The following is a 63,846-nucleotide window of genomic DNA, read 5'->3' as shown; positions in this document are numbered from 1 at the left end:
ATAGTTAATCTAAATTACCCCTAACCAATATCTTGTAAATATGGGATTATGGCACCCCTAGTGCTACAATATAATTTTATTTGGCCGTTTCAAAAAAAAAAATATATATATATATTATAAGAAACATGTTTATATCAAGTTCTTGTCATACAATCATATCTATAAAATATTTTATATATATATATATATATTATTTTCTCCTCTCAAATTTTTTTTTTTTTTTTTTTGTGTGTAAGTACATAAGATTAATTATCTCTTTGAAGGTTCTACCTCTTCGCTAAAAGACATAAAATGGTTTATAAATATAATTAACTTGTATACAGAAAAATACATATCACACAAACCCATTCAGATTCCAATCACTTCCTTCTTTATCGTATGGACATAGAGAAATAATGAAACTCATATTCTGTAAACTATATATATTGGCAGTAATAAACTTATTTTGTGGATTTGCAAACTATACTTAAAGAACTCTGTTGTATCTCGAAGGGGATTCGTCATTACACTTACATATATTGCATCAAGCCAATTTTTATAAATTAAAGATTACGGACAAATTAAAACTAAAGCTTAGTGTTTCATAATTCATACACATCTTGGATTTTTTTTTTCTTGTCATTTACTCTTTATTGTAAAATTATCATCATTTAATTAAGTCTCTTAACCCAATAATTCTAAAGTCTATTTTAAAATACAGGAAATCAATTTGGTATTTCCAATTAATCAATATAAATCACATTTTACAAATATAAAATAATTTTTAATTATAAACTTTAAGACATTATATACACCATGTTCATGAAAATAAATAAATAAACAACTATCACCACTTGTATATTTTCCAACCGTCTTGGGTTCAAATTTATAATAACAATAATGGCTGCAATTTTAAAGATGACATGATTAGGATATATACTGTTGAAATTGAGAGGTTTGATGGTGGAAACTTCATTGTTGACAAGAGAAGATGCTATCCATTCTTATAAATTGAGTTATTAGTTTTAAGATAAAATTATCTAATAAAAAATATTAAATAATGTAATATTAGTTTATATAAATTTAGTTAGTTTCTAGATAAAATTAATATAATAATAATTAATATAAAATAAAGTAATATAACCATAAGTTATTATTTAATCAAAGAATAGGATTCGGTCTCCAACTTAAATATAAAAATATCATTTCATTTCGATTATTAAAAAAAATTACATTAGTATAATTTTAACCCCTCTCACTCTCTACTCTCTATATGCGTAAGTTATTAATTATTCAAATGAATTTTAGTATAAAATAAAATAAAAAAGACGCCGATCATGACTGCCACACCCCACGTACACTGATAGGGGCGGATAAGTATGACCTTTAATCATGATTAGTTGATTATATATATTTACGTCATCGTTGAATAAACTCCATTCAATATCCCCCCAACAACCTTAAAATAAATTAAAATTAATACAAATCCCTTTATTTTAAAATCAAATATAAAGCATCATTTGCTTTGCTGAATGTTTCGGTGCAAAACTGGACCCATTTAATTTATATATATATATATATAATAACCCTCGGAACATATGGTATATCAATATCTCTTCTTGTTTCTTGGGGAAAACTTATGGCCTTAATTAGCAAGCTAGGTTGCATATCCATTTCCTTCTCCATCAATGCAAATGTCTCTTCTTGTTAGCACAACTTATTTGAACATGAACGTTATATAATATAAAATGGCTTTTTTATTTATTATAAGAATGTTGTATATAGTAATATACAAAAAAAAAATATCTATATAAATATAATATATATATATATAAATAAATTTATTTAACATATATATACATAATTTTAATGTTAATTTTAAGTATGATTTAACAATATATATTATGTATCATTATAATTTATATTTATACTTTTTAACTTATATCAATATATATATATATATTATATTTATAGTGTGTGAATTTTTAATAACTTGTAAAATGGGTCACATGACAATTTTTTTTAGTGTACTTATAAACAAACATGTGATAAACATCACGTATTGTTTCTTATAATTACCGATTATTTAGTACAAATATTTTTTAATGTATATTTCAGAATATTATCGAGCGACAATCTTTTATATCTTGATACCCACCCGAAAAGTGATTGTATATATTTTTGCTAAAGTAATGATTAAAGAAACGCAAGAAATTGAAAATGGGTACGAAAGAAAGGATAATGGTTCCCATATGCAAGGTACGTAGGAGTGATTGGGGAGCCGGTGATAGTGGGGTAGGGTTCCAATTAATGTGGTTTAGGTTTAAGAAAAAAGTACATGTCTAAGCCAATCAAAACAACTAGGTTTCGAATTTAGAAAATTTTACATATCAAATCAACTAAACAAAATTAACCTTTAATTGTTAGTTTTAAAATATTACATAATTCATAATCATAGAAAAGAAAAATAAAAACAATTGATATTAAGTCTTGATATTGTTTTTCTTGATAAAAAAGAAAAACAAAAAAAAAATTATCTTCTTCTCGCTTCACTTACTTTTTCCCTCCTTAATTGTCTATTTCCACCATTTCTCCTCTTCCTTCACTTCTCTTTCAAACTCAAACTCAAAGCCTTCCAACAAATCATATCATAGGTTATTAAATCTTCCTCTTCTTTAATTTGTTTCCTATGACCATTTGTTGCCTCGAGTGATCTCCATTTCGTATACTCATTCCCGTGTCGTCCATGTTTCATTTATAGATCATATTAGTTAAGTCGAAAACAAATTTGAATTACAAAACTCTTATATTTAACATAATTACATATTTAAACTCGAATTCAAGATTATTAATTAAATTAAATTAAAATAATTCACACCAGGTGGTCCACATGTTCAGTTGTTGTTCCATCACTTGTTGACGATAACTTTGCGGCCACCAGAGGATAAAGCTAACAAAATTAAGTTTTGCATAAATATATTTCTATTGTTTTGGATGTACGTAGTGTAGTACCAACCAAACAAATCAATTTTTTTTCCCTACAATTTGACAACTAATAATCGATCAACAACACAAGATATATAAAAGTTGAAAATGTATGGACACTTTCTCAATTTTATTCTTGTTTCCGGATTCTCTCATCTAGATTGTTCACAATTTAAACTTCAGCAAAGTGGTATGCAAATAATTTCATCAAACTAGACAAGTGCATAATGGTGAGGAAAATTATATTCTATTAACAACATATTATTAGACTACAAGTGAAACAAGCATTGAAATCTCGTTCAAGGATTAATCAATAGCACATTCCTCTAACTGCACTTCAACATGCCACCTTGGCTTGGCTTTTATTCTTGGCTAACTTATTCAATAGATCAACCAAACTCTTTCTCCTCTTTGTACACTGCGACTCTGAGCTATCATCTGAGGATGGCGATGACGGTGGAGAAGTTTGCAAAGAAGTTTCTAACAAACTTCGCTTCGAAGTTGTTACTTTCACAGATTCTGACAATGTATCAAAATCTTCAGCATCAATGAGATGAGGAAAATTCAGCTTAGCTTTCTGACCACGCATTTTGAAAGCAGCTTTGTCATATGCCAAAGCCGCTTTTTCTTCGGTATCATAAGTTCCAAGCCAAACCCTAGCTCCATTCTTCTTTGAATCCCTAATCTCCGCCGCGAACTTTCCCCATGGCCTACGCCTCACTCCTCTATAATGCTTCCATGTTGGTGGCGCGTGATGCTGACGCGCCACCACAGCCGAAGCTTCTTCATTGCGATCCGAATCAACTTCACACTTAGGGCTTGAAGGTGGATCATGGGATGAAAATCCGTGGGTTTCAGGTTTTGAAACATGGATGAGATCGGTGGAATCATGTCCAAGTAGGTATTGTTGAACTGATTCCAAGAACGCAAGATCGGAATTATCCATGGTAGCGGAAGCCATGTTTTTAAATTTCAGCTAACTTTGCGAGCTGTGTTTGGTGGAAGCACCAAGGTGTGTGTGTGTGCCTTGAAATATATGCGGCACTGCAGTATATTATTTATAGCACCGAATTCGTTTATATTATTGTATTTTTCTGAAAATTACTGTGGCACAACGTGCAAGTCTTTTTTTAAAATATTCTTGTAATGGTTGTTTCTTTGAAAGTTCCATGGATTTTGTGTTGAAGTTTGAACTTTGAAGTGGCAACATTAATATATTTGTCGTCACCTGTTTGTTTTAAATACTATAATTCATATTATTATTATTATTATTATAAACTTTTAACGATAAGTTTATGGCATTAAGTATTCAATTATGTTGATTGTATTATGGGTTACACCTCATCTAACTAACCAAAGCACACAACTTGTATTTATAAGTTATAATATTCCCGGTACATATATTTAAAGTTTTAAGTTTGGCTTTATCTTAATTAAAGACCTTATATCATTTTATACCAAACTGTTTTTCTTGATAATATATATAACCCTCGACAGAACCATTCGTCGTTTTATGTTGTCTTAGTTACAGCTCTTCAGCCTGCTAATTTATTTCGCTTTTTAATTAAAAAGTATATATATCACTCAAATATTATGCCTGATATATCTCATGATTATAGTCATATAATTAATTCGATGTAAATTTTTGCATAAAATAAACCTAATGCATGAGTTTAGATTGTTTAGTGCATCATGTGATTCATGTCTATGCTTGTATTTCTCTATTTCTAATGTACTTTAATTACCCATTCTATTGCTAATTTTTCTTTTCTTCACTTCTGGCCAAAGCAAAAAGAATGGATATATTTATTTGATTTTAACTTATGATGATAATTCTAGCACGTACATTTTCGTTAAATATTATTTAAAAATCGCTTTTTTTCCCTTGATTATATTCCTAACATATGGATCGAATATTGCATTTTAAAAAATAGTACTTTTATATATTTTCTTTTGTTAAGATTCTTTTAGGTTGCCAATCTTTATTTAAAGTCAATACTTATTTTGATTCTTCACTATTATGAGTGGCCATACCTATTGATCAATATTAGAGTTTTCTGTGTATGTGGTAGTCATCATTGGCTAGCTAGAGGCCTACGAATTTTATAAAGGCAATGAAATGAGAATGTTAGGAGAAGCAACGACAATGATAAAATGGTAGGGAAACATAGTTTTCCTTTTTCTATATATGAATCAGTTTATATCATTAGATAAATTTGGCAGAATTTAATAGCATGTGTTACCCTTAACATTTATTCCTTTATCCTTCGAGAAAACTCATTCCCTCAAAGCCTATCCTTCATCGCTAGAGTCTCTCACCATATAGCCTCATTTTTATTTTTTTTTAATGTATATAATCCACTCAATATATTAAAGATTACAACTAATACCTACACTATAATAAATGTTACATATAGTGACATACAAAAAGTGTCACTCTAAGTATATTATATGTAGGTATATATCTATTTGGTATATAACTACACACAATTTTAATGTTGATTTTGAATGAGATTTAACAACATATTTTGTGTGTTACTATAGTTTATACCTACACTTTTTAACAATATACAAACATATATTATATTTATTATGTAGGTAAAAGTAATTTTTAATGACACTTATTGTGTCACTATAAGATGTGTGTCATTATACGATAATTTCCTTGTAGTGCTAATTTACATTTATAAAATATAATTTACACCGATCAAACATTAATTTATGCAACATAACTCTATGTATATTATATATTAGCAAAATTAATAAGTAATTATATACCATACAATAAACTTGCGTATATAGTTATATTATTCTGTAAAATACTATTTTTATATTGAAAGAGAAATTAATATCATTATTATTATTTACTACAGTAAAAAAATATTATGAGAAATACATAATCAAGAATATCATTAAATGTATCAGTAAAAGTGTTGGTTGATATCTATTTTTTTTTTAATACGACATAACTTTGTAAAATTGATAAGTAACTTTATACCATTCAATACATAGTATTAAAGTTAAAAAGGCTCTAACGTGTATTCCACTTAGCAAGATTCTCTCTCATATATATAATGAAAATTTTATATGCAGGATTAGGTTGTTAAATATTGTATGTATATAAAAGAAGTTAAAATATTATGTACCAAAAAAGAAAGTTAAAATATTAAAAAGGCATGGAGAATGGGGGTTGAGTGATGAAACATTAACACGTCACGCACATCAGGGAATATACACTAAAATATGTGTATATATGTTAAATTAAAAAAATGTGTATATGTGTTAAAAAAGAAAACGTAATCATATTGATAAATGAATTATAAAAAAAATGAAGGGAATAACAACTTCGAGACCAAAAAGATTTCAGCCCACCCACATGGCAATCACTTTCGTAGAACAACCTAAATTTTGTCTGATTTGTTGAAAACACTTAACAAAATTCTATCATTTTTATTTTTAAATACATGATGATGTATATATACGACAAAGATGATCATCAACCTCAACGACCAAAGAATTTCAAAATGAAACTATATAGATGAAAAGTGAAATTACAATAGGAGAAAAAAGACAATCAAAATTTATTCATATAAGTTAGGTGTGAGTCATAATGTATTTTCAAGAACATTATCTCATTTTTTTGGCAAGGAAGAATGTTATCTCATTAATCAACTAAAAACTTGGCATATATGATTTTAATTTTGAAATTTCTACAATATTAATAATTGTCACAATTAGATTAGGCCCTCTATTATTTTCTAGAAAAAAAAGTAATGATTTTGGTTTTTTTATTATTTTTTAATTGGTAACAAAATAATACAATTATAAAAAAAATAAATTTTTTTCAGGGTTGATATTTGATAATAATGGTTCTTCTTTTTACAGCATGTTTTATAACAATGTTAGTGTTTAGGATCTTATGCAAATTATTCTGAGGGTAAAAAAACAACATGATATGACAAGTAAACAAAATAAATTACGTTTGGTCAAATATTTTGCTAAACATGTTATTATTTTTGTTATAACATGAGAAACTCAAAATGATTATTTATTTTTAAAAGAAAGAAAATCTCTAAATTATCTAATGTCCACAACCTGATTCGAATAAAATATAGACCATTAACCAAATCCACTTGTACAAGTCCATTAGCTAATGTTTACTATTTTCCTTTTTAATTATAAAATTATTATATTATTTTTAACTAATATTTTCATATGTAATATACGGGTTAAATATTTATATATAACTAAAATTTGAAATAAATTATGTATATAATATATAAATTAATTAAAATTTAAATAAGAAGATATTTTTAAATATATAAATTGCATTTTAGATTTATGATAAACAATTTATATTGTAGTATAAAATTATTTTTATTTATTAATAATTTATTTTAAAAATAAAATTTAATTAAAAAATATTTATGATAAATAAAAATTGAATTAAATATGAAGTTAAAACAATTCTTAAAAACTTTTTTGTCAAAAAAAAAATTCTTAAAAACGCTCTTACACCATCCATATTTTATATATAAAAACTTATTTATTTTTTGTAATTAAATATTTGTATAAGAAATAGATAAAATGAAAGCATGTTCGAGCCATGGACCACTATGAGTGAAAAAAAAAAACTCCAAATATTTAACATAGTTACATTAGAACAATTCCTTGCCAATTGATTCATGCGCTCTCCGGAAATAAGAAACATATTGAAAATAAAGCGATAATTTTATGATTAAAATTAAAAACATTAAAAAAATCTCAAAAGTTGAAAAAAAAAAAAAAACTAGTCCAATGAAATAACCTCGAGGTTTGTATAAAATACCAAACCATTCTGCCCAAATAAAACAATCCCGAACGAAATAAATTCAGTCCAATGATCAACATTGGACCAAACTACACCCGCAATGTGTTGAACAAAGTCCAATACTATTATTGTACGCTGTGAAATGGCCCAAATGAACAAAATGTTATGGATGATGATATATACACCTCTTTTTTTTTTCTTTTTTTTTTTTTATAAGTATACCTTCTTGGTTTAAAAAAAATAAATTCTTAAAATGTTCTTAATTTTTATTATTTTAATTTTTTAATTTTACATTCCTAATATTTAATTTAACACTTTTTTTTACATATCTCTTTCTCTTATTTCCACATATACCCGCTTAATTTTTCTTCACCCCCACCTATTTTGATAGGTAATTTTAATTATTTTAGTTTTACATAATTTTTTTCCCTTCTTCTTTCAGTTTTCTCACTAATTTCACTACTTGTATAGTACTCTAGAATAGTGAAAATGTCTTTTTTATGACACTAAACTTAATGTTAAGGTTTTTGGAGAGGGAAAAGGAAAGAAAGTGTTGAAAGAAAAAATGTGTATTTAATTTGATAGAAACTGTTGAGGAAACTACACATACCTACAATGTTGTTGCCTATCAGTTATATGATTTAAGTGCATAGGAAAAAGTGAAAGAGGTGAGAAAATAAGAGAATAATATAAAAAACGAGAGAACTAAAACTACCGACCGAAATAGGTGATGAATTAGAGGAAGATAAGATGATGCATGTGAAAACTGGAAAAGAGAAGAAAGGAGGTGTGTGAAAAGAAAAAATAGTAAATTGAAAGTTACAGATGTAAAATTAAAAATTTAAAAAAACAAAAAAAAATTATGAATATTTTAGGATTTAAAAAAAATAAAATAAAGGAGGTGTACTTATAAAAAAAGGAGGTACATATATCATTAGCCAAATGATATATGTCTAGCTAGCTCCAATGCGTTCATTATATATATATAAGGGGGTTATAATAACACTGATGTAACTTTTACTAAGTATTACACTGCTTAATAACTTTATATTAAATGTGAATTTTATAAATCCAACTGTTAGATTCAAAGTTCATATCTCTTAGATCATATATACAAAATTTTATATTAATCCAAGATGATTTGATACTTCATTTTTATAAAACAAAATTGACGTAATATATTCATTTCAAAATACACTAAAATATGAACACTTTGATTATCTTCAAGTTGTTGTCCATTTTTAACAAAATTTGATATACACATATAAAATGATATGAACTTTCAATCTAACGGTTGGATTTACAAAATCCACAATTAATATAAAGCTATTGAGCGGTGTAATACTTAGTAAAAGTTATACCGGTGTGATTATAACCTTCCTTTATATATATAAAAATAGCCTCGTATAACTTAAGAGGGGGAGGTGAATTAAGTTTTCCAAATTTTTCTCTTATAAAACTTTTTCGAATTACTTTCTTACAAATTCAATTTCTTAGATAAATTTATATGTAAAGAATAAATGATGATGCAAACTACTCAATCACAATTAATAACAAGTAATTAAAAAGTGTAGGGAAATAAGAATTGCAAGCTCAATTTATACTAGTTCGGCCAATCCTGCCTACATCCAGTCCTCAAGTCTCCCACTTGAGATTTCCACTATTCTTGTAACTCTTACAGACTTGAATCCTCCAACACTTTGGAACTCCCTTTCCTTGTGTTGAGATTCAAAAATCAACAAGGAGAAAAACCCTTTCTCCTTTACAGATCCAATGATAAATTTGGAATTACAGAATAACTCTCTTTTAAGAGTTTTTTGATCTTAATGAACTCTTTAGAATAATGCAAATGGATTTGGCCAAGATGTTTTTGTATATGACTTTTTCACAATAGAGTTCGTCAACTTCTTCTGAAAAATTATAGGTATTTATAGACAATTATTTCTTAGGTTGTGTCTTTTCATGAAGAGTTGTAACTCATTATAATTTTTTAGAAAATATACTCTGGTAATCGATTACAAGACTTGGTAATCGATTACAACGGTTTTAAGTTCAAAAAATTTGAAACGTTATATCTTTTAAATTCAAATTTTTGAAATTTTCTCTTCTGGTAATCGATTACAAGGTCTGGTAATCGATTACCAGAACACATTTTGTATTTAGAATTTGAACTTTGAAGTTTCCTTATTCTGGTAATGGATTACAAGGTCTAGTAATGGATTACCATAACATATTTTTGCATTGTTTCAAAAACTTTTATGTAGAAAACTTCATATCAATAATTTTATTCACAAATCTCTTTTAAGAAATGATTTGAACTATTTTTTAAAGCTTTTGTTAAGTCTTTCAAAAACATTTTTACTTACTTTCAAAAGATTTAAAACTTGCTTAAATTTAAAGAGATTAATTTGAGATTTTTGAAAACTTATTCTTAGAGCCAAGCTTACTTGCAATTCTAAAAGATTCTTTTACATTCTTAGCTAAGTTGACAAGACTTATCTATGTAACACTTGAGATCTTGTTCTTGCATCAACTTGCTTTAGCTCAACCTTGATTCTTCTTCAATGCTTTATAATCACTTTGGCATCATCAAAAGTGCATATTTTCTTCCACACACACACACACACATATACATATATATATTTACTCTATGAGTAAGTCTATCTAAATTTATCTTATTCAATAACTTATGTTTTATATCAAATTTTAACAATTTAACCGTTAATTTAAAAGTTCTTAATATATTGACAAGTTTACAAATTTTAAAAAAAAATTGAAAACTATTTAATAATTCAAATCAATGTATAAAATATTTTCATGATTATTCGCCAATTTGAATTAATAAAAAAAGTATCAAATAATTTTTAAATTTTTTAAAAATTTGCTAATTTAATATATACGTTAAGAATTTTAAATTGAATAATTAGATCTTTGAAATTTGATATTGAATAAAAAAACTGAATCTTATATATATATATATATATATATATATATATATATATATATATATATATTGTGAGACCCTCTTATTTCCCTTCCCGTTTTCACCCTCCCACTTTTCTCTCATTTTCCATTCTCACTCACTCTCTTCCTCTCAACTCTAAGACACTCACCCACTCTCTTCATTTTGCTGATTCAAGGTGGTAGTGCGGAGTAGCTGTGGTTTTCTAGCTGAGTTTTCGGAACCTTCTTTTCTCCTCCTTCGGATTGTTCAAGTTCTTCTTCAACCCTCTTCTCCATTTCTCATTCCCGGGAGCTCGGATTTCTTCGTGCCGAGGTAAGGGAAGCTAGTCTTTCGTTTTGTTTGGCTGAAAACGAGTTCTAAGAACTCTTTGGTGGTATGATGGTTGCTACATTTGAGCTGAGAATCTGCTGGGATAGAGGATTTGGGGCTTTTCGGGTTTTCGGGGTCTTTGGGAAAAATTTTGGGAAAAATCTTGATTTGTGTTGCATGTTGAAAATGAGGCGTTTTTATGGATATTTGTTGAGAATGGGAACTTTTGGCTGGATTGCATGTGAATTTGCTGTTAAGTTTTGCAGGATTTGGACAAATTTCGAACTTGGGGAGAGTTGTTGTTGAGTTCGCGCTGGGCGTTGTTCTTCGCGTCGGGCGCGTGACCACCAGGGGACTCTGTTTAGGCAAGCCCGCCGGGTGCATAGCTGTGTGTGCCGGGCGAGCTTGCAAATGGGAGTCTCTGGTTGGCCCACGCCGGGCGTGACTTGAGTTGCGTCGGGCGCGATATCAAGGGTGACATGTTTTGGGTACTCTGGTGCCGCGCTAGGCGCGCGTTTGGGCTCGCTGGGCGCGGAGGCTCCTTGGGAGTCTCTGCCAAGAGAGCGCTGGGCGCAATGCAAATTGCGCCGGGCGCGAGACCTTGGTAGGTCTCTGCCTTCCCCACGCTAGGCGCGGGTTAGGCCACGCTGAGCGCATGAGACTCCTTAGAGTCTCTTCCTGGCAGGCACTGGGCACAATTGGAATTGCGCCAGGCGCATGAGAGTCTTGGACTCTCGGGTTGAGTCTCGCTGGGCGCGAGTATTCTTGCGCCGGGCGCGCTAGCCCCTGGTGCTCTCGGGTTGAGCCGCGCTGGGCGTGACCTCGAGTGCGCCGGGCGCGCAAGGAGATATGGTTATACATGTTGTTAGCTGTTGAATTTTGCTGAGGTTGATAATCAATGTTGTTATATGCTGAACTAGGCCGAACTTGATGAATATGTTGTGCTGACTAGGTGATAAGGCTGAGAAAATAATGTTTAGCTGTATTAGAGGTATATGGTTGTGCTGAGTTGGGCTGTGATCGATGAATTAAAAAGTTGAGTTTATAGTCTTGTGGTACTATAGAAATGTTGGGCTGAGTTGTGAGTAATAAGTGTGTTGAATTGTTGTGTTGTGCTGAGCTGTATGATGTTATAGCCGCTAAGTCGGTGCTGTTATTAGCCACATATGTGGCGCTGTTATAGCCGCTAAGTCGGTGTTGTTGTTGTCGCTAAGCGGTGCCGTTATAGCCACTATTATGGTGCTGTTATTGCTGCTAAGCAATGCTGATATTGCCGCAATGCGGTGCTGAGAATGTTGTATGCTGTGAGTGGTATGAGTAGTGCTGGTGTGCTGATAGCCGTAGTTATTTTCTGTAACGCCTAATCGTATTAATATTAACCTCAGTATTATACACATGTATAATATACATTATATCATACTATAAGTACTTATCATTACATGTTTTACAAAACGCGCGTAGTCGCTTTTCTTACATATATAGGACAGATTATTTCGTGCCTATCTACATATCATAGTGTTTCTTTTTCATATTTCCATAATAATTACATAGGTGGTTGGAACAAATTCACGATAGGGTTCACGTGATTTGCTGGGAGTAAGTAAAAAGTCACAATGATGTGTTCATCTATCACCGTGAGAATTTCTTGGTATGGAGAAAAAGTGAACGACGACACTGCCACCCCATTGAAAGTTACAGAGTTGGCGAGAGCATCGACGCTCCAGGTGGTTCCAGAGAAAACAGCAGAAATGACTGCAGGGAAAGGGGCGGGTATCGCAGGAACATCCATCTATATTTATTTAATTATTTTATTACATAAGAAACATAAGGAGTGAGAACATTTTCAAAAAAATATTTATAATCATGAAGCATGCGTAACAATAATTAATATTAAACAATATATATAAAATTTGAACTACAATTGTAGTGACTAGTCAGGATAAATGAGCATTATAATATCAACCAGCGCAAGAATTTTTAATCATAATTTCTTACTCATTTAAATCCCCAAGGTCAAACCTCCAGCTACAAATAATTCAAATTTTATCTTCTATGGCCATAGAGTAATATTTATCTTTAAAATGTGTCAAAGACATTTTAACAAAGTTATATTATAACTAATCATAAAAACAATCACGTTAAATAAATTTGAGAATTTATCATTATTTAAGCTTTAATTAAATAGTATATACTTAAATAAAATATATTACGAACACCAATTAAATGACAATGATAATTATTATAAAATAATTAAACAATATAAGATATAAACATATTAATAATTATTATAGATAAAAATAAGCATAAAATAAGCAAATAAATGAGGTTAGGGACACCTCACTAGATAAAAATAACATAAATAAACATAAGAGTATATAAAATTAAAGAGATAAAGTTCTCCTCCCCTTATCTTAAAGTAAGTAAATTTGCTACGCTTTCCCTATTTCCTCTCGTTCTCTCTTCCCTCTTTTGATTAAATTTTGGTTGCTACGTGACTCTCATTTTACTGTAATGAAAGCCTATTTATAGGAGGGGAAGGAAGGCTCACTGAATTTACGGATTTGAGTACATTCTTATCTCCGTAATGATTTGTAATTGTGATTCAGTAAATTTCAATTCAGTAAATTTGAGTTCCGCACATGTGCTTAATTTCAGTTAACTTACGGATTCACATCTATATCCACTGCACACTGCACACTGCACACTGCTTACGTATTCAGCACATAAATGCTTTGCCACAACACCTGTACATTCACATCTATATTCACTGCACATCTCTTGTACATTCACATTCCCTTTTTCTCTCATTTCATGCTTTGCCACGTATATCTGTACATGTACTACGTGAATATATAGAAGCCGTTTGCCATGAATCTGCGAGTGTATATATACTACAAAATTATCTTATCATAGAAATTCGTTGATAAGATTGAAAAAAATTTATTCAATTACTATAAAACTCATCCGTATTAACTATCTACATATGTATGTATAAAATTTAATATAATGACTTACATTAAATATTTAAGATTTTAATACTAATAATTAAAATATTCTTTTAAAAGAATTATTAAATATCTCTAAAAGTATAAAAATCATTAAATAATTAATTATTAAATATTTCCCTTTTAATTTGCTAAAAGTATATAAATCATAATGTATCAAATTAAAACATCTATATTTATCAACTATTTAAAATATAATAACTATAATTTTAGACTACTATTTTAAGAATAATATAATAATAACAAGGTTGAGAATATTGTAGTAAAAATTTCAGAATATTACATTTTCTATCATCATATTATGTATATATGTATGTTGATTTTATTTGCACTAGCTTACCCTTTGTTGTTTCCATGATGTTTGGACTGCAATGATCATACTATGTATGGGAGCAGAGCAGGGATAGGTGGGTGACTAGTGGTGAGTCTTCAACGGACCGGTGGAGCTGATCTCTTTTGTGATTGTTTTGTTGTTGAGCTACTTGGGGTAGTAGCACTTGATTGTATTTCCGTACACTTTAACTCTGTTCAGATTGGATCATGTATATGTATATTCTAGACTCTATATGTATACACGTGTTCTTTTCTGTACGGTGTTTCTAGTGTGTTGTGCCGTGCGTAGTGACCAGCCGGGTCGTTATATATATATATATATATATATCCTCTTTTAACCGCTCATTATTTAGAAATTCGATCTATTGTTATTATAATCATTGTTTGTTTATATTAATAGTAAAATAAATTATAACAATAATAGTAAAATCATGTAGTGATATTATATATATTAATTTTATTTAACTTCTTTCAGAATAAAAATTAATTATCTAACTTTTCCTCCAACATAATTTGTAACGACCCGTCTAGCCGTCACACAGCAAAACACCACAGCACCATACAGACAAGAACATGCATATATATAAGCAGCTAAAATATATACACAAGATCTAGTCGGGCTTAACAAGTCAATATACAAAATATATCAACCAAATAGCTATACAAGGTAGCTAAAATAGCTATACAACGTAGCTAAAATAGCAAAACATAAAAAATACATCCACTGCATCTATCAGCTACAAACCTGCCTCAAGACACCAACCTATCCCTACTCTGCTCCCATACACAGTATGATCATTGTAGTCCAAACCACATGGAAACAACAAAGGGTAAGCTAGTGAAAAGAATCAGCATATATAGATATATAAGTACAACAATTAGAAACAACTACAGCTTAACAACACATCATCTAGTTCAGCAATTATCAGCATACAACTCATCACATATACAACTCACATCATTCAGCAAAAATAGCAGTAAGCACACACTACGTCGTCACGCATATCAGCTCAGAGATCTCCTACAATAGCTCAGCCTTACGACCTACAACAGCTCAGCCTTACGGCCTACAATAGTTTATATCAGCATGCAGCACAGCACAACAAAACAGCAATAACAGCATACAACTTATAGCACAACTCAACTTTTTCAACTATACAGCTTAACATCGTAATTAAGCATTACAACAAATTTTTTAACCAGTTCAACAATATTCATCACTAACAGCTCAGCTTAGCAAACATCAACTTATATCATCATATAACAACATATAACAGCATATAGGAAAACACCCATCCACGCCCGGCGTACTCATGGTTACGTCCGGCGTGGCCCAACCAGAGAGCAACAAGGCTCAAACGCGCCTGGCGCAATTCCAATTGCGCTTGGCGTGCTAGGAGGCAGAGACTCCAAAGAGCCTCACACGCCCGGCGTGCCAAACCCGCGCTCAGCACAAGGAAGACAGAAACCTTCCCAAGGCTCATGCCCGACGCAATACCAATTGCGCCCGGCGCCACCTCTGGCAGAGACTCCCAAAGAGTCTCCACGCTCGACGAGACGTAGTCACGCCTGGCGTAACACCAGAAACCCAAAAGCTATGTTACCTACTAATATCGCGCCCAACGCGGTTCAATCATGCCCGGCGTGGGCCATCTAGAAGCTCCTATCCTCAAGCTCGCCCGACGCACACAACCTTGCACCTGGCGGGCTTGTCCAATAGAGTCCTCTGATGGTCACGCACCCGGCGCCAAGAACTGCGCCCGGCGTGATACCAAGCAGCAACTCATCATGTTCGCAAATTTTCTTCAAAACCTGCATAATCAAGTCATCCAAACACATGCAATCGGCCTAAAACTCCACATTTTCACCCAACAATACAAAAACCAGCTCATTTTCAGCATGCAACCACAAATCATCAAAATCCCCAAATTTCATCAAAAACCCTGAAACCCCGAAAACCCACTTTCATCAACCACAGCCATCAATCATCAAATCATCCAACCATTCATGAGTTGCTAAACTCATTTTCGTACAGTCAGCCTGAATCCTAGTTTCCCTTACCTCGGTGTGAAGAATTCCGAGCTCCAGGAAGAGAAAAGGCTCAACGAAGAAGAAGAGGAGAAGGAGGAAAGGGTTCCGGCTTCCAGCTAGCTTCCAAACACACTCAAGAGAGAGCAAGGATCAGAAGAGAGAATGACAGCCAAAAGAGTAAGAGTGAAAATGTGAAAGAGTGAGAGTTGAGAGTGAAAAATGAAGTGAGGGAGAGAAAGGGAAACGAAAAGAGGGAATGGGGTTTCACATAATTCGAAATATCTACTTTTATCCTTAATATTCATTTAGTAATTTAGAAAAAAAAATTAAAAGTGTCTCATATTGGCACGCCAATATCGCATATAATATGGAGACTTGACTTTCCATTATAAGATCATTAGCAAATAATTAATTTTACATATAAAGATGGCAAAATATCCACACTTACGAATATTTAAGGATTAAAATTGTGATCGGTAAAAAGCATGCAGTTTTAATGGATACATGGAAGTAGTGACACGAATATTCTTTTATTATTTGTTTGTTAATTAGATAGGTATTAATATTTTTAAGTATTCACTAATTAATGTTAAATTACCTTATTTAAGAGGGAGAGAGGATAAATTCACTTGTTCTAGTAAGATTTGATAGATTTATTATATTTAATAACTTAGGTTGATTTTTAACGATTCAATTATTGATTTAAAAATTCTTAAAACATAAATCAAAATTTTGATTTTTTTAAAATTTAAAAATTATTTAATACTTCATTATATTAATTCAAATTGATGGATAATTATAAAAAATATTTTATACATTAATTTTAATTTATATAATAAAGTATCATATGATATTTAATTTTTTTTAAAAAATTGTAAATTTAATTTGTACATTCAAAACTTTTAATTTAACAATTGGATTGTTGAAATTAGATATAGAATGTGAGTTAAAATAGAGCTAATAGTCTACCAAAATTTAGGAGATCTTTCCTTATCCTAATTTTACATAATTTTTCTTTCTTTCTTTGACAAACAAGATATACAGGATTGAATTATTTTTGTTTGAAAATATGATATTTAAGTATTTAAATTTAGTTTCTAAATAATTGTTGTATTTTGATTAATATTGTTGAGTAAATTGCGTAAAATATTTAAATAAATCTAGTTATATGGTCTTTAAACTACTTAAAAAAGCAATCATGATTAATTAAAAGTTGTGCTTAAAATATTTTTAAGTTAATATTCAAGAATATTCTCAAATATTTATGGATGTTGAGAAAATTAGGTGCTCTCCACATATACAAGAATGAGTACATGACTTATATTTATGTTAGCTAGACGAGTTACTACTCATACCAGTGCTTTGTTCACATTCCTAATAATAACAATTAAAATCAAAAACTATAATTTAGTATTTTTTGAGAAATGAAAAACAGAATTACAACAACCAAAATCAAAATCTACTTGTTATGAACTAACTTTTTTTTAAAAAACATATTATCAAAGGTTATATCTAAACTATAACAAAATGAAATTTATTTTTTTATATGGAGAAAAAATACAGCTTCAAACTCTATTTCTTTCATGAGCCAATTTATTAAGCAAAGCAGCTAGTCCCTTCCTTTTCCTTGATCCTTGAGAAGGAGATGATGATGAAGGAGGAGGAGGATGAATGATGATCTGGGTAGTTGGTTGAATGAGATGAGGAAAATTGAGTCTGGCTTTGGAGCCTCTAATCTTGAAAGCTGCATTGTCATAAGCCAAAGCAGCTTCCTCTTCAGTGTCATAACTTCCAAGCCAAATCCTACCATCTTTGCTTGGCTCCTTTATCTCTGCAGCAAACTTTCCATGTGCCCTACGCCTCACTCCTTTGTACCTCTTCCATGTCCGAACCTCATCTTCTTCTTTACCACCCTCCACACCAAGGAACAAATTCTCGTTTGAGACCAAATCATCGTTGCCTTCATCATCAACCATGTACTGTTCAATAGGGTCCCAAAGTGTACTTCTTGTTGTTGTAGCAGCAGTATAATAATTATCCATCTTCTTTAAGTGTTTAAAATTTTTGTAGACAAGTTTGTTGTTGTTAATACAAGGTTGTAAGGAACTGAGGACCATGCATGCATATGGGACTATATATTTATATACAATATGGTACCTTTTTTGGCACAAGCATACTCAGTCATTTACCGACCATCCTATATATTAATATTTTGAGAAAATGTTAACACTCCTTTTTTTTATTATTTTTATTTTAATAGTTAATTTTTTTAAGAATTATAAATTTTATCACTAAATTAAGAAAAAGACTCATAAAATAATGAGACTGAGTGAAAAATTCTAAATGAAAAAAAAAAATTACTCTGATATTGTTAGACAAGTGTCACTGCTCACTAGCATTCCTCTTACAAATTTTATGCATATATTCACAATGAATGAGTTATGATGGAACAGAATAAAAATTTTGGAGAAACATGTTTTGTTAGTCTCGTACAATTAGTACATGAAAAACGAGTTCCAACACGATGAGACAGATTCACTGCATTTAACCAATTCAAGTCGATTTGAATGCATATTTTATTTACGTGAGTGGGTATTTTCTCTCAAACTGAAACCTCTTAAATAAGAAAGGAATCTAACTCTTTATCTCTTGAATCCACGGATACACATTGCTATCCCAATCAATCAGTTTTCACGTTTTCTTAAATGTTTATACTTTATATATTTAAAATAACAGAATATGGTATGTATATCCTTTATTCACTCTAAAGTGTATCAAAATATTGGCCAATGAAATTTGGCACTTGAGTCCCTTAAATATTTTTTATGAAAGTTTGATTCATAGTCATGTTATAAAAATTAAAATGATAATTTCTACACTTCTAACAGAAATTAGTTTGTAGTAATTATTAATTAAAAACAACTTAGGTGCCTACTAAAAAAATATTTACTTGCTGCTCAAATTTAAATATACTGTTACTTATGACAAGACTTGTATACAGTTTTATAAATGTTACTTGTATTGTTCTTAGATTAGAATCGAAGTTTTCCGTACTATGGTAATCTGCAAAAATATGGGTTTCAATTAAACGTTTTGATTGAAGAATAACAGAAGCAGGACAAGAACTTGTCAATCAAATTTTTTGACCAAAATAAATGCTTCACTTGACATGTTGAAAATAAATAAATGGCACGTGACAAATACAGTTGGCCATATCCATTCGCTGACCTAATTTTACGAACCAAGAATGAGCTATCATAATTTCATAAAAAGTCAAATGTTTTATTCTTTTTCCATAAATTTATGTTTAATCTTCAAATTTAAAAGTTGATATTTTTAATCCTTATAATTTTTAAAAAAATTATTTAAATTTGTTAAAAATTTATTTAATAGTATTTTTGTGAGAGAAAATATTACGTTAAATTTGGTTAATGATGTATAACTATTTTAAAAATATATTTAAAATTTTAATAAATTATTGACGGTCTTGTCGCATAAAATAGTTTTGGAAACTTCTGACGGTGGAGTGAAAACGCGTGAGAAAAAAGAAACACATGAGAGGCGATTTTGACCAAAATAGTATTATTTAAAAAATTGTTCAACAAAAAAAAAAGAAATAATATTTACTTGAATTTAGACACGCTGAAAAGCAGTTTAAAAAAGCATTAGTCTAGGTGGTTTAGCTCTTTGCAAGGATTTTCTTTAAGTTTAAAAAAATTGTTTTCATCCCTTAAAAATATTTTTATTAGACCAAATTAGTTCTCTCATCAGTTTATTTCATTATCAGTATTTATTTTTGCATATATAGTATGACCCATAATTTGTCATGCGTGATGTCAATAAATTAATCAAATTAATGTGATAATTTAACGAATTTAAAATGAAAATTTTCAAATTTAAAGGCCTAACTTAAAACAAAATTAAAATTATATATTAACTTTGAATAGTAAGTTTTATATCATGAAAAAAAAAAGTTTTTTTTTTCACTGAAACTTTGAATATTAAGTATTAATTATCACGTGTTAGTACTTTTATGGATGACACAATATTACACGTGGAGCTTTGAATGTTTTACTTACATGTAATGAAGTTATTTTCAAGAAAGCTACAATACGTAGCAATAAATACAATGTTCCTAATGTAGGATATACAACATCAAATGCTATTTCATAAACTTTCAGTCGATTTAGGATTACTTGGACGAAATTAGAGAAGATTAAGTAACAAATTAAGTTAGTTTGAGTAAATAAGTTAATAATATATTTATGTAAATTTTAAGGATTTGTTCCATAATCATATATGATAATTATCCTATCATATTATAATCAATTTGCTTATTTTGTCAACATAATATAATAATTTTGTTCAATCTTTTATTCTTAATGTGTTACTCCAATGTATTTTTTTTTTATTATGAGAAGAGAGTTGAGTTTGAAAGTAATAAAATGTGATAAGTTATTCTCTTTTATCTCTTATCTCTCTATATACATTATGTCATATATTACATTATGCATATTAAATAATGTATTTATATTAACATATATTATTAATAAAAAGAGGTATATTTTTTTAGTGTACATTTGATCATTTATACCTTATAATTTTTAAAATATTTTTTATTTAGACTTTAGTATAGTCTTTAATTAATTGTCTATAATCACTTGTGCTTATTTTTAACATCTCTCTAATATTTAACATCAAATACATAAAAGACATAAAGTATCTTTTGTATACTAGTTTATATATATTTATATATATATATATATATATATATATTCATCGAATCAGATCAATTCAATAATTTGAATCAAGCTAATTAAATTGGTTCAGATTTTTTTTGTTTGGATCTAATCTAAATCAAACCAGTTAAATTTAACGTTGATTGGTTTAGGTATTGGATTAACACATTTAAAATTTGAATCAATCCAAACCAAATCAATTAATTTATATATATATATATAAATTATTTTTTTATTCAATTAATAATTAATATGTATGTATCATTTTGATTATTTTGAAAGCGCTTTTATTTTACAACATGTAGATTTTTCATTAGTTTTTTCAAATACTTAAAGAAACCAAAAATAACTATAGTTCAATATATTGAATGTAATTTTCATACATTATAGTACATTTGAAATTCTTAAGTAAATTAAGAAAAGAAACCTAAGAGAAATTATATTATAAGTTTACATAAAAGAGAGAATAATCCTGAACTAATATGAGTCATTTTATATATGTACATTTTTAACTCAAAAAATGGATATGTGAAAAAAAAAATAATTACTTTTAATAATGAACAGTTAATTTTTTCTTTGCTAAAGAAAAATATATATTTTTTGTTGAATATAAATAAGAATATAAATATTTTTAAAATAGTGGACATCAAATAAACGTATTTCCATTATATATTATTACATATACATTTTAAATTAAATTGAGGAGAGACATTATTCGTGTCAAAGTCAAATTTGAAGAGCATTGTCTACATAATTGAACCCACATTACAAAAAGCGATTAAAAAAATATAGTATGTTTTATAATATGTATTTGAAATTACGTAATTTTCTCGCTACGTTGGAGGCACCTCAAAGGGTGGGATAGCTGGCCCCAAGATTTAACGCGGCTGCATACACAAGACAGGATTCGAACCCCTGACCTTGCTTAAGCGTGGATCAACCCCTACCGCTGAACCACACGCTTGGGGTTATCTTAGATTCATGTTTAAAAAACAGTTAATTGTAATGTGATTTTTTTACCACGTACGTAGTCACACAATCTGTAGTTTTACTCCGATGAAGGCCAACGTCTCAACGTTTTTATTTATGCTACAATATATATCTAACTTTTTGTAATATTATAAGATTTGCTTTTTTTAAAAAAAAATTTGAACATTAATGTTTTTAGAGAAAAGCCCCAAAAAAATATTAAAAAAGAATAAGGGGGGTGTATTAGTTTAGGATTTCGTAGGATTTTAAAAGACTTTTTTTGAGTAAAAAAGTTCATTAGTATTCAATCAGGATTTTATGTCACTTAAAAACAATCCAGTGGTATTCAATCTGGATTTTCAAGATTTTCAAGATTTTTTAAAGAGTCCATTAAAATCCATTGGTATTCATTTGAGATTTTTTACAACTTAAAAACAATCCATTGGTATTAAAAAATATAAGGATTTTAAAGGATTGTTGTGTGAGAGGGATTTTGAAGGACTTTCTAGTGTTATCTATAAATACCAGATTCATAAAACAATCTTATCCAAACCCAACGAATTTTGAAGGATTGTTTGAAGTGATTTTTTCAAGTGTTTCAATAATTTTCAAGTGAGTTTTTTATCTTTTTTTTTTCTATGCTCCTGTCTTTTCCATTTTTTCTCTACTAATAATATTATACTATTATTCATTACTCATATATAATATTGTAGTACTGTTCTCATCTCATTCTCCTATTTTGTGAAACTCTGATATGTAAATGATAGTGTCATTGACTTGCTCTATTTTTCTGTTCGTTCTCTTTAATTGACTTGCTTTATTTTATTCTATGTAGTTGAATTTGTTCCTTTATATAACAAAAAATTTGGGGGAAGAACCCTCTCAGCATAAAAACTGCGAACTCTCTCATTCCCTTGAATTTGTTACTCTTATCCCTCTTTTTATGACTCAACAATTATTTTATTTTTTTTACTATGAATTTTTCTTTTTATTTTTATATTGTGAAATTAAGATTTTTTTTATTTTTAAAAAAGAAAATTAACATAAGACATTGCAGTATCTAATTTTTTAGGGTTTAGAATTTATGCCTTCATTAGCTTATTTTTTAAAAAATAAAATATTGTTAAAATATTTGTTAGAATAATTATATTTATAAATATCGTTAAAAATTATCATATAATATATAACTAAAATAAATATATATATATATATATATATATATATATATATATTCTCTATATCTAAATACTTCTGTTTATATAAAAAGATTATATATCTAAATATTTTCTCAGTATCGAATATACTAATTTTTTTTATATAAAAAATTATCTTTTGTTTCTATATTTTCGTTTTTACATTTTTTTATAATGATTGAGATATTTGATCCATTTGGATAGCCAATATATATTCAATCTTGTATAGTTGATGTGCTTCTAAAAATAATAATATAATTTTATTGATTTTATCTCTTATCGATAATTATTTATATAACTGGTTTTCAACATATATTATTTTAGTAATTCAAATGGGAGATTCACATGGAAATAATAAAGAAAAAGGAAAAGAGAAAGAAAACTATGAAGCTTGGACCAAGGAGGATTCCGATGAATTGTTACAATTGATAGTGGATGCTATAAAAAGATGATAGAATATTATGGAGAATTATTATTATTATTTATCTAGACATTATTGTTTTTTTTAATTATTTTTATCTTTGACTTTTTTTAAATTTGAATGTATGAATTTTTTTTTAAATCTTATAAAATGTCAAAACTCCACAAAATCTCATAGAATCCATTAAAATCCTGATTTAAAAATCTTGTAGAATCCATTAAAATCATGATTTTAAATCTTGTAGAATCCTGCAAAATCTTAAAAATCATGAAAATCCTGTAAAGTCTTTTAAAATTCGCAGGATTTTTTTTCACTAAAAAAGTCCTTTAAAATCCTAATCCAATACACCCCCTAAATTTGAAAAACTACTTTCAAACCTAACATCTTAGTTCTTTTTTTTTAAAAAAAAAACATAACTTCTGTTTTAGGTTTTTATTTTCATTTTTTATTACTAATATTCTTCATTACACTCTCACATCCTCTCCTACTTATATTCTATAAAGATTAGTTTTCGAAAATTATTTTATAAAATAGTAGTTTATTAAAAACTAAAAATCAAAAACCAAATCAAACTCAGTAACACACCCATAAAGATGCAGTAGTATTCGAGGCATAATACAAAGAAAAACAACATAGCATTTAGCAACCAAAAAGAAAATGGCCACACCACCATCTAAGCTCGTTCTTGCCAACTATATTACCAACAATTGTTAAACAAATACCATCAATATCCAAAATACAACTCTAAAGAAATAACATGTTTTCCCTCTTCTCCCTTGTGTTTATCTCGTATAGTGGTGTGATAGACAAGTTCAAGATGAGATACACACTTTGTGTCCAAAAGTTGTATTGTCAGTTGATTCATGCCAAGAATGAAAGTCTGGCAAGCTACTAAAACACCCATCCAATGAGCGTATTTATCTATCACAAATTCACAATGTTCAAAACCTTATACTCCGCCTCCTGCAAATTTTCCAAGCTACGAGTCTTGTAATAGAGTACGAGGGAAAATTGATTATCTAAGTAAAATGCACAATCTCAATCAGATTCTAGCTTGAAATGTATGCTTCAGAAAAACATTCATACCCAGCTTTCTTTACAATACCATACATGTCAAAAGGGGGAGGGGTGATAAAAGGAAAGCCACTTCTAGTAAAATATTATATATGGAGATTTTAGATAAATATTTGCAGAAAGCAGTATTAAAGAAAATCCAGTTTCATTCATGCATTGAAGATGACAGGCCAGCCAGTCAAGAACCGAAGATATTTTGAGTATTGCAGTCAGGTGATTTCATGACCAGTTTGATGAAAGAAAATCAATTTTATTTTAGACAATAAAATACTTGACTCTGATATATACAAAGTTGTCTAAAAATACCTCTTCAGTTGTCCATGATATTCAGGATGATCCAACACCCCACCAAGTTCAGAGTAAATATCCTCGGATCCATCATTTGAGCCAATGTCGGCCTGTTTACAATGTGTAACGTCTGTCATGAAGCAAGACATGTTGACCAATATATCCCAACAATAAAGAATATCAGCCAATTATCTATGTTGTTGATAAGGCTTATATTATCCTATAAAAATCCTGACATATGATAGCTTTCAAGTTGAAGGCTGCATACAGTACCTATACATGACTAAAAATTTAATTGAATGTTATTTCTAGTACAGGAATAGCGGGAACTGCTTGTCCAACACAATTTCCCTCAAAAGTTAAAGTCAATATAGAGATAAAAGGGCTGGTTGGATATGATATATATGCAGATAGTTATCATATTAGAGTACTATATTTTTCTAGCATGCATGATTTTGTTTCCCTACTTCGTAATAGTACAAGTCTTTCCTCATAAATATCTTCCAGTAGCAAAACTGCCCCATCCCATATAATTATAAACTAACTGCATATAGTAGAGGGGCTCAAGGAACTGACCAACCCAGTCAAACTAAATTGAATCAGCAGATTGATATACTTTTTTCTCAAAAACGGGGCAATCAGTTTTGGTCCCAAAATTATTCTTTACAGAGCCAATGTGAGAAATTTCCAATTTGTTTTATTAAATCCAATATACAAAACTAATGTTTTTCTTCTTTTCGTTTAAATCGTAGAATGAAGAAATTTGAGTTTTCTCCTTGGATAAAATAAAAATAAAATTGTATACTTATTTTGTAAAATTTAACAGAAACCGATTAGTTCCATTCAAAAATAAGAATCGGTTAGTGAATCACTCATTAAGAAGGTTTATATCAGGAAGAGGAAGATGGTAACAGAATATTAGAGTCATAACGATTTACTAATAGCCGTAACTGTTTACTAGGCAAATAAATGTAATAAAAAAGGTAGGCACAAATGGGGAAGATAAAGAGTTTGTAACTGTTCTATAGACAGTAATTTCTAACAAGGATAAGGGTGGAATACATAGGAAAGAGGGCGAATTAGTGGATACCTAAGATGTGTAATATTTATTTCAGTTTATGAATTCATCTGCTATTGAGTTGAAAAGTGGGAATTGATTTGAATAAATTTTCTGTTATTTTCTTACTATTTATGATCCAGTTCTATCAGAATCCCACCCATGAATGTCGCAAATAGATAGTGACAATCAACAACAACGAAAACAAGGATATATCATGATTGAACATATGCAGCTTCTAGGCAATCACCAGAATAAAATAGGACGGAAAATAATAGAAGGATGTGGGTATCACACCTTCAATAGTTTGACCCTCGGTTTGCTAATTGAGTTAGATTAAATCAAGGACACTATCCAGAAGGCTGTGGGTATCTTAGTAGGGTTCTGTTATTCCCATGAATAAGAAAAGAAATGTACTAGGCATCACTTGCTGAGAGCTAAAAGGAAAGACAATATGGATTTGGCTTCAACTCCTACAGAGCACAGTGACCACATTAATTAGCTCAAATACAACTCCAAACAAAATGTTCTTGAAATTAAAAAGGAAAAGAGAAAGGAATGAAGAAAGAACATGAAACTTTGTACATGAAGATAATCAACGGCACTTATATTTTAAGTTGTTAATTTGCATAAGATTTAAGTTGGTAAACAGGGCTGGCATATGAATTCCAGCTTGTATGATACATCCATCGGATAATCCAACACCAATCCCAAAACAGACAAATACACAAGGAAAATTGAAAACTTCCACATAATCAGTACAAACACTTTACACAAAATCATACTGTTTCACGCAATGACACAGAGGCAAAGGGTAGATACATCCATTCTTGAAGAGAGTCACAAGTAGTATGCAAGTCACAAGATAAAAAAAACATGCAAGGAATTTTTTATTTGACATCTTCTCATCTGTATTTTTTTTTTTTGGGGAAGGGAGGGGGGGGGGGGGGGATTGTACTAAGAAAAGAAAGGAAGAAAATAATTCAACTGACCTTGACAAACTTCTTTAGTTTTTCTACCTTCTCTTCCACCTCTTCCCTGTGCTTCTTGACAATTTCACTCGTGGCATCAGCCCATTTTATCTTCTCTTGAATCGAAACAAGCAGAATTTCTGACTTAGACAACCTAAGTTTCTCATTCATGAATTAGATTTCAATGATGTTTTGGACATAAACTTTGTCCTAAAAATTAGCAGAATATAGATAAATACCATTCCGAAAAGCTCTGAACCATAAACAAGACATAGAAATGGAAAACAAAAACCTAACAATCAAAAGTTAATTTGAGACAAGTTGATAATTGGAAGTTCAAACCAACTTCAATCGACCTTGGATGCTGAGCAAATAATGAGGAATAAGGAAAATAAATTACAATTTTTCACTGATATATACAGCTATCCAGTCTCACCGGTTATTTTTATTTTGATAACCATATTATTGATGTGAAGTATCCACCAACTTTTTTGATGAATAATCTTTATGAGGAACTTGACTGACCACCTTTAATGAAGTATTTCCTTCCAACCATGTTTTTTCCATCCACAAGACTCAAACTCAAAATTTTGCTTAAAAGGATCAAATTTAGTACTACTAAAACAATAACTTGTTTGTTCACTAGTCATGTTTACCATCTGACGAAGCAACCAAATACTTCTTTTTCCTATACAGGCAGTTGATTTACTAATAATCAAACATGTGACTCCAAGTTATTCAAGCTCCTACTTCAAAATGGATGCATTACCAGTTAGAGAGTGTCTGTACCATACTCCCTAGTTGAGCAGGCCTTGAGTCCCTACATGCTGCAAATTGGACCTGAAATGACCCGCAAAGATCAACTAAATTCCTGAGATGACTCATTAAATTAAAAGTAGAAAGAGATCAATAGTGCAATTCTTAGAATTAACAGACGATGATGAGCTAAAACCTCAAAGCATCGCTGCAGCTGATCCAGCTTTCCTCTTACTATTCCCTGATGGAAGCAAGAAAAATTAGAAAACAATTTTATTAATTTGACTATCTAACATATGCAGAATCACTATTAAGAAATGTTCTGAAAGAAAATAACAAAAAGCCTACAGATGAAAAATAAAAGGTTTAAATATGTTTTCATTCCTTCAAATTTAAGATAAATTTGTTTTTGGTCTTTCAAATTTAAAATTATTTTTTTAGTCATATAATTTTCAAGAATTTTATTTTAATCCTTATATTTAACTTTTGTTAGGAAATGTGTCAAATACTATTATATAAAATCTACCTATTTTTGTTACATTTACATATGTTATTAGTGACCCAAGAGACTAAAAATTATTGATAAATTTTTTTAAAATTACAGGACTAAAAAGATCGGTTTTAAATTTGATGGACTAAAAACAAATTTAACTTAAATTTAAAGGATTAAAAACATTTAAGCCAAAATAAAATAAAAATTAGAAAAAACAAGTACCAACAAGTTATGATAAATATATACATTGAAAACTAAGGAGTCAGACACAAGTGGTTAATGTACTGATTCCAAGATTGAATTGTTCGGGCAGTGCCCGAGTTCGATCTTGACGGAAACAATCCATGGCCTGACTTTATTTACCTCCCGATCAAACCAGATTAATTTAAGGCCAAGCCTTAGAACACTGGTGCAAAAAAAAAAAATTATACCAAAAAAAAATATATACATTGTAAGCTTTGTATCTTATTTACAATGAATTTTATCACTATAGCAGATGAAAAATAATGAATTAGCAGAGGACTAAATGAAAATTATATAAAAGAAAGAAAAAAGATAACCATTTCATGCAATAATTGCAGGCATTAATAGTATAAGGCAGAGATCAACCATGTAACATTTACAGCAATGTTACCAGATCCCTCTGGGTAGCTATTGCCTAGATTGTAATACCAATTGGTATTAAGTTATTAACACAAATTATATAGTATATACTTTACATGCACAGATCTTGTAAAGAATAATCCCCAAATATTTCCATTATGCACATTTTCTTTAGCAGATTTTGTGTGATTAATGAATGAACTCTTATATATTGAACATGAACAATTATTTTGCGCAAGAGCTTTTTTAGAAATTATTTTTTGTCCGGAGTTTTTTTTAAGGATTCTTTTAATTTCTTATCTAATTTAATTTTTTATTTATCACATGTATTTATGAATTAAATTTTAATATTTAAAAATAAATTATCAATAATTAAAAATAATTATCATGTCATAATATAAATTATTTATCTTAAATATTAAATATAATTTATATGTTTAAAAATACTTAGTTATACAAATTTTAAATATAATTATATATTCAAATATAGTATTTATTTATATATATAATTTATAACAAATTTTAATTATATTATAATAAACATTTAACTTCTGAAATGTCCATGTTAAAATACTAGTTTATTATAATTTTTGCTGATGTTTGAATAGCACCAGAATTGATGTATTATATTATTCTCCTGTTTCCATTAGAAAGATTAGGCGTTATTATACCTCGTTTCTAATGAATTATTTTATTACAATGGCAATGAAAAGACAGTCATAATAAAAAAACGGTTGTGTAAATGCACATTTCATAAATTTTACCATATTTGAGCAGAAATACATTCTCTTGGAAGGGAATGATGCCTACCGCGTATATGCATTCCCTAATTAGAAAATCTTCGAGTTCACGAATATTTGTCAATTCCAATTCCTGCATCAGTTGGTCATAGGGTAGTACCTAAAGAAAAATAAACATGCATTTATAAAATTGATTACGAAATCCAAAAGATGAAGACACTCAGTCTCAAACAGCAAAACTAGACAGAAATATTTTAGTGTTAATGATGTTGTATGAAAGTACATAGAAAGAGAAAATACATTTTAAAATGATGATTTCGATTAAACAATCCTATACAAAATCAAGATAGATTCTAGGCAAGAGTTGGATTCCTCTTCCATTTTTTATAAAACGACATGTGTTTAGAGAGGGCTAAAAGAGAGAATAAGATATCCTACAAAGTGTAAAATCGCATCCTCTAAAGAAGAGAAAACTAATTTCTCAAAACAAACCTAATCTCATAACAGATGTGATGGCAAAAAGGCGGCACCATTGAAAGTGATGACTGATGAGTGTTGCAAAATGTACGAAATGTAAAAACAGCACACTAGCACTGAATTTTACCCTCCTCATTATTATAAGAGGTATTTTTGACATTATATTTGTAGAACTACAAGCAAGTAACTGTATGCACATTGGTCAACAATCTAGCAAATGCAATATATCAAAATGAGTGACAAAGAAAGGGTCTGCCCGAATGTAACAAATAGAATACAGAAATTAAAGTATGATGGCACTAAAGAAATTATCAACTTCCACAATGATAACCAAAAAATTGGCGGCTGTTTTATATAGGTATGATGACACCACAATCAAATCTATCCCAAACCAAGGAGACTTTGATTTGATGAGCAGCTTTCATGGGAAATCTTCCCCCCTTTTCCAAAAAGAAAAGTTATTGAAGAGAAACAAAGGTACATGAAAGGAGAGGACAAGGCAAGCTCTAAAACACAAAGGAACAACCAAACATAAAGAAAATTAAGATGCTACAATGCTGCCCAATCTCTCTACGTATTAGAGAAGATTTCTCGATACAAAAACCGGTAAACACAAAATCATAGTCCTATTCCAAACAACACAAATAAACAAATTATTAATATTGACGACGATAAAGCATAACCTAAGCAGCCATGATTAGCTTCAGGGCATAAGCACCTCAATTCAGGACCTTGCACTAACGCAAAGGGGAAGGGGATTGAAGAATTACAGGACACAAAGCAGAAAGAATTCATTTTTCACCCCAAACTAAATTAAGATATGTTCGTCAACTTCCATTTATAACATAACCTATAAAAGACGAGCAAGTCATCTGTACTGGAGTAGGTCACGTGCTGGTCACTCTCACATTGTAATGGTTCAGTGATCAGTGATCACCCCCAATAACTAAGTCAAGCAAAATAGCTGATAACACTAGGCCTAATAGGTAATACTTTGTATGTCTCAGCCAGTGTAAGAACGGTGAGTTGCTTAAGCTTGACGATTTGATCAGGTACCAATTGTGGAAGTTGATCAGAATTACCTGCAAGCAACTTAAACTTTTTAATAAACACTGTTATTTATCTTTATTTTCATATATAAATTAATAAAGAAACAAAGATACAAAAACAAAATAAAAAATCGTGAAATGAGGATAAATGTACCGTGCACCAATTTTCCTAATGATGTTTGCAAAGTAGAAAATAATGTGATATGTATAAATAAAGGCTTCTTTTGTTACAGGATACACCAAGCAAGGCATAATAATAGTGGGCTACTGGGCTATGACTGAAATCACAATGAAAAATATGCTTCTATCCCAGCATGCATACCTTATATTATTTAAATTCACTTGTACATATAAACCCGTAATGTTAACAATAGTTAGAAGCGTTAAGAAACTAGTGCAAGAGAAAATACCCATCTATCGGACATAAATGCAAGAAGAAAAAAAAAAACATAAAAGGTGAATTCATAGGCTTACTCGTGTAATCACCCCATGTTCCATGGGCAAACAACCGAAGCATATCAAGATAGCCAGAATTCTCAGTTTCTTTAAGCTGTGAGAAATCACAAGTCAATTTCTTAGCAGACATGCAGGAACTAATTAGCAAAAATAGCGTTCTCATGTCACTCGCGAATTTTCATATTACCTCAAAACAAAAATGGCAACAAAAATTAAATACTACATTTATAATAATAATAATAATAATAATAATAATAATAATAATAATAATAATAATATCAACAACAAAAACATTATAATAATAATAATAATTAAAATGCTCGCCATATAACACGAGTACGCTATCAATTCAGGAACTAATTCAAAAAACTGAATTGGTAAAAACAGCCTTCACATGTTACTCACAATTTTTCATATTACCTCGAGAGAAAAAAAAAATTACAACCGAAATTTCCTAAACTAAATACTGCATTGATAATGATGATGATGAACATCATCATCATCATAATAATAATAATTAAAAATGCTGTCCATTAAACATTATCAATTTTACAGCATGCAAAATAGAAGACAGCACATGATGATGAGAGCGAACGCAAAGGCCCTAAATCGATAAATAAAAAAAGGAGAAAATAACGAAAGCGGTTTTGCTTTTCCACTTCATTTGCAAATCAACTATCAGTCGTACATGCAAAACAATAAAACTTTTAAAAGAAAAAAAAATGGGAAGAAGCTTTGAAAAAGTGTGAAATGATGGTGAAGAAAGAGGAACCTGTAGAAGATTGGGGAGGGAGAGAATCTCAGAGAAAAATAATAGCGAAGGGTGAGAAGTGGCTTGGACGAGGACGGAAGCGAGTGCGTGATCGTTGGGGGAAGCAGAGGCTTGCTTCACGAAGTGCTCCACCAACTCCGATTGCTCCTGCTCCATTTTCACTCTCGTATTTGCCGCCACCACTTCTTTATATACCCCACATCTTAAATTTTAAATAATTAAGGTAAAAATGACTCGCCTGTTAAGGAAATCATAATTATTCGTCAATCAATGTAATTTACCTAATTCAGTGCTACACAATTTTGATATCCGCTGGTTGGATTCTTATAAATAAAATTACAAATATTTTTTATTTGAAAATGTTTAAATTGTTTAACTTTTGTATTTTAAAATAATTGAAAGTATTTAAATATGCATTTTTCACCATTAATGTTGTTACAACAAATTTTTAATGTAATGCGACAAATTTTAGCAACACAATTTTATCATTTTTTTATTATAATAACAAATTTATTGAAAATTAAAAATTATGTGAGCTTAACTGCATATTTAATAATTCATTAGTTTTTTTTATATAATTTTTTGATAATTTTTAACAAGAAAAAAAATATTAGAAGAAATGCATTGTTAGAACTCAATCACCTCACATGAATTCTTGTATAACTTAATAATGTCATGATATATATATATATATATATATATATGAAAAACAAAAATTTAAAAAACTTTTACACTATTTAGAAAGATTAAAACAAGACTTTGTAACTATTTTAAGATATTAAAATCAAACTTTTATACAACATTATGAAAATAAAATTGAGTTATACATCCTTTTTTACAATATCCAATAGAAGAAATAACATTATAAATTAAATAACAGTATTAATTAATCATCTTGAACAATAATTAACCAATAATTTTAAGTACATAATAATTATATTAAATATAGAAAGAGAATTGTGTTTGTTGATAATAATTCTATCCATTTTGAGTAAAATTTTCTCTTACAAGATACATATTATATATATATATATATATATAATTTACTACGCTTTCAATTTAAAAATAACATTATATCTAAATGATTTATTATAAGTTATATATATATATATAAAAAGGTTTAAATGACACCGGTATAACTTTAACTAAGTGTTATACCGTTCAATACCGTTATATTAATTGTGAATTTTGTAAATCCAACTGTTAGATTGAAAGTTCATATCATTTTATTTTTTGTCTCAATTTGGTCCCTAATAAATTAATTGGTTGCAATGTCGGACTTCCATCCAAATTATTTAGACGAAGTTAATTGTTGGCCACGTGGATACTACGTGGATGCCAAGTGGAAGTCACGTGGATGTCAAATTTTTGTCATACATCTAGAATCAGAACGGGCTCTTCTGGTTTCAGAATGTCACTCATACAGTTAATGATTATATCCATAAATTTTAGATTGCGATAACAATACTTATTCATATATTTGTAATATTAAAAATTGTATATATAATTTTTTTAAGTATAAATATATGTTATAGTTATTTTTTACAAGTTTTTATATCTACAATTATGATTAAGGATGAAAATAAACTAGGTCAGATTATGTTATACTGTAATTTAATAGATTTAAACCTAATTTTTGTTAAAAATACTTGTTATAAATATTATATATTTATCTGTCATAGACATTTTTTAAAATGTTTAGTTACATAACAATCTTAAAAACTTACTTAATAATAATTTCACACTAATAAAAACATATAAATAAATATGTTAAATCTTATAAAAATTAAGTTTAATTTATTTATCATATAAAGATGTTTTTAATATGTGATATAAATTTTTACAAGGCTTAAATATGTTTTTAGTCCCTCAATTTAGGGTAAATCTATTTTTGATCCCTCAAATTTAAAATTGTTGTTTTTAGTCCATGTAATTTCAAAAAATCTTAATTTAGTCCTTATATTCAAATTTTGTTAAGAAATTTATCAAACATTATTGCATAAAATCTACCTATTGGTATTTTTATTAGTGAAAATATCACATTAAATCCGGTTGATATTACATAATTGTCTTAATTAGTCACTTTCAAATATGTTATTGGTGATCTAAGGGACTAAAACAAGATTTTTAAAAATTACAAGGACTAAAAACAACAGTTTTAAATTTGAGGGACCAAAAACAAATTTATTTTAAATTTGAGGGACTAAAAACATATTTAAGCCTTTTTACAATTTTAATTTTTTTATCAAAATAAACAATAAATAGAAAGTACAAAAGTTTGACAAATATTAGATAAATGAATAATTCATCGAAATTTATATTTTATACATACAATAATTTAAAATATATATATATATTAGAATATAATTTTTATTTTTTAAAATATATTATTTTTTAGATAAAAAAAATTGTGTATGTGTAAATGGTTTGCTTTCGATTTTTGAACTACACTAGTGCACTATGTTGGTTGGCGTCCTAGAACGACCCGTTCTGAATGCAGAACGGCCCGTTTTGAATTCCAGAACAGCCCGTTCTGCTGCACGGTTGGGGTTAAATAATGCATCTGGAATGGGGCGTTCCAGATGCAAAATTTACACACCATAAGTGCAGCTGGAACGGGTCGTTTCGGTTTCAGAACGGGCCGTTCCGGTTCCAGATGCATGACAAAATTTGACGTCCACGTGGCATGTACGTAGCTTCCACGTGGCATCTACGTAACTTCCATGTGGCATCCACGTGGTCAATAGTTAACTCCGTCTAAATAATTTGGACGGAAGTCCAACATTGCAACCAAATAATTTATTAGGGACCAAATTGAGACAAAAAATAAAAGTGAGACTAAATTGAAACAAACAATTATTATAAAGGACTAAAATACTATTTTAGCCTATTTTAGTGTATTTTGAAATAAATATATTACGTCAATTTTGTTTTAAAAAAATGAAGTATCAAATCATTTTGAATTAATATAAAATTTTGTATATATGATCTAAAAGTAAAGAACTTTCAATTTAACGGTTAAATTTATAAAATTCACAATTAATATAAAATTATTGAGCGGTGTAATACTTGGTCAATCGTACGAAATCTTTCTCATATATAAATTATAATCATAATATAATTTAAAATTTTAAAAATATTTATTTATTATTCATATGTATTTATTATATTTTGTAAGTGCAGCTGGGCGACAGAACCTGGATGCGTTATGTATGATTCTCCATTCCAAAACCTAAAAAAAGAGGGATCAATCACACGGCAACACTGCAGCGGTGCGAGCCACCAACGACGGACGCCTCCGCCGGTAAATCGCTCGCACATCTCCTCTTTCTTTCCTTTTTGGTAAATTAGGAATGAATCTATCTAGCATGTTGTTGGTTTGTGACAGAGGGCGATTTCCCCCGAAAGAAAATAAATGTTGTAGAAGTTTCAATTAGATGGTTCCTTTTGAGGATGCCAATGTGAATAATAAGCACTAATAACTAGCTGAATCTTGTCTGAGTAGTACTGAATGACTCTTTAGTGGAATAAACATAAAATGCATTTAGTTTATGATGAAATGTAACAATGTATTGTATGTAAGAGACTGTTATTTATTCATGGCATGCCATATTCAAAACGTGGTTTGGAGGAAACATTGGCTGAATATATTACTTTTTTTTTTTAGAGTGGTTCAGGAGTTTTATACTTTTATATAATGCCTCCCCTTACTATGGTGTATACTACACTGTGTAACTGTCTAACCACAACGAAACACATATATTATGTTTGTGTTTGTTTTATTTGTTCATATGTTTTTATCGTAGACCATTGGCATTCTTTTGTTGATAACAACTTGGTTTGATTTTAAATGTTGTAATAATGCAGTTACTTATTGCACATGCGATTTGCACATGTGTGTGGATTGTAGAGCCACATGCTTTAGAAAGAAAATTGACATTGGGGTCTTTTAATTTGTGCATGGCTTCAGAATTCAGATTAGTGTTACATGGTTCACTTTACTCAAATCCCCCAATGAATGTCATATGTGATCTAAAATATTTTTGTGAGTGTCATATGTTATCCGATACCATTGAGTTCATTAAATTCATTCTAATTCAATTCCTTGATGGTTAGAAATTCTAAAGTGTCTAACTTAATAAACGATTCCTCACTTTATTAAGTTGGATACCTTGCATTAAGAGTAAGAATTGTTTCAACTAATAATTCCAAATCTATTTCTAGCCTTTGAAACTATTAGGTGATTTGATTCACAACTAGATCCAAAAAGCATTTTGCAACCAAAATCTAAATCCAAGATCAAAGATAAGTGATTAGTTTATCTTAGCATTAAGAACAGAATCAAAATCGCTGATATTGAATAACAGATCATTAAATATATATGAATTAAAAGGAATACATAAGAGTTTGATGATTACATTCAATTCCAACTACAAAAGAAGATCAGCTCCTTATGATGAAGAAAACTAATCTAGAAAATATAAAGAGTGGGTGTAGAAGAAGAGAGGAAACCCTTAGAACCCCTATTCCCAGCTGGCTCTTGGACTTTTGCTTCGTTCTTCAGCTCCTCTATTCTCCAATCTTCGTCCTCTCTATTTCCCCCCTCAAAATCCTTATATATGTGTTGAAAATTAAAACAGTGTATGGAGGAGAAAGAGGGAACCGCTTAGCCCTTTGAAAACAGCTGAGCGGTTCAAAGAATTCTTCAAGGTGAAGAAACTCCAAGGGTTGAGTCCTTCTAAAACCGCTGAGCGTCTGGGACCCCGAATTTGAAATGCACCCCTAGGACCAATCCACTTAGCCCTTTCCAATGGTTGAGCCGTCTGGTCCCCCTATTCCAAAATTGCTTGCGGCCTTGAAAGTGCTCAACTCATCAAAGGGCTGAGCTGTTTTCTTCTCAAGTTCTTCAAACTCTTAACTTCCTAGGCCTGCAAAACAAGGAACAAATATCTCTAATAAAAATCATCTACACTCCACAAAATGCTTCACTTAACACCCTTTTGATTCTATTTATAACATAGGGGTTTACTTATCCTTTCCATATTAAATTACTAAATAAGTGTCAAAAATTGATTAACTATTTAAGTAAATTTGACACTTATCAGAGATCTCCAATTATTAATTGAGGTTGGATGCACCTTCTTTAAGGAATTGAATTGACTTGTTTAAGTAAGTACCTGCCTTTCAACCTAGTAGTTTGTTGGTGCTTTTGTATTATTTGTGAGTAGTTATTTTGCTGGCTGAGGTGCTATTTCGAAACTTCTCTAATTGATGTTGAGAAGAAATCAGATGAAGATGCTCCTTTAAAGAAGCAGATATTATCACTTGATGCAAGCTTTGACACAACATATTTTCAGTTGAAGGTGCCTGGGTTTCCTTGTGAGTTCTTATAATTTCTCAACAAGTTGTACTTAAGAGCTAATCTGCTTCTACCTTTAAAACTATAGGTTTGCTATGTTTTAACATGCCACAAGGCCACTTTTCGTTGTGTTCTTGTTGTTGCTCCTGTGCTTATTGCATGCTGCTTTTTAATCCTAGTCATTATGAGGCAGAATATCATAGCTTGTGCAACACAAGACAAACCTCGGGAGAAATGATTATTTTGAAATTTAAGTTCTCATGCCACAGATGTATTTTAGCTTTTATTTTTAGGTGAAATGTAACTTCTTCACAAAATTGTGTGGGCTAATTATTTAAGTTTAAGAAAAATGGACAATGGATGAGGAGGTGAACAAACGTGAAATTGTGGCTGAATGATAACATTACTTAAATTCCTGATTACCTGTTAATTAATTCAAGGCTTTTGAACTTCTCTTTTCTTGTTAGTGAGCAGTGGAATATTTGAATTAGTGGGATAAGGCTATTGTTGTTGTTGTTGTTTTGTATTTAGATATGTAAGGCTCTATCCAGTATCCATGCCTGGTGCATTTCTTTGTGACTTAAGACTTTTGCTTTCCCTCCTAGTTTGATTCACGTTCTCTTTGTTTTTCCTGTTTGCATTCTAATGGAACCGAAGGTTGTTTGGACATGGTTACTGACTGTGTGCCTTTGTATAGATACTGCACAAATTGTAGATTAAACTCATGCTTTTTCACAATTTCACCTAAACTGAATCAATGGTACAACTTGCCTAAAGCTTCTGTGCACCATTTTTCCTATTATTTTTAACCACATTATAGAATTATTGTTGCCTGTTGATGAGGGAAAAATGCTCAGAGTTCATAATGATTTTATTGATGCAATTATTTTTCTTCTTTTCTTCTTTTTTCTGAATTAAATCTGGAAGTTTGTGTTAAATTTACAAATTCTTTAGTGTTTTCTGATGTTTTAATGCTAAAGGCTATTAACTGACTAATAGCAATAGACTTGTCATCTTAAAATGGGATCATACTAGTTGTTTGCAACACCAATAGCCTTGGGGCCTACAAAAGGATTAAAGAGTAAATTTCATAAAACAAATTTATGGTATCCTTTTGTGATCAATGCTCATCATGGTCCTTTTGTTGTGTCTAATCCAACAGTACAATAATATACTGTTATGAACAAAAAGATTATTTTGATTGGGTTCTATTATTTAAAAGTAATGGTACAAACATAATGATGAAGCTCACCAAATTTCTTAGGGTGGAAACTAGAACATGAGTTATTAAATGAAATAAGTGGATATCCTGTCTCTCTCTCTCTCTCTCTCTCTCTATATATATATATATATATAATATTAGATGGGATATTTTTTAAGGGTTAGTGGAAGAATTTTGTGGTGTAGAGTGACAAATTGCCTTACATCAGAAACATAATTAAGTTCCATGGAAGAAGAATATCAATACTCTGGAAGTGGTGAAGAATTACAGGCACGGGAACTGGATGGAGAAGATCAAAAGCTGCAGCATCACTGCCAACTACCTGGAGCTGAAGAGAAACTTGTATTACAGTTTATGGATTCGATGCATAACTACCTATCTCTATTTGATGAAGTGTCCTCTGCACTTCGACAGGTAAAAGCAAAACCCTTTCAAATTTCAATACGAGAAATTGGTAGCACCTTTCAAAATTTCCAGTTTACCATATAGCTTTAAATTTAATTTTCTGATCTGTTCATTCTGAATTGTGATTGGGAACTTGTTGCATAATAGATACGAGTTCTGATACTGTAGTTGACCCTGTAATTCGGCAACTAAAAATATTGCTTTGATATAGTATGAGTTCTGTCTTTTGGTTAACCATTTTTAACCTATTGGCAGGGATGGTTTGACCTAGCGAGTGCCCGACATTCCATGGGTGCTTCTCGCATTAATAGTTCTTTATTGGACCTGAAATTCCATCCAGCTGCTACAACATTGAAGATAACCAACTGTGATGGTAAAATTTGAGATTTATACGTTGATACTGCTTCATCCTACTGGTGTCCTTTTCTCATCCCTGGTGTGCTAGCATGCTATACTTACATTTCTATGAGGCCTTTATGTAACATGTTCTTTATATCAATTTAGATGGAATATCTGTTTTAATATATGAACTATTGCACTTGACTCAATAGGTACACAGCCACACTTCATGTTGCGTAAATGGGTATCCTCTGAACATGAGAGTACTCAGTTAGAAGATGAGCATGTGCAGCCTCAAGATGATAGTGTGAAATCTTCTGGTATGGTTTTCTTCTCCCTATGCCTCAACAATGGTTTGTACTAAGCATAATGCAATATCTTTTCCTTTAGACATTATCATACTGTAATTTAAACCGGATATTAGGGTAAATCCCAAAATTAAACATACACATCAGAACAAACTTTAGTTCATTTGTTATTTGATTCTGCTGCTATATGCTTTAAGTAGCACGTTAGCTGTTTCTCATTTTGTAATTTTGTTATGTTTGGTTATACGAACTGAGGTGACCATGTCAAAGAACTTTTCAGGACTTGCAGATAATGATGAAGTAAGTATTCTACGAGTGTCTTCACTTCCACTCATTAGCATATATTAAGCATAACAAGTAGAAATGGATTGGATCTATAGTTGTTATCAATGGAGCTACTGTATAAATTTTGTTAGTGCTTCTAATAGGTTCAAAAGGAGCGATCCAAGTCCTTGTCAGTTTTTGGAGTTTTGATTTCCCCAAAACTTCGAGCCTCCCAGCTGTCATTTGAGAGAGGTGGAAAACAGAACTCAAGATCTTAATTCCCCTTACCTTCTTTGTACGTACTCATTTGTTTATATCACATTTTATCATTGAAATTCTTTGCAGCACTAGAGACACTAATAGAAATAGCTAATATGCGATCGTCATTGTTATATTCTTTTCACCAACTTCAAAAGGCGGAAGATACCAAACAATGATAAAGTACCAGCTCCTTCAGGTATAGTTAAATAACCTTTGCTCTGTCTCTCTCTCTCTCCTATTTTTTGGCTGCACAAACATAGAATGATATTGGGGATTTATTTCTTTCAGTTGCATATCAAGACTATGGTATTGTATTTGTATTGACATTTGACACGTCAGATATTATTCAACATATATCATGAACAATGATGAAAACAAATGTGACACATACTTGGATAAAATTTTACTTTAATTCCCTGTGGCATAATGCGTTTTATTATAGATTTAACTCCTTTTTATTTGACATTCGAACAAAAATAGTGTTTTCTATAGGAACTAGGTGTGCGCCATTATATAACGCTAGTCACTAGGTGTCTATTAGACTATTTCGAATGCGATATTTTTCATAACTGAAGATCAAAATGTATTCACCAAAATGTTAATATCTTGATTATCTTCAATTTCAAACACCATGGGGGTGTTAGTGTCAAATAAATTACTGCGGTTGACAAACTGTCAATATCATAAGGGGGGGGTAACATAATTTTCCTATATAAAATTCTCTTAATTGGCGCCAAAAGCTTTATCTTTCCCCCTCACCTAATAGTGGGAGGAGAGACAGAGAGAAAGTAGAAACAATCGGTTTAGAATAGTTAGTTATTGATTTTGTAACGATTTAACGAGGAATTCGTGAAGATGAGTTTTTTTGATTTTGTTTTTATCCACTTGCTGATTAATTGCATATACAGGCTGCTGGAAATGCTTCGCATGTGGACAATCTGATTGTGGTGTTGGGGATCCGGCATTCAAAGTTTCTGGTGTTTAATTTATAGATGTATCAGAAGATAGTGAACAGTTTCCTAATTATGCTCATTTCATTAATATATTGGTTATAATTAAATGAACGCTATAGTGAGAGGGGGACGGGTTTTACCCAACACGCGCATACAATTTTGGTCACCATGGAGGTTCCGGCACAACCCTTCTCTGCCAGACTGCCACATTTATGCCCCAAGTCAATACAAAGGATTTAGGCTTCATTGTGCTTGAATGAATGAAGATATTATCATTCCATAAAAGTAAAATATGTATATATATATATATATATATATATACATGTAAACTTTAAATTTACATGTTATGATTTATTTGCGGAATAAGAAATGAGACACGATCGAAAACAAGTAATATGTATTCGTGTATCTATGTATGATACATACCAAGTGAGTGATAAAAATATTATAAAAATAAATAAATCTTAGTATTACACTTAAAATAGATTATTAAGATTATATTTTTTTAAAAATAATATCAACCATATATTATGGTTACTTCATGTGGTTGTGATTATAGAATCAAAATTAACGCATTACTACAAATTGATTGATTATAAATTGTAAATATTCGACAATTACTGAAACCAATCTAGAAATTGAATCTATTCAATATTTAATAAAAAAAAATAAAGTTTAATTATAATACAATAATCGCGTAAAGTTCTTGCATGATAAAAAATTAAAATTTGTGACTAAAATAATTATTAATTTATTATAAATTTATATATAATATTTTATATTGGGTAATAATACAACAAATATTACATTATTAATGTATTTTAATTATATTCATAAAAATAAGGTTAGGCACTTGTTGAATCACACAAAGTCACAACTATTTAATGATCGAGATAGAAAATGATTTTATTGAAATTTTCAAGACTAAAGTGACTAAATAAGTGACTTTTTTTTTCAGCCCACGAGACCCACTCATTCTCATCCCTCATCTCAGTCTCACAGGACCCAATTCAAAGCAAGGTTCAAAATCTCTTCATTTCCTTTATACTGAGCATGGTAATTTGGTAAAGCTAGAACTCTTGTGCAGTTAAGCTGAGTAAAATTTGGGGCTGCAACAAGCTGAAGCCTCACAGGCTTACTTGCCTTTGTTTTCTGTCACTTGTAACTCGTTTTTTCTTCCGTCACACGTTCTTTATTTGCTAGGGGCTAAAATTGTGTTAGATTGTGTTTAATTCTTGTTTCATTTTTCACATCATTGTTTAAATTGACCAGGACCCAATCCTGGTGAAAATGTTGCTAGATTTATCATGGTTGGTTCTATCAAATCAAGTTGCTTACGATGTGTTTGACAAAATGTCTCCCTTACCCTTCTGGTTTGGTTGGAACACTTTGTCTAATTTCACTCTACACATTGCTTCTGCTCTTCATAATTTCTCAAAAAGCATCAAATATATGGTCATACAAAACGAAAATATGAAAAGAGTTTGCTGATGCAAAAATAGCTTTTATTTAGAGAAAAAAGTCTATAAGATTAAAAATGATAATATAATCAAATTAAATTGAAAAAAAAAAGATAATTACAAATATATATATAGAGAGAGAGAAAAAGAGGAGAGATCCATTTATTCGAAGAGTAAGTCTACCTAAACTTACTTCATACAATAACTCATGTTTTACATCAAATTTCAACGATTTTTTAAAAATTTATAGACTTGATCTATGTATTAAAAACTTTAAATTTAACGGTTGAATCGTTGAAATTTGACATAGAACATGAGTTATTAAACAAAATAAGTCTAGGTAAATTTATTCTTATAATAAACGGATCCCTCCTCATATATATATATATATATATATATATATATATATAGAGAGAGAGAGAGAGAGAGAGACGATTCACTTACTCCAATAGTAAGACTACTTAGACTTATTTCATTCAACAACCCACATTTTATATAAATTTTAACGATTCAATTGTGTTAGAGATCTCACATCGACTAAAAATAAAGTCATAATAATATATATAAATGGGGAGCAATTCTCATCTTATATGTTTATTTTGTAAAATTGAGTTAAACTCTTAACCTACTTTCTTAAGATGGTATCAGAACATATCTAAGTTTATATCGTAGCAATTTGTTAGTAGGCTTATCATGTCACCTACTATTGGACCATTATAGACCATCCATAGATTCTCAGTCCTACAAACTTCATACTTGAGATGTCTAGTTTTTGACGTGAGGGGTGTGTGTTGGAGATTCTATATCAACTAAGAATAAGATCATAATAGTATATATAAATGGGAAACAATCCTCTCTTACCTTACAAGTCACTTTCTTAAAAAATCATTGAATTAAAAGTTTTTAATACATAAATTCAGTCTGCAAACTTTTAAAAGTTTGAAAAATATTTGATATTTTATTTTATTAATTCAAATTAATGTACAAAATATTTTTATAATTATCTATCAATTTAAATTAAAGAAATAGAGTATTAAATAATATTTAATTTTTTTAAAATTTTACAGAGTTGATATATGCATTAAAAACTTTTAATTCAACAATTAGATCGTTAAAATTTGATATAGAATAATGTAAAGAGTATTGATCCCCCATCTGATCTGCCTAATTAAGCATTTTTCTTGGTGCTTCAATTTCTTAGCAACTCTTTTATGGAAGTCTTTTGCCTGGTTTACATTCCTATTAGCATTTTAATCTGTAGAAGGTACTATGTTTTATCAATCTTATGATTGTCATATGATGGAACTGTTTGATTTCTATATGATACTAAAATTTATATCTTCATATGAAAGGCAATTCTTTTTTCCCTGAATCTCCATCTCCTCTACTTTTTCTACCTACTTTATGGTTGGTGGCCTGTTTCTTTTGTAAATTTTGTCAAAAGATACTAAGTGGTGATACTTCACTGTTTAGGATTGAACGGTTGGAATAGTTTGATGAATTTGAAGAGTGGTACACTAGTACGTGATGCAGGCGAATCAACTTTTTATTTTTGTTCTGTTGTTAATTGTTTGCTAGAAAAAGTGTCTGAATTTTGTTACACTCATTTTTCTATGGGAGTGGGGGTTCTTGGCCAGAGTTAATCATCTCTCGTTTTAAGTGGGGATGTGAATTGTTAGTTCTTATTTCTTATTTTTAAGATTCATTGGTCAGGGAAGAAAAGTAAATTAAGAATTTATAATGTAACCAATAGTCCAGCTGAATCCAAGCAATTGGTGGTTACATGATCTACAATTAGCAACGTGCTTTGTCATCAATAGTGGAGAGTTCCTATTGTCTTCCTTACTTTTGATTTTCATGAGCACTACTGTGTGGCTTATGCAATCAATGATGCCATGGTATGATCTTGGTCATACTTGTTCTTTCATATGTCGCAAATAAGTAAAAGTATCCTCATCTACTGTATGAGAAGGGAATAAGACAACACATCGTTTAAATCAATCCACAGTCCACACATCAAGTGACCATGTGTGTTCTTTATACATCTCGCCTAATATCAACCCTTATAAATTAATTTGGTTATGAGAGACCAAATTACTTTCACTGTAACCATTTTGAGCGATCTTAGATTATCATGATGAGTGATAACAGGATAATAATTTGGATAAAAGATGAGGTGGGGAATAGGATTCTGTTTCTGAAGATGATTTCAAACATGATAATATAATATGACGCTGATGGGTGGGACTATATTTATTCCATTTCTCGTGTTTCTAATTGTATTTTGGGTTTTGAGGAACAATATTGGATAAGCATTGACTTTTTGGCTTTTCATAAATGATTCCGAGTCTTTTGGTTTTGCTAATGATAAAGGTGGGTTCCTTCCTCATGAAACACGAGGAAACACTCTCAAAGCATGTATATATTTATATTATATCTCTCTTGCCAATTACCATCCATGGCTATAATTGTTAACACAGCAAGTACTCGCTGCTGGGGTGGTGGGGATGTTGTCTGGTAAAAAGGTTCTCTCAGCAACTTGTTAGTTATTGTATCAGAATTCAGCCATATGGATGATTAGTATTTTTGCACAGATCCCTTCAGATGTTAGTTTTTGACACTAAACATGGCTACTTTCCTTTTTCTGCTAGCTGTTTGGCAATGAAAACGTGGTGGCCCCCCACAGCACCAACAGTAAAAGTCATTCTCTAGGCCTTGTGGGAAGAAACATGACAATAGTATGTATTGTTTTTGCTTTTCAACCCAGACACGGTTTCTCTATGCTTCAGCTTTGGCACTCTTTTGCATGCCCTTTCTGTTTCCTCTCTCTATGGTTGAACTATCTATCTATCAGTGTTATTTTGGGATGATAGTTTAGTGTTTTGTATATCTAAATCATCAATTTTCTTTCTTAAAGTATTACTTTTTCTATGATCCCTAAAAGTATTAGAAATCACGCCAAATAATTCTCTAAATATTTTATTAAAAAAAAAACTCTTTAAATTGTTCTTTGGACTTCATTAAAATACATCAACTGATAAATATGTAATATTTCAGGGTTTTCTTAAATAGTTTTGTTATTTTAGGGATTATTCGAGAGAAGTACTAATAGTGGAAGAATTAAATTGGAAGGATTGTTATATCCTCCAAAACAAAACTTTAAAATGTTGACACCATTCAATAAATTTATTATAAAATAATTATTTGATTTAATATTTGATAGTTAAATTAATTTTTTAACGACTTTTGGAAGTTATTTTGGAGGATCTAGCATTTTTCCTAAATTGGTGGTTTAATGGCACTGTACTTTGTCTGAGGTAAGGTACCTCGTTTGATGGGTTGGTCAAAACGTGGCTAAAAGGAGTTATGAAAGTTTTTTTGACAGTTCAGACCTCAGAGATTCAGTCTCCCTATGAAGCAGATGATGGCAACAGGGGAATGTAGATATTTTTTTTACCCCTGCTTTTGTTTAGGAACATAGGTTTTGAGAATTTCTTTTTTTTCTTAGCGTTGAAAAGACAACAAAGAAAGGATGAAAACCGTTATTAGCAACGATGGTGCAATGTTTATTATCTCAGATTGTTTGCAGTACTGGACAGTGCCTTTTACTGTTTAAACTGTGCATACATTCAATTACCCTTTCTTGGGTTCAAAAAGTCTGTGTACCGTGGGGCTATTGTACAGTCATTACACTTTTTATTCTAAGCCCTGCATTTTCAATTTCTTAATCAGATTTGGTTGTTTTAAAGTGAAAGTGGGTAGAACAGGAAAGTAAATTTGTATTCTTAATTTTCATTGAAGTTCTCGGAAACTAATTTGAATTAAGGGCAAATGAAGTTTTATGTTTTTCACTTTACAAGGAGGTACTCGTTTTTAACCTAAAACTGCATGATTTGCTTTTGTGTAGTTAAAATTTTTTATTCCATATTTGATTGAACTCGTTAGTGTATATCAACTTGATTTTTTAAGTGGATATGGAGTAAAGCAATCATTCTTAAATAGGCTCTATTATTTATTGAAAGCGGCTTTGCATTGAAAGGATAAATAAAAAGTCACAGGGCTCACTAAATAAGTACAAACATAAAATTTGTATATGATAGAGCTACCAACTAATGTTGTATAAGCAAGGATATTAGAAGGTTAAATTCAATTTTTATTTTTGAGATTTTCTTCCCCTTCCCCTCTCCAATTAAGTAGGTTGTATTATCATGGTATGGGTATAGCTTTGTACGTAGAGATAGCATAAGCAAGTTTTGTCTTTGTAACCAATTAACAATAATAGGTGAGATTATGGATATTTGCATGACGTAACTCAAACCTAGCTACATACCGATTCCAATTAGTATCTTTCTTTCCTGCATGCTGGTCAGCATCTTCCTTTAAATGGTTTACTCATGACATTATAAAATACACAGATAAATTTTTTCATAAATAGTAATGAAACACAAGTGAGGAGGTAGGGGTCCACCAAAAGAAAAATGAGTTGGTTTGGAATTTTAATATTTTAATAGTCGCATTATTCAGAAACATGGACCTTGTTGAAAGAAGCTGGGGAGGGGGGGTCCCCTCGTGTACCCTTTAAGAAGTGAACATCTGCATCATTTTCTCTGGATTGGTGTGCTGCCCACACCACTCCATACTCATACTGTACCTCTCTCATATCAACTTTTCATACTTCTAAACCTAAATTTATGGAGAATAGTTTATTGTACTGCACCTTTTAGTTAATTTCTGCATAGCTCGTTTTATTATGATTTGTTTGCAGTTAAAATTTTAATAGTATAACTGGATAAAGGGTGACAATGAGTTTATTTATTAATATAATAATATTTTAGTATTTAATTATATAATTGGTGTAGATTATCTACTAACTTTATTGATAAGTGATAACTAATTTCTACCGAGAATTTGACTATTTAAGTGGAATTTCTCTTCCCAATTAATTATTTTCCAACCACATTTTAGTATGTACAAGTTATAAGATGTATATTTATTTTATATAATTAAAATTTAAAATAAAAATACTTTTAAATCTATAAATTGTATTAAATTAAAATTTGTAATAGATAAATATTTTTAACATAAGAATCATATTTAGATATGTGATATTTATATTATAAGATTATTTTAAACTATTGATAATCTCTTCTTAAAAATTGTTGAATTTTTTTTTTAATAAATATGAGAACGATACATCAAAAAAGATATAATGATAAAAGAAAAACACTTTGGTTGAATGGTAGCTCACAAAATCACACTTATTCAAAGTAGTTATAAATTTCTTTGACTAATTTATAAGTTAGATTGATCAAAATAAGTTTGTTTATTATGAGAACTTATTTTATAAGTTTATAGTTTATCTCCATAAGCTAATTGAAGTAGCTTATAACTTATAAATTCTTAGTTTCTTTTTTTTACTCTTTCCTTTTATATTTTCATTTATTTACTTGAATTTATTTTTAAATTTTTAATTAGAAATTGTTTTATTATTATCTCACTCTCACTATTAAATTTCATTTTATATTAATCAGTTAACTTATATCATTTAATCTTGCTAAACATTTTCAATTCAATAAGTTAGTTTATAAGCTTCCAGTTTTTCAACCCCTAACTTATAGTTTATTTCAGCTAACTTATAAGTTTTCAATTAGCTTATAAACTAACTTTACCAAACACACCCTTATTCTAATTCCTATACATGAAAATTTTGTTTTGTTAAAACTTTAATAATGCAATCTTTTAATGGGATAAATTGTAACACTATACATTTTTGTTAATTATTAATTTAGTTGAAAAATATATTGCAATGATTTTTTGTTTTGATTGTTGAGAAACTATGGAATTAATGAATTCCTTATAAGTTTTAGTTATTTAGAAGTGTCGCTTTGAATAGAGGTCTAGTTTGACCTATAGGAAAAGGTATATAAGGTTCATTTAAGACTTGAGTTTCATAAACTTATTTCCTAAATAAATCTAGAGAGAAGTTAGAGAAAAACTCTCTAAAGCCAAGACCCTTATTCTTCCTCCCTCCTCCCTCCTAGTGTAGACTTGGTGGAGGAGTGGTGATCCAAGCTCCTTAGTTGAGAATCACGGGTTGTTCAAAGCTTCTCGGAGTTAACTTGGAGCTCATTTTCGTTCTTCCTTCCTTTTCCTTCTTTTCTGCTTGATTTTGAAGTAAGGAAAGCTAGAACTTGGATCTTAGTTGATTTTGTTGTTGTATGATTGTTGGATTGTATTCAAAACTTGGTTATGTTTATGATTGAATGATGGAATTTGTATGTTGACAGGTTTTAGGTGTTTGAATATGTTTGAGAATATGTTGAGTTAAATGATGGTGAAATTCTTGTTGCATGTTGTATCTTCGGTTGGAAATGAGTTAGAATGGTTGTACATGTGTAATATATGCCTTTACATGTTGGTTTCTCTGAGTTTTAGATGTAGATGGGTAAAATTTGTTATTATGCTATGTGCGAAGATCACCATTACATTGGACGCGTCTTCATGGTGTTGGGCGTGGCTTAAATCAGGGATCTCTATTTTGATCAAATCGGACATAGAACTGGTGGCATTGGACATGAGAGAGAGAAAGAGAAACGTTTTTGACTTGGTCACGTCGAATGTGGTTTGTAAAACATCAGGTGTGATAAGAGAGAATCGTTTCTGACTTAGTGATGTTAGACCCTAGTGGAAAAAACGTTAAACGTGGTTTAGACGGAGGCTCTTGGCTTAGACAACACATGACGCCAATTCAATGATATCAAGTGTAAGTCAGGCAGAGACTTTTTAGCTAAAATGAAGTCAAACGTGGAGTTTGGCCACGCCAAACGTGAGAGAAACATAGGCTTTTTGTCTCATCCACATCATGTGCTATTGAGTAACGTCAGGCGTGGGCGAGCCTGAGAGCTTTATGCCTTAATGACACCAAATGTGAGGAGATTGGCGTCCAACATGATTTAACTTATGAAAATTTGTTGTTTGATTAAGAAATTGGTAAACATGTAAAGGTCAGTTGAATTTATTACGTGTTAAACATTGTATGAGTAGTAGGAGAACTTATATGTTGTATGTTGTGGTGTGATATTATTTATTTATACATTGATGTATATAGTTGATTAAATCATTGGAGTAAAGCATGAGTTGTATGTTATATAGTATTAAGTAGTTAGGTTAAGGATGCTTAAGGCATGGAGTTGTATTAAGTTGATTGACTTAGGACTAGAGAAGAGATTGCTTTAAAAGTTGGATATCTCATTGTGAGGATATTATTGTGATGCTTTATGAGTCCATTTGTTAAAAAACCTTCTTTAGTAGTTGAATTTAGGAGTGGATAGTTGATTCTCCTTTAGGACCTTAGTCGATGTAGTATGTGGGCATGCAAGGTCGAGGTATACTGGCTATAAGTGGCCCTAGTATAAGGCTAAGTTGAATTATACTGATTATAAAACAACCAATGTTGATCCGTATGTGGGTAAGGTCAAGGCATTCATGTACAAAGTGGTCAACCAAGTAAGGTACAAGGTTAGAGTCAAAATTCTTAACTAAATACTAGAAAGGTGTAGTATTTAGAGGATAGTTGGCAAGCTAATTCCATAATGGACTTAGTTATACAAGATAATGTCATGATAAGTTCACATCCAAGTTATTATATTCTAATAGAAATATTAGACTTCATAGTTTAAGTGATGAAATCCGAGAAATCATGATGTGGATTTTTATCCAAATTGAGTGTTAATCTAGCTAGATTGTAAAGACTGCGTTGTTGTTGATTCGGTAGAGTCAAGTCACTTAAACTAATCACTTGTGTTGTAGGAGATCTCCTAGTTGAAATAAGTGACGACACATATAGTTGATTTGTTGTGCATATGGGGTTGATTTGCTAAGTTTTGTGATGCTTATGTCATGTGGTAGTGTTGTTCAAGTTGAATAAAAAGTTGTTCATTGATGTGTTAATCTTTATGTTGTTCACATGCTACATTGAATTATGATGAGTTGCATTGTTGTGTTGTTCTAGTTGAGTATCATGTTGTATTGTGTTGATAAGTTGCAGACTAGTGCTATGTTGAAGCATATTAAGTTGATTATATTGATGGTATAGTAGTTTCACTCTTTTATTGATTTGTTGATTATTTTGATATACCAGCTTAACCTTGCATGTTTTTATTTAATTGGGTTACAATGATTATACTTAGTATTGAAACTGAGCAGGGATGGGCTATTGATGAAGTTTGTATTGAGGTCATGCTAATGATAATAATGCTAACCTTTTGAATTACTTTGGTGTAGTTGGATGTTAGTATTGTTGTCTAACCAACAATTAATATTTCTTTCGTACTTTAGTATAAGATTACTGTATATACACACATATATAGGGATTTGCTAACATATTCTCACCTAATTTTTAGTTGGAACATATTAGTATCATACACTAAAAATATTACATTTATTAGGATATTATAGTAATTTACATTTATCTTTTTTAAAATTAATAAGAAAAATCACGTTGATATTTATCTCTCATCTTTAATCTCATAGAAAGTTACGTTAACCATCCACATTTTCAGAAGACATTTCTAGACCCTCATTCTCGTTGTCATGAAAAAATCACCATGCTCCTTGTAAACCACGAACCAACATTGGCCCCAAATTGTGTCTGCTGGAACCAGCAACATTCCTTCTATAATTTTTTTACAAGAATAGAGAAGATGAATGTAATAGATTATGGAGATTTTGTTTTAACATTACAAGTCTATGAGAGAGTTTAATTACAAGATAACTTTTTAACATAAATGAGAGATGATTGGTTTGTATAATTACAAGGAGGAAAGTTTCTATTTTTGAAGAATGAGAGAGAAATAAATCATAAATACTAATGTGATTTTTAACTATTTTAAAAATATATATATATAAATTACTACAATATCTCTATGATGAAATAATTAAAATAGAAGAGGTGATTAATTTTTTTGTCTAATATATTTTTGTGTAGGATACTAATATACTTCAACTAAAAATTAGGTAAAAGTGTACTATTAGTGATATGACTAGTTGTTACATAAATAAAATAATTTCTAACTAAAATAAATAAATTTATCATAATAAGATAATTAATGAGTTTATTAAAAAAATATTTATCTTAACATTACTTATACACTATATAATAACTTTTTTATTTTTAAATGAAAATATTTATAATTAATAATTTATTGGGGCCTTTTTGTCCACAGTTTTTATATAAAAAAAAAAAAAAAAAAATTCAAACGAAGGCTTTACTTGTATTGTATTATACCTGAACGAGCCATGAACTGCTCCTTAGATTAATATTACATGTAGCTTGCATATTTGGAATGACTAATCACGTTACATTTGTGAGGTTAGACAAGTCAAGGAATTTTGAAGTACACACCACTTAAAATCAATATTGTTATTTAACATGTGTAAAATTATAAAAAACGATAAACATTTATATGCCAAAGTTGGTCTAAATCAAACTCGATTTAAATCCACCCTACCATGAAAGCTAGAATAACAAAATCAAAACCTGCATTTTATTTAGCTCAACTTAGTTTAGCTCAATTTGAATTTCCTTATATTTGGTTTGATCACCTGAAATTTAAGTAATTACTTCTTTTGCTTTATAAAATATTACCCAGCTAATAATGTTACCTGAAAAGTCAAATAGTTTTATATCACTTTTTTCAATAGATGTCCAATTAAGAAATGTGTTCGTTTAAATATTTCTGTTTTGTTATTAACTATTTTTAAAAATATTGCATTAAAGAAACCACGGTAAATTGAAATGGGCCGAAAAAATGTTAACCTAAATATCTTAAGCCCAATTTAACCCGACCTAATAATATAAATAAATATATATATATATATATATATATATAAGTCTAATAAAATATCATCGATATCTAAAAATAATTTTACAGATATAAAATAATGATGAAGAAATTATGTAATGAAGGTTGATATATAAAACTAAAAAATAAAAATAAAAAATTCATTGTACCGTTAAGAGCATATACCAAATACCAATATGTGATAAATAAATAAATAAAAATGAATCACCAATTTTTTTTTCTTTTCAATAGAGTGATAAATTGATTATTTAAAATTTAATTATGTTTTTAATTCTTTAAATTTGTAGTAGATATACTTTTAGTCTTTAAATTTGAAATTTGTACTTTTAATACTTAAAATATATAAAATAAATATTATTTGTATTCTTCAAATTTAAAAATTTATCTCTTTAGTCTCTAAAATTTTAAAAAATATTATTTTAGTATTTTTTATTATTAATAGCATAACTGATAATGAAAAATTAAAGTAATTACGTAATGTCAGTTAATTTAATTTGATATTTTTATTAATAAGAATTCTAGAAGAAAAAAATGTGTAACAAATTTAGTAATAGGTAAATTTTATTTGATAATTTTATTAACGACATTTGAGAAGCGAGACCAAAATAATAACTTTGAATATTTTGAAAAGTAAAAAAAAAATTTAATTTGAGAGATAAAATAATACGGGAACTAAAAATACATATTTGAAGTTTGGGGAATAAAAAATAATTATCCCAAATTTAGAGGACTAGAATCACAATTAAGCTATTATTTAATCAATTAAAGGTTAAAATGTATTTTTTAATCTTTATAATTTCATTTATTTTATTTTTTAATTTATATAATTTAAAATAAATATTTTTAGTTTATATACTTATATTTTTCAATCATTTTTAGTTTTTATAGTTTAAAATATATATTTTTAGTTCATATACTTAGAGTTTTGTAACTTTTTAGTTTCTATAGTTAATTTTTTATAATGTTATCTATTTTATGTTGATGCGGTAAAATTTTTAATTTTGTAATTTAAAATAAGGTGTCTCAAGAATAAACATGGTAAATGATGATATAAAAGAGACATGAAACATTGAGAAAATTAATTTAAAATAATTCTAGCAAAATAAACTCAATATTAGACTCATGAAGTTAATTGAATTAATACATTTGTTATATCAACACAAAATGAACAACAAAATGAACAACGTTATAAAAAATAATAATAACAAAAACTAAAAAGATTAAAAAACTATGAATATAGGGACTAAAAAATTATCTTAAAATATAAGGATTAAAAATATCAAACTATATAAATATAGTAACTTAAAAATTAATTTTAAATTATAGAAACTAAAAAATAAAATAAATAAAATTATAAAAACAAAAAATATTTTAACTTTAACTAAATTATGTGAATTAGTATCAATCAAATATTAATAATTATTCTTTAATTATTATATTACTTATGCTTAATAGTTATTTTCATAAGTTTCATAACATCTAATTAATTTATGGATATTGTATTGGATATGCGCTTTGAATAATTTGCAATGGATATTAGAACATCCATAAAACTAGTATCTTATTGATATTTTATGCTGAATAAACCGTATTTTCTTCTCTCTCTTTTTTTCTCATTATAGTCTTACGTAACATAAAGTATCTTAAATTTAAGCTTTATATAACATACGGTAGCTTATAAAATATATCTAAAAGAATATCTTTATACAAATAAAACAAGAGAAAGAGCAAAAAAAAAAAAACTAGTAAATTATATTCAGAAAAATATTTAGTAAAAATTGCTTGAAATTTTACGAGTAAAATACAAAATATAATTGGTTATTTAAATATGATCAGGTGACAATGTGAAATCTAATAAAAATACATAATTAAACAAATTGTAATGTGATAAATTATTAAAATGATGCTCTACGATATGTCGGTTTCTTTATCCAATAATACGATGCTTAATTATTATCCTATTTAACTTATTGTTTTAGTCGGATAGAGTTGAGAAAACCAATCGTGATTAAGAGTACTTTACTCTCATTACAGTGATCAGTCAAATCTTTCACTCACATCTCACGTGTACCATAATGACTCAAGCTTTACACCAGCTATACAAAATTTATTATCAAATTTTCTTCTCATTTCTACAATAACATATCATAATCTTCTATGTATTTTTTTTTACAAGATAATCTTGTATGTATTTGATGTTGGATGGCAAAAAATACCCGTACTCGCGAGTATTTGTGGATAAAATTCGTTACGAATAATAAATAGATAAATTAATTGGATACTCACAAATAATGAAGATGAATAATTTTTTACCCATTTATAAATAGAATAAAGATAAGTATGATGATATTTATACCTGCAAGTACTCATTTAATAATATTTCTTAAATATTTTAATTATTCTTATATCATATAACCCTAAAATTACATCATAGGACGGGTTTACTATTACCCATCATTACTATCCCTAATTTCATCCTTTTTATTTCGAGCTTATTAAATTTCCTTAAATTAAAGAGGAAGTGATGCCCTAATTAAAAGTAGGGAAATTTTTCGGTGTCATGTCGTGAGAACATGTCTAACATATATATTGAGAAGGCAAGTGAATTTTCACATAGATTTGTCCTTGACCAAAATCGGGTCTTTTAAATAAAGAATCAGTTTTTTTTTTCTTGCCTGAAATATAGTCAAATCTATTATGAAAATTTGGGTCAAGATGGATCGAGGAATTGGAGTTATAAACACCCATATAAAACACATTCTTTTAATTCATATTGATATGAGATAATATATAATTAAGTGATGTCATAAATTAGGCTAATGATGCATCAAAATCAAATTATTTATATTTACATTTTTATAGAATATTTTTATGCACTCAAAAAATAAAATGAAATATAAAGAAAATTTTCTTGGAAAAATTGATCTAACCGATCACCATCTTGTAAATGCTTTTGACTTGAATAATATTGTCATATTGCTTTCATATTTGAAAGAAATTTAGAATACAAAAAATAGGTGATACTCTTTAATAAAGTTTCTTTGTTTCTGTCAAAAAAAAATTTCTTTGTTTCGGCTATATAGAAGAAAAAAGAGGTTATATTTTGGACTCATATTTAGTAGATTTAAACCAATTTGATAAATTAACTCAATATATCGACTCAATAACTAAAACTCAATAGTTAGGTTTCAAAATTCTATATTAAGAACCTTTAAAGGATCAACCTCACTACTACCACAAAGAACAAGTTAGATTGTAGCACAAAAACCATGTAATTAAGAAATTTGCCGTAAAAGTCATTTCTCACATCTCATGTAAGAAACATTAGGATTGCTAAATGGAGAAAATATAAATAGACAAAAAAAAAAATATACAGCCTAAGTTTCTCTCTCATCTTTTACATTTTACTCATTTCACATATACTAACTTAAATGTACTGTCCAAAAAAAGAAAATGTTAAAGTTAGGTAGAATTTAGCTCATGAGAATCTATAAAGATCCTATTTGAATATTCCATTTCTGTAGATCGGTGAATCGGTGATGAACAAAGTTTAAAAAAAAAAAAAAAAAACTTAAATATGTTTTCAAATTATTAAAAAAATTGCTTTAGTCCCTCAAGTAATAACTTACATATATTAAGTGATGAACAAGTTCTTTACCATATTTTAACAAACACAAACTTTGGATGCAAATGCTTCCTGTCATCCTTCATCTTCAAGTAGTTACACCAAATAAAGACAAAGCAATGAATTTATGTTTTCTAAGTTCTAACTCTAAAACCTCAAAACATCAAATAATGTATACGTATTTTAGTTTTAAACAAAATTCAAGTGGGCATAAAACTTATTTGTGAACAAAACAACATTAATCATAAACAAATTGTGGCTAGATGTATGTATTACTCTACTTTTATTAGAGTCGACTTGAAAAAAAATAATATTTTTATATAAAAATAAAAATAATAATAATAACTTGGATGAGTCCTGTGTGGCAATGGTGGAGTCCGTAAGCTTCACGCTTTGCTTAGTACCCTTGTCTCAATAAAGGCCACCATATCTCATCTTTTTCTCCATACATTAGTAATATATTTTTATTTTCTTCTTTTTTCTTTCCGACACGAGAAATTTTGCACGACAATCATCCTATTTTTGTCTTCATTTCTTGCTCCAGAAAACATTTTGAAAGATGGAAGAGTGCTTCTTTTTATTTAAAGACAAGAGCATGTCACAAACAAAGGAGCTCTAGCCCTTCTTCCTTCAAATTTACCTTTCTATCTTTCTTACTTGTTTAACTCATTAATAACTGAATAATTCTACTTATGTATAAACATTATGTGCAAACAAAGGACCACTTATACTGGATTTTACTACTAACTTACTTTTTAAAATAAAAACATCCAAATATAAATTATTTCACTTCAAAATCAATTTTATATATGCTCATCCAAACACTGAAACACACATTATATACACCGGAGGGTAATGGTAAAGAGTAGAAGAGAATATGACAACAGAAAGTTAACCAACGTATTAATTTCTTTGTTAGAAGAAAAGGAGTTATCTTTCGGACCTTCCTAGCACATGGACTGATTCTAACTTTAAAAGGTCCTTTTCTTTTTTCAAAATTCTTCACATAGTTTATTAATAAGTGGGTTATTTTACTAACATGATTTAATTTTTTAGTGAATTACAAATTATGCTGTCAAAAATAAAATCGCTAGAGATTCTATACTACGTTGGGTTCTATGGGGATTTGCAATTTTTCACTTCACAACACAAGTCTCTGAAACTTAAAAGGAATAACTCAAGCTAGCATGATCCAATTTTGCAAAAGGGAGGGAAAAAAAGGATGAGATATTTGCAAAAGAAAAAAAACAAAAGTAAAAGAATATTTTGGTAGAACCGTCACTATCTATGCTTTTGTGAAGAATTGGATACTCTTCCGAGTGACCAAAGCTAGGTGGGGTTCCCATTGGAAAGTCCAAGAACAAAGAAAGGTCCTTTAATTGATCACACCGTTAACATTAACGGTACAAGGTCGGAAACAAAGTTTTTTTTTCATATTATTATTATGAATAATTTTAGAGCATTAAATATAGGAAGATAAAAAAAAAGGTGTGCATGTGATATGTCTTAAGTGAAGGGTAGGTTAAGATGGGGATAGATAAGAAAGGCTCTTTCACTAGCTTTGAGAATTTTCTTCCTTTCATTCTCACTTTCTCTTTTATCATTTGCTTTACAACAAAAAGGTTCCACTTATTGGTCGAGTATTCATGCATGCTGCTTATTACACTTCAATTTCTGCCTTGCTATATATATAAGCTTTGTCGTGCACGTAGTTCATCTTTTCATAAAATGAGACCATAAAAAAAAGTGGGAAAGTTGAACATGAAAAATCGTAGTCAAGAGGTTGTTTTAAAAAGGGAAAGTGAACCATATATGATATATATCATATACTAATTAACGTTATTACTCTTGGCCTCCACGTGAAGATTAAACTTGTATTTATGTAATTTAAGCAATAAATAAATAAATTAACTGGATTATGTGTTCATATATGCTTAGTTCATCTCAAGCAAGTATGAGAAAATCACTTCACTTTATTGTGTGGATGTTGATCATGATTTCACACTTTCCACCTGCTTCAAACATTCTTTATTGTCCCTTTTTCCTGTTTCATCTTTTTTGCTTACTGTTTTTTTTAGGATACTCTTTATTATTTTAAGAGAAATATCTTTAACACATTTTCATAGGTACACTTTTATAACTAATTAAAATTAAAATTTATAAAATAATGTGAGTCCCACTTTTTTTTAAGTTTCACTCATGATTTATATTACATCTTGTCAATTTTTTAATAAAGTTTTATTTTTATCATTAAATTTTAAGACATTATTAATTATTATTTTTTTCAATCACACCCTTACTTCCTGCTTAATTTTTAATTAACTTACATATTAACAACTAATATTCGTTTATTATTTAATAAAAAAGTAAAAATGAAAAAGGATATAATGAGAAACATCAAAATATTTAATGAAAAATAGAAGAAAAAAAATATTACATTTATTAATTTATATATATAAATCTTAAACAACTATTGAAGAAACAATAATACTAATTTCTAATTTTAAATGAAATATTAAAAATATATAAAATCGTTTATTAATACTTTTTGTTTTACTTAAAGGTAGAACAATAGATTAGAACTAATGATCATTATAACTTTATTAAACAAATTTTTGTTGATATATTTAAAGAACTCAATTATTTATCAACAGTATTAGATTTTTTTTTGTATTTATTTTGTTATCCTTTATGACTTTTCTCTATACTCACTATAACAAAATTGTCATATAGTGACACACATCCTATAGTGATATTATACATGTCACTAAAAATTACTTTTACCCACACAATAATTATAATATATGTTAGTATACTATTAAAAAGTGTAGATATAGCTTATAGTGACACATAAAATATGTTGTTAAATCTCATTCAAAATCAACACTAAAATTATGTGTAACTATATGTCAAATAAACATATACCTACATATATTGTATCTATAGTGACACTTTTTATATGTCACTATATGTAACATTTTTTGTAGTGAAATACATTATTGTGACCTAAAACATGTCCAAATTAAAGGAAGGTTGAAAAGATTAAAAAAAATGTAATATACGATAATTTCATTATGAAAGAATATTAAAATGTCATTTTCTTGGATCAAATGTGGCGAAGTTGAACAATTATATATGAAATGTGAGATAAGAAAATTCCATGGCATCCTATAGAGAAATGAATTACATTAGGCATGTGGGGCTCTACAGCTTCGAACAGCAAGGCACCTTTTGGTTGTATTGTTAGTGTGAAGAAATATTATGAAACAAAAAAGGTGTTTCGTTAAATGTGGTTGCCAAGCAATCATGATAGTGATACCATTAAATTGCAATCCTATAGGTGGAAAATGGGAGAATTGCTATAAAGAATTCAAGCAATTTTGTCTTATAATCTAACAAATTTCTTGCATCTCACGGGAGCCGAATCCATCATTTTGTTTTGAAAGAAGATAATTTTGATGACTAGATTTTGTGGAAATAGTGTTCTGCCTTAATTTTCAAGGACACGTACTAATGTCCAATTAAAGACCTTTTAAAAAAAAAGAGGATATCAAGATTCAAAATACAATAATGACATTAATAATATATAACGACTTTTGTAAATCTTCTGATTCGATAATAGTTAAGTATTAATTCTTTAAATTGTTGAGATTTATTTTGTTTTTAGATTTAAAAGTTAAGTATTAATTCTTTAAATTGTTGAGATTTATTTAGTTTTTAGATTTATTTATTTAAATATTTTTATAATTTGGTGTAATAATTATTAGACTTGAATATATGTTCAATCTCTTAAATTTAAGGATTTTTAGTTTTTCAAATTTAAAATTGGTCTTTTTAGTTCTTATAATTTTTAAAAAAATTGTTTTATTTATTTTAGTCTTTATATTTAAATTTTGTTAAGAACATGTCAAATATTTTTGTATAAAATTTATCTATTAATGTTCCTGTTAGTAAAAATATCACATTAAACTCAATTGATGATATATAGCTGTCAATTTGTCACTTTAGGTATGTTTTTGGTAATCTGAGAGATTAAGACAATATTTTAAAAAGTACAGAGATTAAAAACAACAATTTTAAATTTGAAGGATAAAAAAAAAAAAATTTATATCAACAAGTTAATTTTATAATAGACTTAGTTATGCATGTTAGGGTCATGTTAGGCTTACACCCAAGATGTTTTATCCTTGACAATAGCACTAAACTTTCTTAATTTAAATGGAAAAACTTAAGAAACCAAAATAAGTTGTTAAGCAAGTGCTTAGATCAGCTTCAAGTTGTCTATGCTTGACCTATAGAAGATAGGTCAAATGTTATGGTTCGATAGGATTAAGCCACTTGGATTGCTCACCTCAGTTGTAGGAGATTTTCATAAGTTGATATGTGTGATAACGCATTAGTTGTTTAAGTTAAGATTGAAGTTGCTTATGTTGAGAATATTGTGCATGCTATAAGTTGTAATTGATATTGTAAGTTGTGGTTATTTTTTAAGTTGAAAATTTTAAGTTGATTTAAATGATGAAGTTATTACTTCCATGTTGTTATGTTGTTTTTATTTTATAAGCTTATCCTTACTTTTTCATGTCGTTGAACTAGAATAATCATATTTGATATAAGAGTAGGACAAGATTAGGTTAAAGGACTTTGTTTGGTGAATGATCATGTTGGAGATGACCTAATTTTGGTTGTACATACAATATTTGTATAGAGACGCTTGATCGGAACTAGGATTATTTTGAATTTAGTATTGTATATTTGATGTATATTATATATATGTTCAAGGCTTTAATGTAACTCCATGAGAAGCTTTATGTTTTTCGTATAAAATTAGCATACTACTTTATGTTTTTTACACCTTATACATATATTTGTTGTATAAATGTCTAAGTATTATTGCATGAAAATCCTATGTAGTCAAATCCTTTATATTCTTCATTGTCTAGTGCTGTGTTATATTATATAGTGACTTGTCGAGTCACTACACTCCATCTCTTTTTACTCCTTAAAATTTTTTATAGGATAAAATATATTTATTATACTAAATATATGATTATATTGAAGAATCGACTAAAAAATGATACATATTCTATATTGTTCAAGATTTTATGATTTAAAAGATGATATTTATAAGTTAAATAAATAACATGATATATTTAACAATTATGATTTAATATTTATTTAAACTTATTATTGACAAAAAAAAAATCTCAGTTCTTATTTTGATAGGATTTTAGATTCGTCCCTTCAATTGGTCCATATAAAATTGATGACAAAAATTAAAAGAGAACAAAAATTATATGTATAAAAATTAAAATAGAATGATTTTAATTATAGAATCTCAAAGGTAAAATTTATGAAATTATAAGAATAAAAAAGTGATTAATCCTTAAAAAATATATCTTCTCCCCACTTATCTTATTTTCTGTTTATTTCATTCTTCTTTACTAAACACAACATTGAAGAGTTCATATTTCTTCACAAAAAATTCTTTCCCTATTCAAGTACTAAGGATGGAAATATTAATAGTGAATTTGAAATGACCTAATATAAGTAATAAATTATTATAAGAATTTTCTTTCTTTTGAATATTAATATTTTCTTTCCTGTTTTATTATTGTTAAGTGTTTTTTTTTTTACTACAATGATGAAATAAAAAAACATATGAAAGGAGAGAAGGATTGAACTTAATTACATGTATTTAGGTTTTAAGCGGGTTTTGAAGTAAGACATTTTAAATTAATTTTAAAAAATGTTAATTTTATTTTAAAATTAGCTCTTAAATTTTGGAGATGTGAAATTACTTACTTATCATGGTGAAAAATTAACTAAAAAATATATAATATTTAAAAATTTAATTCGTTCAAATGAAATTAGAAAACTAAAAATTGTACGATTGTCAAACTTGAGAAATCAAAAGTGTAATTAATACTATATTTTATTAAAATTACACATATACTTTTAAACCAAAATTAAAATATAATTTCCTTTTATTTTAAGTTGAACAAAATTTAATTATATAAAGAATTTTTTTTTTATTACGAAAGCTGGGAATATGAATTATTAAAAAATCTATTTCCACCGTTAGGTTAGGTTCAGTTTTTTAACCTCTCTCTCTCTTCTATTTGTTCTTCTGATTTAATTTGATAGTTTTCTATTCGTTATTGTAGTATATTAAATTTTTTTTTTGCGTATTTAAGGAATTCAAGTTTCAACTAATCCTGTTTGTAATTAAGTATTATTTCTTACTCGAACTTTTTTATTTATAGGTACTTAAAAGTTATAACTTGATGCCTTTAGTTTTTAATTATAATAATCTCTGATCTTTTGAAATAAAAAAGCAAATTATGCTGGGACTTTTTAGTGAAACCTAAATTTAATGAAAATATTAAATGTATAGTTGACTTTGTGATGTAACAAGCCATCTCTGACACAGGGATGCGAAAGCCATTCAACAATTTCATAATTTTGAAAAGATTTTTAGGTTGCTATTGCTAACATGCAGCTTGATTATAATTTATTATTTACCTGCTATTCAACCCTGTCTTAATTGAATTATGAAAATATAATTAAATACGATTGCACAGCTTTTATTAACCAATAAAAAATAACATTTGACACTGAACTCTTACTTTATACGTCACATTAATTTGTTCATTCAAAATTAACATTACATTCTGTCGTCAACCATAACAAATATTCCTCAAAGGAAAAAACTATCACAAATATTAATTAGTTTTTAAAAATGGTCAACATCAAATTAATTTATCTAATATTAGAAACAGTATTAAATTATTTTCTCAACAGATTGCTAGTTCCACTAATAATATGCTTGTAATCTACATAAAAAAAAATTACGATTAATGACAATTTTAACAATATCTCCCTGAATATGGATTCACCTAATTCCACACTGGTGGTAAAAAATGAGATGACTTTTTTTTTTATTATTTATTTATAAAAAATAAAATGACATTTTGATAGATTGCATCTTGTTTCCAGCATAAAAAGTTCATGTTTTCTTTTGTTGGCTTATTAATATCGAAGATTTACAAAGCAAAATGGAAAAGAGAATGGAAAAGTTGATTTTGTGGTACAAAGAGGAATTTTTTTAAAAAAAATTATATCTCATTAATATTTTTTCACCGAGATGGTGGACAAAGATACTATATATTATTCATTAAAAAAGAAGTACTACACATTAAAACACCCATTTCAACTTGGGTTAAATTATATATATATATATATATATATATATATATATATATATATATATATATATATATAATATAATATAAAGTGTTTGTCAAAGTTG

The 63,846-nt window shown here is 28.9% G+C and overlaps 4 protein-coding genes across 23 annotated transcripts; 1 reads left to right on the top strand and 3 right to left on the bottom strand.

Moving 5' to 3' along the window:
- Window positions 1-3,192: 3,192 nt before the first annotated feature.
- On the bottom strand, window positions 3,193-3,999 carry LOC109807306 (ethylene-responsive transcription factor 13). The gene has a single exon (XM_020369827.3). It carries the CDS (start codon window positions 3,923-3,925, stop codon window positions 3,302-3,304), a length of 624 nt encoding a protein of 207 aa, XP_020225416.1. The 5' UTR covers window positions 3,926-3,999; the 3' UTR covers window positions 3,193-3,301.
- A 13,805-nt stretch (window positions 4,000-17,804) lies between these two features.
- Window positions 17,805-19,049, bottom strand: LOC109807305 (ethylene-responsive transcription factor RAP2-3). The gene has a single exon (XM_020369825.3). It carries the CDS (start codon window positions 18,532-18,534, stop codon window positions 17,983-17,985), a length of 552 nt encoding a protein of 183 aa, XP_020225414.2. The 5' UTR covers window positions 18,535-19,049; the 3' UTR covers window positions 17,805-17,982.
- Window positions 19,050-24,294: 5,245 nt separating this feature from the next.
- Window positions 24,295-32,785, bottom strand: LOC109807499 (COP9 signalosome complex subunit 7). 4 transcript variants are annotated; one of them, XR_014433390.1, is made up of 10 exons: window positions 32,476-32,785; window positions 31,722-31,797; window positions 31,192-31,280; window positions 29,792-29,881; window positions 28,082-28,126; window positions 27,899-27,969; window positions 27,151-27,283; window positions 26,456-26,631; window positions 25,120-25,211; window positions 24,657-24,702 (listed from the first exon to the last, which is right to left on the bottom strand). XR_014433390.1 is itself a non-coding variant. In XM_083073022.1 (9 exons), the coding sequence occupies exons 1-9, from the start codon at window positions 32,629-32,631 to the stop codon at window positions 24,664-24,666; spliced, it is 807 nt and encodes a 268-aa protein (XP_082929148.1). In that variant the 5' UTR covers window positions 32,632-32,772; the 3' UTR covers window positions 24,295-24,663. The 4 variants fall into 4 exon arrangements, 3 of the variants coding, with proteins under 3 accessions (XP_082929148.1, XP_082929149.1, XP_020225621.1); XM_083073022.1 differs by lacking the exon at window positions 26,456-26,631 and having other exon boundaries at window positions 24,295-24,718; window positions 32,476-32,772; XM_083073023.1 differs by lacking the exon at window positions 26,456-26,631 and having other exon boundaries at window positions 24,295-24,758; window positions 32,476-32,771.
- Window positions 32,786-35,647: 2,862 nt separating this feature from the next.
- Window positions 35,648-45,962, top strand: LOC109808309 (uncharacterized). Of its 17 annotated transcripts, none has more exons than XR_014433385.1 (9): window positions 35,648-35,779; window positions 39,327-39,470; window positions 39,717-39,834; window positions 40,013-40,120; window positions 40,350-40,408; window positions 40,537-40,624; window positions 40,718-40,829; window positions 41,542-45,563; window positions 45,698-45,962. XR_014433385.1 is itself a non-coding variant. In XM_029273505.2 (9 exons), exons 3-8 carry the CDS (start codon window positions 39,282-39,284, stop codon window positions 40,807-40,809), a joined length of 654 nt encoding a protein of 217 aa, XP_029129338.1. In that variant the 5' UTR covers window positions 35,661-35,779; window positions 37,765-37,854; window positions 39,265-39,281; the 3' UTR covers window positions 40,810-40,829; window positions 41,542-45,962. The 17 variants fall into 17 exon arrangements, 11 of the variants coding, with proteins under 11 accessions (XP_020226836.1, XP_029129333.1, XP_082929144.1 ...); XR_014433384.1 differs by having other exon boundaries at window positions 41,542-45,571; XM_029273505.2 differs by adding an exon at window positions 37,765-37,854 and having other exon boundaries at window positions 35,661-35,779; window positions 39,265-39,470; window positions 41,542-45,962.
- Window positions 45,963-63,846: the final 17,884 nt, after the last annotated feature.

The sequence above is a fragment of the Cajanus cajan genome, chromosome 4, assembly GCF_000230855.2.
Source record: "Cajanus cajan strain Asha chromosome 4, NIPB_CcT2T_4, whole genome shotgun sequence".
Lineage (NCBI taxonomy): Eukaryota > Viridiplantae > Streptophyta > Magnoliopsida > Fabales > Fabaceae > Cajanus > Cajanus cajan.
This window is presented reverse-complemented; position numbering and strand designations above follow the sequence as displayed.

Bases quoted from the DNA above. Each gene is read 5' to 3' on its own strand.
- LOC109807499 (XM_083073022.1), bottom strand. From the start codon at position 32,631: ATGGAGCAGGAGCAATCGGAGTTGGTGGAGCACTTCGTGAAGCAAGCC. The intron at 27,970-28,081 runs GTTTTAGCTCAT...GGGTCATTTCAG, and splicing joins AGCTGCAGCGATGCTTTGAG to GTCCAATTTGCAGCATGTAG. The intron at 25,212-27,150 runs GTCAGTTGAATT...CATTGTAAACAG, and splicing joins AACTAAAGAAGTTTGTCAAG to GCCGACATTGGCTCAAATGA.
- LOC109808309 (XM_029273500.2), top strand. From the start codon at position 35,684: ATGTATGATTCTCCATTCCAAAACCTAAAAAAAGAGGGATCAATCACA. The intron at 39,835-40,012 runs GTAAAATTTGAG...TTGACTCAATAG, and splicing joins GAAGATAACCAACTGTGATG to GTACACAGCCACACTTCATG. The intron at 40,409-40,536 runs GTAAGTATTCTA...TGCTTCTAATAG, and splicing joins GACTTGCAGATAATGATGAA to GTTCAAAAGGAGCGATCCAA.
- LOC109807305 (XM_020369825.3), bottom strand. From the start codon at position 18,534: ATGGTCCTCAGTTCCTTACAACCTTGTATTAACAACAACAAACTTGTC.
- LOC109807306 (XM_020369827.3), bottom strand. From the start codon at position 3,925: ATGGCTTCCGCTACCATGGATAATTCCGATCTTGCGTTCTTGGAATCA.